Source organism: Ranitomeya variabilis, chromosome 6 (assembly GCF_051348905.1).
Source record: "Ranitomeya variabilis isolate aRanVar5 chromosome 6, aRanVar5.hap1, whole genome shotgun sequence".
In the NCBI taxonomy this organism is placed as follows: domain Eukaryota; kingdom Metazoa; phylum Chordata; class Amphibia; order Anura; family Dendrobatidae; genus Ranitomeya; species Ranitomeya variabilis.
The window spans coordinates 265,416,474-265,488,562 of record NC_135237.1 but is presented as its reverse complement, the minus strand read 5'-3'; positions in this window follow the sequence as shown (position 1 = coordinate 265,488,562).

Genomic DNA, 72,089 nt, shown 5'->3' with positions numbered 1-72,089 from the left:
CAAAAATATCGGATCTCGGTATCGGAATTCCGATACAGCAAATATCGTCCGATACCCGATACTTGCGGTATCGGAATGCTCAACACTACCTGTAAACCATACTTTAGGTTTTGTTCTTGTTCCTCAGGAACTGAGGAGTAGCAACAAGTGAGGATAATTATCTCGCTCCTTCAGGTTAACCCCATATATGGGCATTTTCTCTCCCATCTGACTCCCAGTTTCTCCAGATGGTGGAGGCATTTATTCTGGCACTGGGTCATATATGTGATGACCCCAACCGTGTCTCCCTGGCTGAGTCCACAATACATCAGCTTCAGCAAGGAAACCGGCCAGCGGAGTAGTAGTCTACCGAGTTTTGGAGGTGGTCCACAGACGTAAAGTGGAATGACCTTGCACTCCATAACTAGTTCTGTGAAGGGTTATCTATAAGGGTGAAGCATGCATTAGCCCTGTATGAGACGCCAGTTTCCCTTGAGGCTGCCATGTCTCTGGTTATCCGGGTGGATTGGCATATTCGCCAGAGACATAGGGAGACACCCCAATGGGCAGGAGGTCCAGGGCCAAAGGAAATCAGGTCTGAGTCATCTGAGGAACCCATGCAGTTGGGTGTGGCATCTCATTCTGGAAAACAGTCTGTTGTTCATGGGAGTATGTTTTAATTGTGATAAAAAGGGCCATTTTGCACGAACAAGTCTGTTACATAGTAACATAGTTATTAAGGTTGAAGGAAGACTTTAAGTCCATCTAGTTCAACCCATAGCCTAACCTAACATGCCCTAACATGTTGATCCATGCACCAAGTAGTAGTATTAGAGAATATGAGGTGCGTTCGCAGTCCGGGGTCCACCGTGCAGAGATGACACCTGCTGCTGAGTAATGGCGGAAGGACGCTTGCTCAAACATGTGTTAGACCTCACCCAGTGTTAATAGAAGTGAACTCTGTTGCTTCACAGAGTCGCCATAAATATGCTGCACCCTGTTAGCAGTCACAGGGTGCAGCTGAAAGACACTAGTGGGATCCCTATGAATCACCCCCACTAAGCTGGTGATTGGACTCGCTCTGACCCTCGGCAGCTTTTGAGCCCATGCCTGAGGACGCCCTGAGTCAGATGCTGAGTCCAAGCGGGAGTTCCCACCCTACACTGACCGGCTGTCAGAAAAGCGCACGGATTGCGCACGGTGCCATACAAGCAGGCACCACGATTAGACGCTGAAACGTGTGCCAAGTGTGCAGGCTGCACTGTCGGGCGCTAGGTAGCTTCCACCATTCACGAACAGTCATCAACACAAGGAATTGGAATGATTAAGGAGCTTTCATCCATCGTCATACATCCATCTACACACACACGTTATCAAGTTCATACTAGCGCACGACCAAGCGGCCATACGAACCTTTTATAGAAGTAGCGCTCCAGGACCTTCCAGATGGTCCAATGGGAGGTCGTCCCGTGGGCATGCTCAGTATGTGAAAAGCGCACAGTATCAGCTTGAGCCAGACACTGGGATCTATGTCTGTGCTGAGCAGGGTTCACTGTGGCTGGAGGAGAATGGGAGACCACAGTAGACATGGTTCGAGATTCCCCCTGTGCAGCGGTGGGAACTCGACACCTAACACATGTTCTTCCCTATCTCATTGTAAACAGCCACCGGCAAGGAGTTATTGATAATTTGAGGAAGATGGGGTCCAAATATAAGAGTGTGGCTGGTAGGAAACATTTGGTGGGTCCAGACCTGTGTGTTGGGGACATGGTGTGGTTTTCCTCAAGTAACATTAAGTTGAAGCTTCTCTCTTGGAAAGGTTTATCTGATCTGGTCTTTTCATATAGCACAGACTGATAAACCCAGTTCTGAGGATCCATTGTACAAGGGGGGTTACTGTCACGGGTTTACTATGACAGAGATGAGCCAGAAGACCACAGCATCTGAGTTCTCCTACTCTTGCGTTGAATAGAAGCATTTCACCTTATTAAATAATGTAAAGTTCACTATTACAGATCCAATTCTTAAGCTTTACTCCCCATCTCCTCAACATGTGTAACTCTCTTCAAAGAGGTAAAGTGGCTCCATGTCTGGAGGCCAGAATCTCACTAACTTACAAAGAAGGGAAAGATCCGTAACAATATGGCAGCTACAGGCCAATTTCATTGTTGAATACGGATCTAAAACTGTATGGGAGAATGATGGCTAACAGAGTTGCAGTCCCGCTGCCTAAAATAATCTCTTTAAATCAAACTGGATTTGTGAAAGGGAGAGATGGGAAAGATAATACTTGCAAGATTCTACACTTAATGCAATATGCAAAGCTATGAAACATCCCATTAGCATTAATGTGTATAGCTGCTGAAAAAGCATTTGACAGGGTGGACTGGCTATTCCTACAAGAAACTCTAATAAAATTTAGCTTCCCTCCCTCATCAATAAGCGCAATTATGGGAATGTACACAGTGCCTACGGCAACAATTAGACTCAATGGTTCCCTCACAGACTCGTTCCAAATTTTCAGCGGAACGAGGCAGGGCTGCCTACTGTCTCCACTGCTTTTTGTCTTGGCATTTGGAACTGCTCTTACAGGCTATTCAGCAATGTGCTGAGGTAGAAGGCCTACAAATCCAAGGCACCCATTATAAACCAGCCGCTTTTGCGGACGATCTCTTGTTGGTATTATCTAAAGCCCTGAGAAATCTCTTTGCACTCAGTTTCAAACACCTATTAGATACAGCGACCGCTTGCCTACACTCTTGGAAAGGTGCATTTCTATCCTGGATAGGAAGGAAGAATATCCTAAAAAGTCTAATTCTACCAAAATGTATTTACATTTTCAATATGCTTCCCATTCAAATCCCCACCTCATTTTTAAATAAAGTACACTCCTTATTCTTCAGTTACATTTGGCAAAAACATAAACCACGTATTAATTCTAAATCCCTCACCTTAACGAAAGATATGGTCGGGATAGGAGCACGGACATTATAAAATACTATCAAGCTGCACACCTAACTAGAACAGTCAATTGGGTTAGAGACACAGTTGATAAACAGTGGCTTAACATAGAAGAAGCAATGGCTCCCCTTCCCCTGCGCTCCATATTACTAGGACACAATAAAGACCCGATTCCAACTGAATGCAAAAATATTCACAGGCTAGCCACAATTAAAATCCGGAAGAAATCATGTAGTTCTCTAGCCCCTCCTCTCTCACCATTAACTAAAATCACTGATCTAATAGAAACCCTTCTTCATCAAGCCACACATATTCCGATTGAGCAGCTATTCAAAGATGGGGCCCTTCTCACACTACAAGAACTACACAAGATCCCTGGGCTCTTGGGCCTTACTTTTCTGCAGCATGAAAAACTTTCCTACCTTATTTGCCAATAAAATACCTGATCGATTTCAATAGACTTTTAACCCTTTATGAAGTCTTATGTGCCAAGACAAATACTCCTACCAAAACTCTTTCAACAATTTACCAGTCTCTACTTAAGATAGATATACCTCTGAAACGGGCATATTTAGCCCAATGGAAAAAATACATGAGTACCTCCTTTTCTGAATCACAAATGAAACATATCTACAGAAACTCACATGGTCCATTGAACTGTTTACGAATTCAGGAAAATTTGTTCAAAATTACTACCAGATGGTATATTACGCCCAAACAGATCCATAGATGGCACCATGCTACAGCTACTAACTGTTGGAGATGTGCAGCGAATGATGGCAGCTATATCCACATCTGGTGGTCTTGTCAGATACTTCATCCTTTTTGGAAAGAGGTGTCCTCAATCATACATAAGTTGCTGGGCAAGCATGCCATCTTTAAACCTGAGAATATCTTTTTAAACCTTCCACTTTGGCAAAATGATAGATATGCTACTAAACTGGCTCAATTCATTCTGGCGGCCGGGAAATCATTGATTCTGACAAATTGGAACTCCACTACCCTACCGACCACACAACAACTTTACTCCAAAATCGAACAAATATACTATATAGAAGAATTAGCAGCAAGAGACAATCATACTTCTCCTAATTTTGATAACATCTGGACCTGGACCCAATTTAGGACACAATCTTCCTTTTACTCAACAATTATGCCATAATTATTTAATTATCCAAAGGTGCTTCTACAACTTCTTCTTCCCCTACTCTTCCCCTCCCTCTCCTATACTCTATCCCCCTACCCTTGCTTCTATCCCCCCAACTGTTCTCTGATTCCTCTGATGCTCACCTCATTCACTCAAAAAAATTGGAAGACTCTGTAAATTCACTGTTTAAGTTTCTGCATGCTAATTATTGGCTGTACATTTTACCGGAAATACTATTTCAGTTTTTGTGTTCTGTTACGGTTACTTTCTCTAACTCTGTTTGCTATACATTAATCTCTCAATAAAAAGAACATTGAAAGAAAGATATGGTGTAAATTTCTTTGGGCAGTTCAGGTGTTAACCTACTCCATTGAGAGCTCTTGGAGCTATTGCTCTCAGCTGTGTAATGTTAGCCGCTCTCATCCCTTATATAATCTGGGTCCTAACTAACAAACATCATGAGATCTAGATTATGCTACATGGCTAGGAAGATAGGTGTTAGTGGCTATTTGAGTAATTGGTTTGTGGATTTATCTGTAGCAGTTGCTTTGTTTTCTGAGGGTGATAATTCAATTTCTTCTCCTACTTTGGTTTAACCTCATCCTTTACTCCCCGGTGCATACCTCTTTTATACATTGTTAGAGCTTAAGGTACCGTCACATTAAGCGACGCTGCAGCGATAGCGACAACGATGCCGATCGCTGCAGCGTCGCTGTTTGATCGCTGGAGAGCTGTCATACAGACCGCTCTCCAGCGACCAACGATGCCGAGGTCCCCGGGTAACCAGGGTAAACATCGGGTTACTAAGCGCAGGGCCGTGCTTAGTAACCCGATGTTTACCCTGGTTACCAGCGTAAAAGTAAAAAAACAAACAGTACATACTTACATTCGCGTCCCCCGGCATCTGCTTCCTGACACTGACTGAGCTCCGGCCCTAACAGCAGAGCGGTGACGTCACCGCTGTGCTTTCACTTTAGGGCCGGCGCTCAGTCAGTGTCAGGAAGCAGACGCTGGGGGAGGTATGACGCTGGGTGAGTATGTACTGTTTGTTTTTTTTACTTTTACGCTGGTAACCAGGGTAAACATCGGGTTACTAAGCGCGGCCCTGCGCTTGGTAACCCGATGTTTACCCTGGTTACCAGTGTAAAACATCGCTGGTATCGTTGCTTTTGGTGTCAAACACAACGATACACGGCGATCGGACGACCAAATAAAGTTCTGGACTTTATTCAGCGACCAGCGACATCACAGCAGGATCCTGATCGCTGCTGCGTGTCAAACTAAACGATATTGCTAGCGAGGACGCTGCAACGTCACGGATCGCTAGCGATGTCGTTTAGTGTGACGGTACCTTAAGGGAATGCACCAAATAATTATAAGAATGGTATAAGGTGCGTTCGCAGCCCCGGGGTCCACCATGCACAGATGGAACTTGCTGCTGAGTAATGACGGACTATATGGTGGTATAATGTGGATACACACACGGGTTAGCTTCACCCAGTATGGAGGAAGTGAACCCTGCTGTGTCACAGGGCCGCTGTACCGCACAAAGAGCGCATACAAAGAGTCACAGAATTCTGTCCCAAGACTCAGGGAAAGAGTTCCTCTAGACCTCTTGAGCTCGACACCGCTACTGGGGTGTCAGAGATTAATAGAACTAATAACTTACTGCACAAGAGTGCGTACAGTGCCGCTCTGGCGGACGCCACTAACCACCCAGATTTAGGCCTGCTAAGGGCTCTATTAGCGCACGGAGCCGCACTGGCGGTCAATGCTATCAGACGCTGTATCGAGTGCTAGCTGTGTGGGATAGCACTGTCAGGCACTAGGTAGCTTCCGCCATTCACAAACAGTCAACAACACTAGGGATGGGAATGATTTGGAGCTTTCATCCATCGACAGGCATACATCCACACACACATGATAGTAAGTTTACACTAGCGTGCGGCCATGCGGACCTTTTATAGCGGAAGCTCTCTGGGACTTCCTAGTGGTCCAATAGGAGCTGCTACAGAACCTGAGCATGTGACCCCGACCTCCAATGAGAGGTCGTCCCTTGGGCATGCTCAGGAGAAGAAAAGCAGGACTTAGTCCCAGGGATACCAGCTCGCCACTGATCAGTACTGGTTACAATGGCTGAGCCTGGAAGGATAGCAGTAACCAGATGCACAGTATCAGCTTGAGCCAGACACTGGGACCGACATCTTTGCTGAGCAGGCTCCACTGTGGCTGGAGGAGAATGGGAGACTGCAGCGGAGATGGTTCGAGATTCCCCCTGTGCAGCGGTGGGACCTCGACATCTAACATACATGAGCATATATTTGCAAGTTTGTTTTTTTCTGTTACTCCTGTTCGCATTACCTTTTTAGTCTGATTGGTGTACTATGGTGCACTACTACTCCCCTCTCCCCTGGGTCGGGGAAGGGTGCAGGCCGAGGGTGGATACATGAGCTAAGGCAAGGTATGTGTGTCAGGCATCTTCATCTGCAGAAGTAACCCAGGGAACAGGGTGAGTTGGGCACCCCCTAGCATTAGCGACAGGGAAGGAGCCCCTGGTCCTGGGACACTCAATAACAGAGTTGTGGCAGTTCCTATACATTAATGTCTAATCCTTCAACACAAGTTCTAATCTGTCAGGTTTCAAGTCAGATCTTTTATATTGAACCCAGTAGAATCTGAAACAACATTTGGATTGGCTTTCAGGATTTTATCTAATTCCAATCAGATGAGCTTATCAATCAGGTAAAATGTGGTCAACTACAGCGTGACTAAATGTTCAATATGAAATTATAGGTGGTAGCTTACAGAGAGTCAGTCATGTACAGACACACTGTATTCACACATAATATGGGGTTAATTGTCAAGTAAATAGTATTAAAATCATACCTACCTGCTGCACTATATACTGACTCCTTACTATCATGAGCAGCTTATATTTTTCAGTGATTTGTGCTATAGTAGCTTAATTAAAGTATCAAACCAGACGTGCTAGACTTTGCCTTCACATGTCAATGAGGAATGGATTTCTATGACCCTACCACTGGTCCATGGCTTGTCCTTTCTTAAATCACATTTGGCTGTACTACTAATCTCTGAATATTGGCAACACCCCACAGGACCTGTCATTCTATAAATGTTAGGTCCTAGTCATCTTCTCAAAGTCGCTCTGATCCTTACACTCATCCGTTCACTGGCTACACAACATACCCACACCTTGACAAGTGTCATTATAATGATATGATCAATGATATTAACTCCACTTGCAAGTGGTTTTAATGTTTTGGCTGATTAGTGTATGTCATGAACTGGGGTTACATAGTTACATAGTTACATAGTTATTGAGGTTGAAGGAAGACTTTAAGTCCATCTAGTTCAACCCATAGCCTAACCTAACATGCCCTAACATGTTGATCCAGAGGAAGGCAAAAAAACCCCATGTGGCAAAGAGTAACTCCACCATGGGGAAAAAAATTCCTTCCCGACTCCACATACGGCAATCAGACTAGTTCCCTGGATCAACGCCTTATCAAGGAATCTAGTGTATATACCCTGTAATATTATACTTTTCCAGAAAGGTATCCAGTCCCCTCTTAAATTTAATTAATGAATCACTCATTACAACATCATACGGCAGAGAGTTCCATAGTCTCACTGCTCTTACAGTAAAGAATCCGCGTCTGTTATTATGCTTAAACCTTCTTTCCTCCAGACGTAGAGGATGCCCCCTTGTCCCTGTCTCAGGTCTATGATTAAAAAGATCATCAGAAAGGTCTTTGTACTGTCCCCTCATATATTTATACATTAAAATAAGATCACCCCTTAGTCTTCGTTTTTCCAAACTAAATAGCCCCAAGTGTAATAACCTATCTTGGTATTGCAGACCCCCAAGTCCTCTAATAACCTTGGTCGCTCTTCTCTGCACCCGCTCTAGTTCAGCTATGTCTTTCTTATACACCGGAGACCAGAACTGTGCACAGTATTCTAAGTGTGGTCGAACTAGTGACTTGTATAGAGGTAAAATTATGTTCTCCTCATGAGCATCAATGCCTCTTTTAATACATCCCATTATTTTATTTGCCTTTGTAGCAGCTGCCTGACACTGGCCACTGAATATGAGTCTGTCATCCACCCATACACCCAGGTCTTTTTCATTGATGGTTTTGCCCAGAGTTTTAGAATTAAGCACATAGTTATACATCTTATTACTTCTACCCAAGTGCATGACCTTACATTTATCCCCATTAAAGCTCATTTGCCATTTATCAGCCCAAGCTTCTAGTTTACATAAATCATCCTGTAATATAAAATTGTCCTCCCCTGTATTGATTACCCTACAGAGTTTAGTGTCATCTGCAAATATTGAAATTCTACTCTGAATGCCCCCTACAAGGTCATTAATAAATATGTTAAAAAGAAGAGGGCCCAATACTGACCCCTGTGGTACCCCACTGCTAACCGCGACCCAGTCCGAGTGTGCTCCATTAATAACCACCCTTTGTTTCCTATCCCTGAGCCAGCTCTCAACCCACTTACACATATTTTCCCCTATCCCCATTACTCTCATTTTATGTATCAACCTTTTGTGTGGCACCGTATCAAAAGCTTTGGAAAAGTCCATATACACTACGTCCACTGGGTTCCCTTGGTCCAGTCCGGAACTTACCTCTTCATAGAAGCTGATCAAATTAGTCTGACATGAGCGGTCCCTAGTAAACCCGTGCTGATACTGGGTCATGAGGTTATTCCTCTTCAGATACTCCAGTATAGCATCCCTTAGAATGCCCTCCAGGATTTTACCCACAGTAGAGGTTAAACTTACTGGCCTATAATTACCGAGTTCAGTTTTTGCCCCTTTTTTGAATATTGGCACCACATTTGCTATACGCCAGTCCTGTGGTACAGACCCTGTTATTATGGACTCTTTAAAGATTAAAAATAATGGTCTATCAATGACTGTACTTAGTTCCTGCAGTACTCGGGGGTGTATCCCATCCGGGCCCGGAGATTTGTCAATTTTAGTGATTTTTAGACGCCGCTGTACTTCCTGCTGGGTTAAGCAGGTGACATTTAATGGGGAATTTTTATCACTAGTCATATTGGCTGCCATGGGATTTTCTTTTGTAAATACTGATGAAAAAAAGTCATTTAGCAGATTGGCTTTTTCCTCATCCTCATCCACCATTTCACCCAGACTATTTTTAAGGGGGCCAACACTGTCATTTTTTAGTTTCTTACTATTTATGTAGTTAAAGAATATTTTGGGGTTATTTTTGCTCTCTCTAGCAATGAGTCTCTCTGTCTCAATCTTTGCTGCCTTGATTTGCTTTTTACAGAATTTATTTAATTTTCTGTATTTATTTAATGCCTCATCACTACCTACTTCCTTTAATTCTCTAAATGCTTTCTTTTTGTTCCTTATTGCGCCCCTAACAGCTCTATTTAGCCATATTGGTTTCCTCCTATTTCTAGTATGTTTATTCCCATACGGTATATACTGTACACAGGTCCTATCCAGGATGCTAATAAACGTCTCCCATTTTCTTTGTGTATTTTTGTGTCTCAGGATATCGTCCCAGTTAATTGCACCAAGATCCTCTCTCATCCGTTGGAAATTTGCCCTCCTGAAGTTTAGTGTCCTTGTCACCCCCCTACTACCCATCTTATTAAAGGTTACATGAAAACTTATTATTTTATGATCACTATTCCCCAAGTGACCCCCAACCCTTATATTTGATATGCGGTCTGGCCTGTTGGTTAATATTAGATCTAGCAGTGCCCCCCTCCTTGTTGGGTCCTGAACCAGCTGTGAAAGGTAATTGTCTCTCATAGTTGTCAAAAACCGATTACCTTTGCTGGAACTGCAGGTTTCTGTTCCCCAATCTATTTCAGGGTAGTTGAAGTCCCCCATAATAATGACTTCTCCTTGAGTCGCAGCTTCATCTATTTGCTTTACGAGGATATTCTCCATTGCTTCCATTATTTTTGGAGATTTATAACAAACCCCTATCAGTAATTTATTATTTTTTCCCCCTCCCCTTATCTCCACCCACAGGGACTCCACATTTTCATTAAATTCACCTATATTATCACGCAGGATGGGTTTTAAGGAAGATTTTACATATAGACACACCCCTCCCCCTCGCTTATCTGTACGGTCATTTCTGAACAGGCTATAGCCCTGCAAGTTAACAGCCCAGTCATGGCTCTCATCCAGCCACGTCTCAGATATCCCCACCATGTCATAATTATGCTCCAACAACATTAGTTCTAATTCGTCCATTTTGTTGGCGAGGCTTCTGGCATTAGTATACATGCACTTGATGTTACTCTCTGTACCTCTATTCTTTCTTAAATTAATAACTGTTCTAACCCCACCCCCCATGCCACCGCCACCCCCAACTTCCTTATTTGTGCCCAGCTCTCTATCTGCACTATCTTCCCCTCCTATAAAATGAATACCCTCCCCCCCAATCCCTAGTTTAAACACTCCTCCAACCTTCTAACCATTTTCTCCCCCAGCACAGCTGCCCCTTCCCCATTGAGGTGCAGCCCGTCCCTAGCGTAGAGCCTGTAGCCCACTGAGAAGTCGGCCCAGTTCTGCAGGAACCCAAACCCCTCCTTCCTACACCAATTCTTGAGCCACTTATTAACCTCCCTAATCTCCCGTTGCCTCTCTGGCGTGGCACGTGGTACAGGCTTGGTTACCCCCGGTTTTTTTCTGAAGGTGATTTATTTATATCCCACTTCCCACCTAGGATAATTAGTCACCAGGGGCTGTCTTGCTATGTACTGACTAATGGGCACACTGCAGTGAGAGTGATATAACTACTCCCATTCAGGCAGGAACAATAATTATCAATAGGGTTGAGCGAAACGGGTCGATCATTTTCAAAAGTCGCCGACTTTTGGCTAAGTCGGCGTCTCATGAAACCCGATCCGACCCCTGTGCTTGTCGGCCATGCGGTACGCGACTTTCGCGCCAAAGTCGCGTTTCAATGACGCGAAAAGCGCCATTTCTCAGCCAATGAAGGTGAACGCAGAGTGTGGGCAGCGTGATGACATAGATCCTGGTCCCCACCATCTTAGAGAAGGGCATTGCAGTGATTGGCTTGCTGTCTGCGGCGTCACAGGGGCTATAAAGGGGCGTTCCCGCCGACCGCCATCTTACTGCTGCTGATCTGAGCTTAGGGACAGGTTGCTGCTAGGGTTGAGCGACTTTCATTTTTTTAAAATCGAGTAGGGTTTTGGGAAACCCGATTTTGTCCAGAGTCGAGTCGAGTGCAGTCGGCCGATTATCGCTAAAAGTCGGGGATCGACCGAAACACGAAACCCAATGCAAGTCAATGGGGAAGCATAGTCGGCAGTGAGTGGAGGCCAGGAAAACACCTACAGTGCCCATTTTAATGCCAAAAACATCCATTCTTGTTTCTGAAGCTTGCCAATCTTAATTAACTGTATAATAATAGTTGGGCATAGGGAATTGGGGGAAAGTTGTGGGGGGAGTAGGGCTGGCTCAAGTTTTTCGTGGGCCCAGGAAATGCGGACTACGTCACGGCGGTGTTGCAGGGAAAGGTAAGTATTTAAAAGTTGCAAGTGCTGTGATCCTGAGCAAGCAGGGGGGGGGGGCCCACTCGTTCGCATTGCCACTGGCACAGGGCCCCTCAAAGTACGGCGGTGTGTTTGCATGGCGGGGGCGCCTCCCACCAGCAGCGACACTTTTGCGTACTCTGAGGGGCCCTGTGCCAGTGACGTCGCCAACGAGTATGCCCCCCCACCTGATGAAGGAACCTGCACTTTCATCTGCACCTTCCTCTTTGTCCCTGTGTAAGGTGGTATAACATGCGGGAAGGGGAACCTTACTTTCAGCAGGGACAGATTCTGGCTGTGTAGAGTACAAGGGGAATGTAGTGGTCTAGGTCAATGTACCAGCAGACTCATTTAGCAGTGGCTGGGCAATGGGCAGGATGAGGAGGAAACAGATATAGGGCCAAAGAATAAAGTAGGCTACATGCAGTTCAAAATTGGTAACAGGACTAAACAGGCGGCATTGCTTTGTTCAGTGGAGTAGCAAACCCAAGAGCAGCAGACACTGTTTCAAGGGCCTAACCACACTAGTAGGCCAAATGCAGTTTAATATCTGATAGTATAGGGCGAAAGCCAGAATGTGGAAGCTCAGCTTTGTTCAGTTGAGGACAACACCAGGGAGGGGCAGACACCTTTAGTAGGCCGGAAAAGCCTATTGCATTTTTTAAAATGGTAATTTGGAGCAGAAGGTTGAAGCTCAGCTTTATTTAGTTGAGGGCAACACCAGGCAGGGGCACACAGACAGACACCTTTAGTAGGCCGGAAAAGCCTATTGCATTTTTCAAAATGGTAATTTGGAGCAGAAGGTTGAAGCTCAGCTTTATTTAGTTGAGGGCAACACCAGGGAGGGGCAGAAGCCGTTAGTAGGCCCTAACCACCATTTTTTTTTTTTAAAACCACATAATGAGAGCCGGAAGGTTGAAGCTCAGCTTTATTTAGTTGAGGACAACACCAGGGAGGGGCACACAGACAGACACCTTTAGTAGGCCTGAAAAGCCTATTGCATTTTTCAAAATGGTAATTTGGAGCAGAAGGTTGAAGCTCAGCTTTATTTAGTTGAGGGCAACACCAGGGAGGGGCAGAAGCCGTTAGAAGGCCCTAACCACCATTTTTTTTTTTAAAACCACATAATGAGAGCCAGAAGGTTGAAGCTCAGCTTTATTTAGTTGAGGACAACACCAGGGAGGGGCACACAGACAGACACCTTTTGTAGGCCTGAAAAGCCTATTGCATTTTTCAAAATGGTAATTTGGAGCAGAAGGTTGAAGCTCAGCTTTATTTAGTTGAGGGCAACACCAGGGAGGGGCAGAAGCCGTTAGTAGGCCCTAACCACCATTTTTTTTTTTAAAACCACATAATGAGAGCCGGAAGGTTGAAGCTCAGCTTTATTTAGTTGAGGACAACACCAGGGAGGGGCAGAAGCCGTTAGTAGGCCCTAACCACCATTTTTTTTTTTAAAACCACTTAATGAGAGCCGGAAGGTTGAAGCTCAGCTTTATTTAGTTGAGGACAACACCAGGCAGGGGCACACAGACAGACACCTTTAGTAGGCCTGAAAAGCCTATTGCATTTTTCAAAATGGTAATTTGGAGCAGAAGGTTGAAGCTCAGCTTTATTTAGTTGAGGGCAACACCAGGGAGGGGCAGAAGCCGTTAGTAGGCCCTAACCAAAGTTGAAGGCCAAATGCAGTTTAATTTCTGATACTATAGGCCGAAAGCCAGAAGGTGGAAGTTCCGATTTAGACAGTGGAGGACAATTTGAATTAGGGACTGCAGACAGACTTAGTAGGCTGTCCCCTGTGGACCATGCATCCACCACATTAACCCATTGCGCCGTAATGGACACGTAATCTTCCGTGGCCATGCCTACAGGTCCATGCGTCTGTTGTCAGGTGCACCTTTGTACTCACAGATTGCCAGAGTGCATGGACAATGCGGTCTTCTACATGCTGGTGGAGGGTTGGGATGGCTTTTCTCGCAAAAGAAGTGTCGACTGGTTAGCTTGTAGCGTGGTACAGCGTAGTCCATCATGGCCTTATTAATAGTAAATAAAATATATAACTAGGCTCTATGAACTTTTAAATAGGTTCCAGGGGTACACGGGCAGCATTGGTGTGGTCAGTGGAGGAGTATTGCAAGTAGGGGCTGCAGACAGGCTATCAAAGGCCTAAAATAACAAACAGTAGGCAGTCATGGCAGTTTTACATCGGTTACATGGATACACGGGCAGGCAGCTTGGTGGTCAGTGGAGGAGTATTGCAAGTTGGGGCCGCAGACAGGCTATCAAAGGCCTAAAATAACAAACAATAGGCTCATGGCAGTTTTACAGCGGTTACATGGATACACGGGCAGGCAGCTTGGTGGTCAGTGGAGGAGTATTTAAAGTAGGGACCGCAGACAGGCTATCAAAGGCCTAAAATAACAAACAATAGGCTCATGGCAGTTTTACAGCGGTTACATGGATACACGGGCAGGCAGCTTGGTGGTCAGTGGAGGAGTATTTAAAGTAGGGACCGCAGACAGGCTATCAAAGGCCTAACATAACAAACAATAGGCTCATGGCAGTTTCACAGCGGTTACATGGATACACGGGCAGGCAGCTTGGTGGTGGTGAGTGGAGGAGTATTTAAAGTAGGGACCGCAGACAGGCTTCAAAGGCCTAACATAAGAAAATGGGCTGGCTGTAGGCACTTTATAATTGGTTCCAGGGGTACACGGGCAGCAGTGGTCTGGTCAGTGGAGGAGTATTTAAAGTAGGGACCGCAGACAGGCTATCAAAGGCCTAACATAACAAACAATAGGCTCATGGCAGTTTCACAGCGGTTACATGGATACACGGGCAGGCAGCTTGGTGGTCAGTGGAGGAGTATTTAAAGTAGGGACCACAGACAGGCTATCAAAGGCCTAAAATAACAAACAATAGGCTCATGGCAGTTTTACAGCGGTTACATGGATACACGGGCAGGCAGCTTGGTGGTCAGTGGAGGAGTATTGCAAGTAGGGGCCGCAGACAGGCTATCAAAGGCCTAAAATAACAAACAATAGGCTCATGGCAGTTTTACAGCGGTTACATGGATACACAGGCAGCTTGGTGGTGAGTGGAGGAGTAGTGCAAGGAGTGTCTGTCCCAGTACTCCCAAAATATAAATAGATGTTAATGTCTCGCAAAACAACCAAAACAAAAAAAAAAGGTGGCATACTTAGGTACAGGGGTGGGCTCATCTACTGAGTTTCTGACATAGTAATTTGGCAGTAACTATTTAATGGTGCCAATATAGGACACAGACACAGACTACTTTAAGTTGCATCATAGATGTCTACAAATTTGTATTGTCAGTGCCAGACATTGAATGATGTCAGCGAATAGACTAAAGATTGGTGGAGCTGTGCGACATAATTTTGCACGTGGTAGAGCACATTTTGAGCTGGGGTAGGGGGGAACTCTCTTGAGGCCGGCGGGACCGCCCCAGGGCCCCTCATGTTACAACGGTGTGTCTGACGTTGGGTGCGCACCACCACCGCCAGAGACACTACATTGTACTATGAGGGACCCAGTAGCAATGCCGTCAACCAAAAGCGAGCACACCCACCACTTCAGACAAACAGCAGTCTCACGGGTGCTTGCGCCAAGTCGCGATACCACGGCCCCGTGTGGGGAGTTTTGCCATTTAGGGAGGTGTAAACATGTCGTATGCTGTACAATCAGCTGCAGCAAATTAGACATTAGAAAAGTAATTCACAGGCAAGAGCTTTTCATAGGAAAGCTAGGTGTCGGCCGGGCAAGGTGGGGCAAAAGATTTCGAAATCCAGTTGTGGTTCATTTTAATGAATGTTAGATCGTCAACATTTTGGGTAGCCAGACGAGTCCTTTTTTCGGTTAATATTGAACCTGCAGCACTGAATACTCTTTCTGATAGGACACTTGCTGCCGGGCAAGCAAGCTCCTGCAATGCATATTCTGCCAATTCTGGCCAGGTGTCTAATTTGGAGGCCCAGTAATCAAATGGGAATGACGGTTGAGGGAGAACATCGATAAGGGATGAAAAATAGTTAGTAACCATACTGGACAAATGTTGTCTCCTGTCACTTTCAATTGATGCAGCAGTACCTGTCCTGTCTGCGGTCATAGCAAAATCACTCCACAACCTGGTCAGAAAACCCCTCTGTCCAACGCCACTTCTGATGTGTGCACCCCTAACACTCCTAGTCTGCTGCCCCCTGGAGCTCGTGTGAGAACGATCACGTGCGCTGTGTGCTGGGAATGCCTGAAGCAAACGGTCAACAAGAGTTGATTGTTTGGTTGCTAATATTAGTTCCAAGTTCTCATGTGGCATAATATTTTGCAATTTGCCTTTATAGCGTGGATCAAGGAGGCAGGCCAACCAGTAATCGTCATCGTTCATCATTTTCGTAATGCGTGTGTCCCTTTTTAGGATACGTAAGGCATAATCCGCCATGTGGGCCAAAGTTCCAGTTGTCAAATCTCCGGTTGTGATTGGTTGAGGGGCAGTTGCAGGCAAATCTACGTCACTTGTGTCCCTCAAAAAACCAGAACCCGGCCGTGACACGCAACCAAATTCCTGTGCCCCCGGGAAAGGTTCGGCATTAAAAATATACTCATCCCCATCATCCTCCTCGTCCTCCACCTCCTCTTCGCCCGCTACCTCGTCCTGTACACTGCCCTGACCAGACAATGGCTGACTGTCATCAAGGCTTTCCTCTTCCTCTGGTGCAGACGCCTGCTCCTTTATGTGCGTCAAACTTTGCATCAGCAGACGCATTAGGGGGATGCTCATGCTTATTACGGCGTTGTCTGCACTAACCAGCCGTGTGCATTCCTCAAAGCACTGAAGGACTTGACACATGTCTTGTATCTTAGACCACTGCACACCTGACAACTCCATGTCTGCCATCCTACTGCCTGCCCGTGTATCCTCCCACAAATAAATAACAGCACGCCTCTGTTCGCACAGTCTCTGAAGCATGTGCAGTGTTGAGTTCCACCTTGTTGCAACGTCTATGATTAGGCGATGCTGGGGAAGGTTCAAAGACCGCTGATAGGTCTGCATACGGCTGGCGTGTACAGGCGAACGTCGGATATGTGAGCAAAGTGCACGCACTTTGAGGAGCAGGTCGGAGAACCCAGGATAAGTTTTCAATAAGCACTGCACCACCAGGTTTAAGGTGTGAGCCAGGCAAGGAATGTGTTTCAGTTGGGAAAGGGAGATGGCAGCCATGAAATTCCTTCCGTTATCACTCACTACCTTGCCTGCCTCAAGATCTACTGTGCCCAGCCACGACTGCGTTTCTTGTTGCAAGAACTCGGACAGAACTTCCGCGGTGTGTCTATTGTCGCCCAAGCACTTCATAGCCAATACAGCCTGCTGACGCTTGGCAGTAGCTGGCCCATAATGGGACAACTGGTGTGCAACAGTGTCATCTGCCGATGGAGTGGTTGGCAGACTGCGTTCTGTGGAAGAGCTGTAGCTTCTGCAGGAGGACGAGGAGGAGGAGGAGGAGGGGGTGCGAACGCCTACAGCCAACTGTTTCCTAGACCGTGGGCTAGGCACAACTGTCCCTAAATTGATGTCGCCTGTGGACCCTGCATCCACCACATTCACCCAGTGTGCCGTGATGGACACATAACGTCCCTGGCCATGCCTACTGGTCCATGCATCTGTAGTCAGGTGCACCTTTGTACTCACAGATTGCCTGAGTGCATGGACGATGCGCTGTTTAACATGCTGGTGCAGGGCTGGGATGGCTTTTCTGGAAAAAAAGTGTCGACTGGGTAGCTCGTATCGTGGTTCAGCGTACTCCATCAGGGCTTTGAAAGCTTCGCTTTCAACTAACCGGTAGGGCATCATCTCTAACGAGATTAGTCTAGCTATGTGGGCGTTAAAACCCTGTGTACGCAGATGCGAGGATAAGTACTTCCTTTTTCTAACCAGAGTCTCATGTAGGGTGAGCTGGACTGGAGAGCTGGAGATCGTGGAACTTTCGGGTGTGCCGGTGTACATGGCAGACTGAGAGACGGTTGGAGACGGTATTGTTTCCGCCGGTGCCCTAGATGCAATATTTCCTCCTACAAAACTGGTGATTCCCTGACCCTGACTGCTTTTGGCTGGCAAAGAAACCTGCACAGATACTGCCGGTGGTGCGGAAAATGGTGGCCTTACAGTGACGGAAGGGATGTTGCGTTGCTGACTAGCTTCATTGGCCGAGGGTGCTACAACCTTGAGGGACGTTTGGTAGTTAGTCCAGGCTTGAAAATGCATGGTGGTTAAGTGTCTATGCATGCAACTAGTATTTAGACTTTTCAGATTCTGACCTCTGCTTAAGCTAGTTGAACATTTTTGACAGATGACTTTGCGCTGATCAGTTGGATGTTGTTTAAAAAAATGCCAGACTGCACTCTTCCTAGACTCGGATCCCTTTTCAGGGATTGCAGACTGAGCTTTAACCGGATGGCAACGCTGTGCTCCAACAGGTTTTGGCTTTGACACGCGTTTTGGTCCAGATACGGGCCCGGCAGATGGAACCTGTTGCGATGTTGATGCCTGCTGCGGCCCCTCCTCCACCTCCGCTTCTGAACTACTGCCGCCTGCACCCTGTTCCCCCAATGGCTGCCAATCGGGGTCAATAACTGGGTCATCTATTACCTCCTCTTCGAGCTCGTGTGCAACTTCGTCTGTGTCACTGTGTCGGTCGGTGGTATAGCGTTCGTGGCGGGGCAACATAGTCTCATCAGGGTCTGATTGTGGATCTGTACCCTGAGAGGGCAATGTGGTGGTCTGAGTCAAAGGAGCAGCATAGTACTCTGGCTGTGGCTGTGCATCAGTGCACTCCATGTCAGAATATACTTGTAATGGGCATGGCCTGTTAAATGTTTCACTTTCTAAGCCAGGGACGGTATGTGTAAAGAGCTCCATGGAGTGACCCGTTGTGTCGCCTGCTGCATCCTTCTCTCTTGTTGTAGTTTTTGCTGAGGAGGACAAGGAAGCGACTTGTCCCTGACCGTGAACATCCACAAGCGACGCGCTGCTTTTACATTTACCAGTTTCGGAAGAGGAGGCAAAAGAGCTAGAGGCTGAGTCTGCAATGTAAGCCAAAACTTGCTGTTGCTGCTCCGCCTTTAAAAGCGGTTTTCCTACTCCCAGAAAAGAGAGCGTTCGAGGCCTTGTGTAGCCTGACGACGAAACTGGCTCCACAGCTCCAGACTTAGGTGGAATATTTTTGTCCCCACGACCACCTGATGCTCCACTACCACTACCATCATTACCAGCTGACAATGAACGCCCACGACGACCTCTTGCACCAGACTTCCTCATTGTTTTAAAATCTTAACCAAAGTAACTTTATTTGTTGCTGTCAAACAACTTACACGGTGAGCTATAACTTCAGTATGATTTCAATATCCCTTAACAGGTTGGTGAGACCACAAGGAAAATCAGGCACAATGTTACACACTCTGTTTTCTGTGGCACAAAATCACAGAGATGACACACACGCAGGACTGTCACTCAAGCACTAATGTCAATATTAATCTCCCACCTAATTTATTTTTTTTTTTTTCTCAGGGAGACTTTAGAAACCAAATAATATTAAAAAAAAAAAAAAAAAAAAGGCTTTCTATGGCCCACAATTAGAGAGAGAGAGGTGGCACAACCAGGAGTCAAGACTGGCGCACAAGCTGAAAGGGCAATATTACTCTCCCACTGTTTTTTATGTTTTTTTTGTTTTTTTCAGGGAGACTTTAGAAGCCAAATAATATTAAAAAAACCAAAAAAAAAAAAGGCTTTCTATGGCCCACTGAATGAGAGGGAGAGAGGTGGCACACCCAGGAGTCAAGACTGGCACACAAGCTGAAAGGGCAATATTACTCTCCCACTGTTTTTTTAGGTTTTTTTTTTTTTTTCAGGGAGACTTTAGAAACCAAATAATATTAAAAAAAAAAAAAAAAAAAAAAAAAAATAGGCTTGCTATAGCCCACTGAATGAGAGATAGCACACACAGCAGTGGCACACAAGCCCTGACTGAGGCCAATATTTTTCTCCCACTGATTGATGTAGTGTTTTTGTGTTGAGGTAGAATTTAGAACACAAATCACGGAAAAAATAAATAGGCTTTCTATGGCCCACTGAATGAAAGGGAGAGAGGTGGCACACCCAGGAGTCAAGACTGGCACACAAGCTGAAAGGGCAATATTACTCTCCCACTGTTTTTTTATGTATTTTTTGTTTTTTCAGGGAGACTTTAGAAACCCAATAATATTTAAAAAAAAAAATAAATAGGCTTTCTATGGCCCACTGAATGAGAGGGAGAGAGGTGGCACACCCAGGAGTCAAGACTGGCACACAAGCTGAAAGGGCAATATTATTCTCCCACTGTTTTTTTAGGTTTTTTTTTTTTTTTCAGGGAGAATTAGAAACCAAATAATATTAAAAAAAAAAAATAAATAGGCTTTCTATGGCCCACTGAATGAGAGGGAGAGAGGTGGCACACCCAGGAGTCAAGACTGGCACACAAGCTGAAAGGGCAATATTACTCTCCCACTGTTTTTTTAGGTTTTTTTTTTTTTTTCAGGGAGACTTTAGAAACCAAATAATATTAAAAAAAAAAAAAAAAAAAAAAAAAAATAGGCTTGCTATAGCCCACTGAATGAGAGATAGCACACACAGCAGTGGCACACAAGCCCTGACTGAGGCCAATATTTTTCTCCCACTGATTGATGTAGTGTTTTTGTGTTGAGGTAGAATTTAGAACACAAATCACGGAAAAAATAAATAGGCTTTCTATGGCCCACTGAATGAAAGGGAGAGAGGTGGCACACCCAGGAGTCAAGACTGGCACACAAGCTGAAAGGGCAATATTACTCTCCCACTGTTTTTTTATGTATTTTTTGTTTTTTCAGGGAGACTTTAGAAACCCAATAATATTTTTAAAAAATAAATAAATAGGCTTTCTATGGCCCACTGAATGAGAGGGAGAGAGGTGGCACACCCAGGAGTCAAGACTGGCACACAAGCTGAAAGGGCAATATTATTCTCCCACTGTTTTTTTAGGTTTTTTTTTTTTTTTCAGGGAGAATTAGAAACCAAATAATATTAAAAAAAAAAAAATAAATAGGCTTTCTATGGCCCACTGAATGAGAGGGAGAGAGGTGGCACACCCAGGAGTCAAGACTGGCACACAAGCTGAAAGGGCAATATTACTCTCCCACTGTTTTTTTAGGTTTTTTTTTTTTTTTTCAGGGAGACTTTAGAAACCAAATAATATTAAAAAAAAAATAAATAGGCTTTCTATGGCCCACTGAATGAAAGGGAGAGAGGTGGCACACCCAGGAGTCAAGACTGGCACACAAGCTGAAAGGGCAATATTACTCTCCCACTGTTTTTTTATGTATTTTTTGTTTTTTCAGGGAGACTTTAGAAACCCAATAATATTTAAAAAAAAAAATAAATAGGCTTTCTATGGCCCACTGAATGAGAGGGAGAGAGGTGGCACACCCAGGAGTCAAGACTGGCACACAAGCTGAAAGGGCAATATTACTCTCCCACTGTTTTTTTATGTATTTTTTGTTTTTTCAGGGAGACTTTAGAAACCCAATAATATTTAAAAAAAAAAATAAATAGGCTTTCTATGGCCCACTGAATGAGAGGGAGAGAGGTGGCACACCCAGGAGTCAAGACTGGCACACAAGCTGAAAGGGCAATATTATTCTCCCACTGTTTTTTTAGGTTTTTTTTTTTTTTCAGGGAGAATTAGAAACCAAATAATATTAAAAAAAAAAAATAAATAGGCTTTCTATGGCCCACTGAATGAGAGGGAGAGAGGTGGCACACCCAGGAGTCAAGACTGGCACACAAGCTGAAAGGGCAATATTACTCTCCCACTGTTTTTTTAGGGTTTTTTTTTTTTTTCAGGGAGACTTTAGAAACCAAATAATATTAAAAAAAAAAAAAAAAAAAAAAAAATAGGCTTGCTATAGCCCACTGAATGAGAGATAGCACACACAGCAGTGGCACACAAGCCCTGACTGAGGCCAATATTTTTCTCCCACTGATTGATGTAGTGTTTTTGTGTTGAGGTAGAATTTAGAACACAAATCACGGAAAAAATAAATAGGCTTTCTATGGCCCACTGAATGAAAGGGAGAGAGGTGGCACACCCAGGAGTCAAGACTGGCACACAAGCTGAAAGGGCAATATTACTCTCCCACTGTTTTTTTATGTATTTTTTGTTTTTTCAGGGAGACTTTAGAAACCCAATAATATTTAAAAAAAAAAATAAATAGGCTTTCTATGGCCCACTGAATGAGAGGGAGAGAGGTGGCACACCCAGGAGTCAAGACTGGCACACAAGCTGAAAGGGCAATATTACTCTCCCACTGTTTTTTTAGGTTTTTTTTTTTTTTCAGGGAGACTTTAGAAACCAAATAATATTAAAAAAAAAAAAAAAAAATAGGCTTGCTATAGCCCACTGAATGAGAGATAGCACACACAGCAGTGGCACACAAGCCCTGACTGAGGCCAATATTTTTCTCCCACTGATTGATGTAGTGTTTTTGTGTTGAGGTAGATTTTAGAACACAAATCACGGAAAAAATAAATAGGCTTTCTATGGCCCACTCAGTGAGAGATGGCACACACAGGGATGGCACTGTAGCAGAAATGCCAATCTTAATCTCCCACAAAAAAAAAACAAAAAAAAAAAAAAAAAACTGTCCTACAATTACTATCTCCCTGCAGTAATGTAAGCCAGGTATGGCAGGCAGCAATAGGAGTGGACTGATGCACAAATTAAATAAAAAGTGTGGACAAACAAAAAAGATAGCTGTGCAGAAAGGAAGGAACAAGAGGATATGTGCTTTGAAAAAAGCAGTTGGTTTCCACAGTGGCGTACACACAGCAATACAGCTATCACGGAGCCTTCTAGGGCAGCCCAATGAGCTACAGCGCTGAGGGGAAAAAAAAAAAAAAATAGCTTCCACAGTCCCTGCACACCGAAGGTGGTGTTGGACAGTGGAAATCGCTGCAGCACAAGCGGTTTGGTGGTTAGTGGACCCTGCCTAACGCTCTCCCTGCTTCTGACGAAGCGGCAGCAACCTGTCCCTAAGCTCAGATCAGCAGCAGTAAGATGGCGGTCGGCGGGAACGCCCCTTTATAGCCCCTGTGACGCCGCAGACAGCAAGCCAATCACTGCAATGCCCTTCTCTAAGATGGTGGGGACCAGGATCTATGTCATCACGCTGCCCACACTCTGCGTTCACCTTCATTGGCTGAGAAATGGCGCTTTTCGCGTCATTGAAACGCGACTTTGGCGCGAAAGTCGCGTACCGCATGGCCGACAAGCACAGGGGTCGGATCGGGTTTCATGAGACGCCGACTTAGCCAAAAGTCGGCGACTTTTGAAAATGATCGACCCGTTTCGCTCAACCCTAGTTGCTGCCGCTTCGTCAGAAGCAGGGAGAGCGTTAGGCAGGGTCCACTAACCACCAAACCGCTTGTGCTGCAGCGATTTCCACTGTCCAACACCACCTTCGGTGTGCAGGGACTGTGGAAGCTATTTTTTTTTTTTTTTCCCCTCAGCGCTGTAGCTCATTGGGCTGCCCTAGAAGGCTCCGTGATAGCTGTATTGCTGTGTGTACGCCACTGTGGAAACCAACTGCTTTTTTCAAAGCACATATCCTCTTGTTCCTTCCTTTCTGCACAGCTATCTTTTTTGTTTGTCCACACTTTTTATTTAATTTGTGCATCAGTCCACTCCTATTGCTGCCTGCCATACCTGGCTTACATTACTGCAGGGAGATAGTAATTGTAGGACAGTTTTTTTTTTTTTTTTTTTGTTTTTTTTTTTGTGGGAGATTAAGATTGGCATTTCTGCTACAGTGCCATCCCTGTGTGTGCCATCTCTCACTGAGTGGGCCATAGAAAGCCTATTTATTTTTTCCGTGATTTGTGTTCTAAAATCTACCTCAACACAAAAACACTACATCAATCAGTGGGAGAAAAATATTGGCCTCAGTCAGGGCTTGTGTGCCACTGCTGTGTGTGCTATCTCTCATTCAGTGGGCTATAGCAAGCCTATTTTTTTTTTTTTTTTTTAATATTATTTGGTTTCTAAAGTCTCCCTGAAAAAAAAAAAAAACCTAAAAAAACAGTGGGAGAGTAATATTGCCCTTTCAGCTTGTGTGCCAGTCTTGACTCCTGGGTGTGCCACCTCTCTCCCTCTCATTCAGTGGGCCATAGAAAGCCTATTTATTTTTTTTTTTAAATATTATTGGGTTTCTAAAGTCTCCCTGAAAAAACAAAAAATACATAAAAAAACAGTGGGAGAGTAATATTGCCCTTTCAGCTTGTGTGCCAGTCTTGACTCCTGGGTGTGCCACCTCTCTCCCTTTCATTCAGTGGGCCATAGAAAGCCTATTTATTTTTTCCGTGATTTGTGTTCTAAATTCTACCTCAACACAAAAACACTACATCAATCAGTGGGAGAAAAATATTGGCCTCAGTCAGGGCTTGTGTGCCACTGCTGTGTGTGCTATCTCTCATTCAGTGGGCTATAGCAAGCCTATTTTTTTTTTTTTTTTTTTTTTTTAATATTATTTGGTTTCTAAAGTCTCCCTGAAAAAAAAAAAAAACCCTAAAAAAACAGTGGGAGAGTAATATTGCCCTTTCAGCTTGTGTGCCAGTCTTGACTCCTGGGTGTGCCACCTCTCTCCCTCTCATTCAGTGGGCCATAGAAAGCCTATTTATTTTTATTTTTTAATATTATTTGGTTTCTAATTCTCCCTAAAAAAAAAAAAAACCTAAAAAAACAGTGGGAGAATAATATTGCCCTTTCAGCTTGTGTGCCAGTCTTGACTCCTGGGTGTGCCACCTCTCTCCCTCTCATTCAGTGGGCCATAGAAAGCCTATTTATTTTTTTTAAAAAATATTATTGGGTTTCTAAAGTCTCCCTGAAAAAACAAAAAATACATAAAAAAACAGTGGGAGAGTAATATTGCCCTTTCAGCTTGTGTGCCAGTCTTGACTCCTGGGTGTGCCACCTCTCTCCCTTTCATTCAGTGGGCCATAGAAAGCCTATTTATTTTTTTTTTTTAATATTATTTGGTTTCTAAAGTCTCCCTGAAAAAAAAAAAAAAAACCTAAAAAAACAGTGGGAGAGTAATATTGCCCTTTCAGCTTGTGTGCCAGTCTTGACTCCTGGGTGTGCCACCTCTCTCCCTCTCATTCAGTGGGCCATAGAAAGCCTATTTATTTATTTTTTTTAATATTATTTGGTTTCTAATTCTCCCTGAAAAAAAAAAAAAAAACCTAAAAAAACAGTGGGAGAATAATATTGCCCTTTCAGCTTGTGTGCCAGTCTTGACTCCTGGGTGTGCCACCTCTCTCCCTCTCATTCAGTGGGCCATAGAAAGCCTATTTATTTTTTTTTTAAAATATTATTGGGTTTCTAAAGTCTCCCAGAAAAAACAAAAAATACATAAAAAAACAGTGGGAGAGTAATATTGCCCTTTCAGCTTGTGTGCCCGTCTTGACTCCTGGGTGTGCCACCTCTCTCCCTTTCATTCAGTGGGCCATAGAAAGCCTATTTATTTTTTCCGTGATTTGTGTTCTAAATTCTACCTCAACACAAAAACACTACATCAATCAGTGGGAGAAAAATATTGGCCTCAGTCAGGGCTTGTGTGCCACTGCTGTGTGTGCTATCTCTCATTCAGTGGGCTATAGCAAGCCTATTTTTTTTTTTTTTTTTTTTTTTTTTAATATTATTTGGTTTCTAAAGTCTCCCTGAAAAAAAAAAAAAAACCTAAAAAAACAGTGGGAGAGTAATATTGCCCTTTCAGCTTGTGTGCCAGTCTTGACTCCTGGGTGTGCCACCTCTCTCCCTCTCATTCAGTGGGCCATAGAAAGCCTATTTATTTTTTTTTTTTAATATTATTTGGTTTCTAATTCTCCCTGAAAAAAAAAAAAAAAACCTAAAAAAACAGTGGGAGAATAATATTGCCCTTTCAGCTTGTGTGCCAGTCTTGACTCCTGGGTGTGCCACCTCTCTCCCTCTCATTCAGTGGGCCATAGAAAGCCTATTTATTTTTTTTTTTAAATATTATTGGGTTTCTAAAGTCTCCCTGAAAAAACAAAAAATACATAAAAAAACAGTGGGAGAGTAATATTGCCCTTTCAGCTTGTGTGCCAGTCTTGACTCCTGGGTGTGCCACCTCTCTCCCTTTCATTCAGTGGGCCATAGAAAGCCTATTTATTTTTTCCGTGATTTGTGTTCTAAATTCTACCTCAACACAAAAACACTACATCAATCAGTGGGAGAAAAATATTGGCCTCAGTCAGGGCTTGTGTGCCACTGCTGTGTGTGCTATCTCTCATTCAGTGGGCTATAGCAAGCCTATTTTTTTTTTTTTATTTTTTTTTTTAATATTATTTGGTTTCTAAAGTCTCCCTGAAAAAAAAAAAAAAACCTAAAAAAACAGTGGGAGAGTAATATTGCCCTTTCAGCTTGTGTGCCAGTCTTGACTCCTGGGTGTGCCACCTCTCTCCCTCTCATTCAGTGGGCCATAGAAAGCCTATTTATTTTTTTTTTTTAATATTATTTGGTTTCTAATTCTCCCTGAAAAAAAAAAAAAAAACCTAAAAAAACAGTGGGAGAATAATATTGCCCTTTCAGCTTGTGTGCCAGTCTTGACTCCTGGGTGTGCCACCTCTCTCCCTCTCATTCAGTGGGCCATAGAAAGCCTATTTATTTTTTTTAAAAAATATTATTGGGTTTCTAAAGTCTCCCTGAAAAAACAAAAAATACATAAAAAAACAGTGGGAGAGTAATATTGCCCTTTCAGCTTGTGTGCCAGTCTTGACTCCTGGGTGTGCCACCTCTCTCCCTTTCATTCAGTGGGCCATAGAAAGCCTATTTATTTTTTCCGTGATTTGTGTTCTAAATTCTACCTCAACACAAAAACACTACATCAATCAGTGGGAGAAAAATATTGGCCTCAGTCAGGGCTTGTGTGCCACTGCTGTGTGTGCTATCTCTCATTCAGTGGGCTATAGCAAGCCTATTTTTTTTTTTTTTTTTTTTTTTTTTAATATTATTTGGTTTCTAAAGTCTCCCTGAAAAAAAAAAAAAAACCTAAAAAAACAGTGGGAGAGTAATATTGCCCTTTCAGCTTGTGTGCCAGTCTTGACTCCTGGGTGTGCCACCTCTCTCCCTCTCATTCAGTGGGCCATAGAAAGCCTTTTTTTTTTTTGGTTTTTTTAATATTATTTGGCTTCTAAAGTCTCCCTGAAAAAAACAAAAAAAACATAAAAAACAGTGGGAGAGTAATATTGCCCTTTCAGCTTGTGCGCCAGTCTTGACTCCTGGTTGTGCCACCTCTCTCTCTCTAATTGTGGGCCATAGAAAGCCTTTTTTTTTTTTTTTTTTTAATATTATTTGGTTTCTAAAGTCTCCCTGAGAAAAAAAAAAAAATAAATTAGGTGGGAGATTAATATTGACATTAGTGCTTGAGTGACAGTCCTGCGTGTGTGTCATCTCTGTGATTTTGTGCCACAGAAAACAGAGTGTGTAACATTGTGCCTGATTTTCCTTGTGGTCTCACCAACCTGTTAAGGGATATTGAAATCATACTGAAGTTATAGCTCACCGTGTAAGTTGTTTGACAGCAACAAATAAAGTTACTTTGGTTAAGATTTTAAAACAATGAGGAAGTCTGGTGCAAGAGGTCGTCGTGGGCGTTCATTGTCAGCTGGTAATGATGGTAGTGGTAGTGGAGCATCAGGTGGTCGTGGGGACAAAAATATTCCACCTAAGTCTGGAGCTGTGGAGCCAGTTTCGTCGTCAGGCTACACAAGGCCTCGAACGCTCTCTTTTCTGGGAGTAGGAAAACCGCTTTTAAAGGCGGAGCAGCAACAGCAAGTTTTGGCTTACATTGCAGACTCAGCCTCTAGCTCTTTTGCCTCCTCTTCCGAAACTGGTAAATGTAAAAGCAGCGCGTCGCTTGTGGATGTTCACGGTCAGGGACAAGTCGCTTCCTTGTCCTCCTCAGCAAAAACTACAACAAGAGAGAAGGATGCAGCAGGCGACACAACGGGTCACTCCATGGAGCTCTTTACACATACCGTCCCTGGCTTAGAAAGTGAAACATTTAACAGGCCATGCCCATTACAAGTATATTCTGACATGGAGTGCACTGATGCACAGCCACAGCCAGAGTACTATGCTGCTCCTTTGACTCAGACCACCACATTGCCCTCTCAGGGTACAGATCCACAATCAGACCCTGATGAGACTATGTTGCCCCGCCACGAACGCTATACCACCGACCGACACAGTGACACAGACGAAGTTGCACACGAGCTCGAAGAGGAGGTAATAGATGACCCAGTTATTGACCCCGATTGGCAGCCATTGGGGGAACAGGGTGCAGGCGGCAGTAGTTCAGAAGCGGAGGTGGAGGAGGGGCCGCAGCAGGCATCAACATCGCAACAGGTTCCATCTGCCGGGCCCGTATCTGGACCAAAACGCGTGTCAAAGCCAAAACCTGTTGGAGCACAGCGTTGCCATCCGGTTAAAGCTCAGTCTGCAATCCCTGAAAAGGGATCCGAGTCTAGGAAGAGTGCAGTCTGGCATTTTTTTAAACAACATCCAACTGATCAGCGCAAAGTCATCTGTCAAAAATGTTCAACTAGCTTAAGCAGAGGTCAGAATCTGAAAAGTCTAAATACTAGTTGCATGCATAGACACTTAACCACCATGCATTTTCAAGCCTGGACTAACTACCAAACGTCCCTCAAGGTTGTAGCACCCTCGGCCAATGAAGCTAGTCAGCAACGCAACATCCCTTCCGTCACTGTAAGGCCACCATTTTCCGCACCACCGGCAGTATCTGTGCAGGTTTCTTTGCCAGCCAAAAGCAGTCAGGGTCAGGGAATCACCAGTTTTGTAGGAGGAAATATTGCATCTAGGGCACCGGCGGAAACAATACCGTCTCCAACCGTCTCTCAGTCTGCCATGTACACCGGCACACCCGAAAGTTCCACGATCTCCAGCTCTCCAGTCCAGCTCACCCTACATGAGACTCTGGTTAGAAAAAGGAAGTACTTATCCTCGCATCCGCGTACACAGGGTTTTAACGCCCACATAGCTAGACTAATCTCGTTAGAGATGATGCCCTACCGGTTAGTTGAAAGCGAAGCTTTCAAAGCCCTGATGGAGTACGCTGAACCACGATACGAGCTACCCAGTCGACACTTTTTTTCCAGAAAAGCCATCCCAGCCCTGCACCAGCATGTTAAACAGCGCATCGTCCATGCACTCAGGCAATCTGTGAGTACAAAGGTGCACCTGACTACAGATGCATGGACCAGTAGGCATGGCCAGGGACGTTATGTGTCCATCACGGCACACTGGGTGAATGTGGTGGATGCAGGGTCCACAGGCGACATCAATTTAGGGACAGTTGTGCCTAGCCCACGGTCTAGGAAACAGTTGGCTGTAGGCGTTCGCACCCCCTCCTCCTCCTCCTCCTCGTCCTCCTGCAGAAGCTACAGCTCTTCCACAGAACGCAGTCTGCCAACCACTCCATCGGCAGATGACACTGTTGCACACCAGTTGTCCCATTATGGGCCAGCTACTGCCAAGCGTCAGCAGGCTGTATTGGCTATGAAGTGCTTGGGCGACAATAGACACACCGCGGAAGTTCTGTCCGAGTTCTTGCAACAAGAAACGCAGTCGTGGCTGGGCACAGTAGATCTTGAGGCAGGCAAGGTAGTGAGTGATAACGGAAGGAATTTCATGGCTGCCATCTCCCTTTCCCAACTGAAACACATTCCTTGCCTGGCTCACACCTTAAACCTGGTGGTGCAGTGCTTATTGAAAACTTATCCTGGGTTCTCCGACCTGCTCCTCAAAGTGCGTGCACTTTGCTCACATATCCGACGTTCGCCTGTACACGCCAGCCGTATGCAGACCTATCAGCGGTCTTTGAACCTTCCCCAGCATCGCCTAATCATAGACGTTGCAACAAGGTGGAACTCAACACTGCACATGCTTCAGAGACTGTGCGAACAGAGGCGTGCTGTTATTTATTTGTGGGAGGATACACGGGCAGGCAGTAGGATGGCAGACATGGAGTTGTCAGGTGTGCAGTGGTCTAAGATACAAGACATGTGTCAAGTCCTTCAGTGCTTTGAGGAATGCACACGGCTGGTTAGTGCAGACAACGCCGTAATAAGCATGAGCATCCCCCTAATGCGTCTGCTGATGCAAAGTTTGACGCACATAAAGGAGCAGGCGTCTGCACCAGAGGAAGAGGAAAGCCTTGATGACAGTCAGCCATTGTCTGGTCAGGGCAGTGTACAGGACGAGGTAGCGGGCGAAGAGGAGGTGGAGGACGAGGAGGATGATGGGGATGAGTATATTTTTAATGCCGAACCTTTCCCGGGGGCACAGGAATTTGGTTGCGTGTCACGGCCGGGTTCTGGTTTTTTGAGGGACACAAGTGACGTAGATTTGCCTGCAACTGCCCCTCAACCAATCACAACCGGAGATTTGACAACTGGAACTTTGGCCCACATGGCGGATTATGCCTTACGTATCCTAAAAAGGGACACACGCATTACGAAAATGATGAACGATGACGATTACTGGTTGGCCTGCCTCCTTGATCCACGCTATAAAGGCAAATTGCAAAATATTATGCCACATGAGAACTTGGAACTAATATTAGCAACCAAACAATCAACTCTTGTTGACCGTTTGCTTCAGGCATTCCCAGCACACAGCGCACGTGATCGTTCTCACACGAGCTCCAGGGGGCAGCAGACTAGGAGTGTTAGGGGTGCACACATCAGAAGTGGCGTTGGACAGAGGGGTTTTCTGACCAGGTTGTGGAGTGATTTTGCTATGACCGCAGACAGGACAGGTACTGCTGCATCAATTGAAAGTGACAGGAGACAACATTTGTCCAGTATGGTTACTAACTATTTTTCATCCCTTATCGATGTTCTCCCTCAACCGTCATTCCCATTTGATTACTGGGCCTCCAAATTAGACACCTGGCCAGAATTGGCAGAATATGCATTGCAGGAGCTTGCTTGCCCGGCAGCAAGTGTCCTATCAGAAAGAGTATTCAGTGCTGCAGGTTCAATATTAACCGAAAAAAGGACTCGTCTGGCTACCCAAAATGTTGACGATCTAACATTCATTAAAATGAACCACAACTGGATTTCGAAATCTTTTGCCCCACCTTGCCCGGCCGACACCTAGCTTTCCTATGAAAAGCTCTTGCCTGTGAATTACTTTTCTAATGTCTAATTTGCTGCAGCTGATTGTACAGCATACGACATGTTTACACCTCCCTAAATGGCAAAACTCCCCACACGGGGCCGTGGTATCGCGACTTGGCGCAAGCACCCGTGAGACTGCTGTTTGTCTGAAGTGGTGGGTGTGCTCGCTTTTGGTTGACGGCATTGCTACTGGGTCCCTCATAGTACAATGTAGTGTCTCTGGCGGTGGTGGTGCGCACCCAACGTCAGACACACCGTTGTAACATGAGGGGCCCTGGGGCGGTCCCGCCGGCCTCAAGAGAGTTCCCCCCTACCCCAGCTCAAAATGTGCTCTACCACGTGCAAAATTATGTCGCACAGCTCCACCAATCTTTAGTCTATTCGCTGACATCATTCAATGTCTGGCACTGACAATACAAATTTGTAGACATCTATGATGCAACTTAAAGTAGTCTGTGTCTGTGTCCTATATTGGCACCATTAAATAGTTACTGCCAAATTACTATGTCAGAAACTCAGTAGATGAGCCCACCCCTGTACCTAAGTATGCCACCTTTTTTTTTTGTTTTGGTTGTTTTGCGAGACATTAACATCTATTTATATTTTGGGAGTACTGGGACAGACACTCCTTGCACTACTCCTCCACTCACCACCAAGCTGCCTGTGTATCCATGTAACCGCTGTAAAACTGCCATGAGCCTATTGTTTGTTATTTTAGGCCTTTGATAGCCTGTCTGCGGCCCCTACTTGCAATACTCCTCCACTGACCACCAAGCTGCCTGCCCGTGTATCCATGTAACCGCTGTAAAACTGCCATGAGCCTATTGTTTGTTATTTTAGGCCTTTGATAGCCTGTCTGCGGTCCCTACTTTAAATACTCCTCCACTGACCACCAAGCTGCCTGCCCGTGTATCCATGTAACCGCTGTGAAACTGCCATGAGCCTATTGTTTGTTATGTTAGGCCTTTGATAGCCTGTCTGCGGTCCCTACTTTAAATACTCCTCCACTGACCAGACCACTGCTGCCCGTGTACCCCTGGAACCAATTATAAAGTGCCTACAGCCAGCCCATTTTCTTATGTTAGGCCTTTGAAGCCTGTCTGCGGTCCCTACTTTAAATACTCCTCCACTCACCACCACCAAGCTGCCTGCCCGTGTATCCATGTAACCGCTGTGAAACTGCCATGAGCCTATTGTTTGTTATGTTAGGCCTTTGATAGCCTGTCTGCGGTCCCTACTTTAAATACTCCTCCACTGACCACCAAGCTGCCTGCCCGTGTATCCATGTAACCGCTGTAAAACTGCCATGAGCCTATTGTTTGTTATTTTAGGCCTTTGATAGCCTGTCTGCGGCCCCTACTTTAAATACTCCTCCACTGACCACCAAGCTGCCTGCCCGTGTATCCATGTAACCGCTGTAAAACTGCCATGAGCCTATTGTTTGTTATTTTAGGCCTTTGATAGCCTGTCTGCGGCCCCAACTTGCAATACTCCTCCACTGACCACCAAGCTGCCTGCCCGTGTATCCATGTAACCGATGTAAAACTGCCATGACTGCCTACTGTTTGTTATTTTAGGCCTTTGATAGCCTGTCTGCAGCCCCTACTTGCAATACTCCTCCACTGACCACACCAATGCTGCCCGTGTACCCCTGGAACCTATTTAAAAGTTCATAGAGCCTAGTTATATATTTTATTTACTATTAATAAGGCCATGATGGACTACGCTGTACCACGCTACAAGCTAACCAGTCGACACTTCTTTTGCGAGAAAAGCCATCCCAACCCTCCACCAGCATGTAGAAGACCGCATTGTCCATGCACTCTGGCAATCTGTGAGTACAAAGGTGCACCTGACAACAGACGCATGGACCTGTAGGCATGGCCACGGAAGATTACGTGTCCATTACGGCGCAATGGGTTAATGTGGTGGATGCATGGTCCACAGGGGACAGCCTACTAAGTCTGTCTGCAGTCCCTAATTCAAATTGTCCTCCACTGTCTAAATCGGAACTTCCACCTTCTGGCTTTCGGCCTATAGTATCAGAAATTAAACTGCATTTGGCCTTCAACTTTGGTTAGGGCCTACTAACGGCTTCTGCCCCTCCCTGGTGTTGCCCTCAACTAAATAAAGCTGAGCTTCAACCTTCTGCTCCAAATTACCATTTTGAAAAATGCAATAGGCTTTTCAGGCCTACTAAAGGTGTCTGTCTGTGTGCCCCTGCCTGGTGTTGTCCTCAACTAAATAAAGCTGAGCTTCAACCTTCCGGCTCTCATTAAGTGGTTTTAAAAAAAAAAATGGTGGTTAGGGCCTACTAACGGCTTCTGCCCCTCCCTGGTGTTGTCCTCAACTAAATAAAGCTGAGCTTCAACCTTCCGGCTCTCATTATGTGGTTTTAAAAAAAAAAATGGTGGTTAGGGCCTACTAACGGCTTCTGCCCCTCCCTGGTGTTGCCCTCAACTAAATAAAGCTGAGCTTCAACCTTCTGCTCCAAATTACCATTTTGAAAAATGCAATAGGCTTTTCAGGCCTACAAAAGGTGTCTGTCTGTGTGCCCCTCCCTGGTGTTGTCCTCAACTAAATAAAGCTGAGCTTCAACCTTCCGGCTCTCATTATGTGGTTTTAAAAAAAAAAATGGTGGTTAGGGCCTACTAACGGCTTCTGCCCCTCCCTGGTGTTGCCCTCAACTAAATAAAGCTGAGCTTCAACCTTCTGCTCCAAATTACCATTTTGAAAAATGCAATAGGCTTTTCAGGCCTACTAAAGGTGTCTGTCTGTGTGCCCCTCCCTGGTGTTGTCCTCAACTAAATAAAGCTGAGCTTCAACCTTCCGGCTCTCATTATGTGGTTTTAAAAAAAAAAAATGGTGGTTAGGGCCTACTAACGGCTTCTGCCCCTCCCTGGTGTTGCCCTCAACTAAATAAAGCTGAGCTTCAACCTTCTGCTCCAAATTACCATTTTGAAAAATGCAATAGGCTTTTCCGGCCTACTAAAGGTGTCTGTCTGTGTGCCCCTGCCTGGTGTTGCCCTCAACTAAATAAAGCTGAGCTTCAACCTTCTGCTCCAAATTACCATTTTAAAAAATGCAATAGGCTTTTCCGGCCTACTAAAGGTGTCTGCCCCTCCCTGGTGTTGTCCTCAACTGAACAAAGCTGAGCTTCCACATTCTGGCTTTCGCCCTATACTATCAGATATTAAACTGCATTTGGCCTACTAGTGTGGTTAGGCCCTTGAAACAGTGTCTGCTGCTCTTGGGTTTGCTACTCCACTGAACAAAGCAATGCCGCCTGTTTAGTCCTGTTACCAATTTTGAACTGCATGTAGCCTACTTTATTCTTTGGCCCTATATCTGTTTCCTCCTCATCCTGCCCATTGCCCAGCCACTGCTAAATGAGTCTGCTGGTACATTGACCTAGACCACTACATTCCCCTTGTACTCTACACAGCCAGAATCTGTCCCTGCTGAAAGTAAGGTTCCCCTTCCCGCATGTTATACCACCTTACACAGGGACAAAGAGGAAGGTGCAGATGAAAGTGCAGGTTCCTTCATCAGGTGGGGGGGCATACTCGTTGGCGACGTCACTGGCACAGGGCCCCTCAGAGTACGCAAAAGTGTCGCTGCTGGTGGGAGGCGCCCCCGCCATGCAAACACACCGCCGTACTTTGAGGGGCCCTGTGCCAGTGGCAATGCGAACGAGTGGGCCCCCCCCCCCCTGCTTGCTCAGGATCACAGCACTTGCAACTTTTAAATACTTACCTTTCCCTGCAACACCGCCGTGACGTAGTCCGCATTTCCTGGGCCCACGAAAAACTTGAGCCAGCCCTACTCCCCCCACAACTTTCCCCCAATTCCCTATGCCCAACTATTATTATACAGTTAATTAAGATTGGCAAGCTTCAGAAACAAGAATGGATGTTTTTGGCATTAAAATGGGCACTGTAGGTGTTTTCCTGGCCTCCACTCACTGCCGACTATGCTTCCCCATTGACTTGCATTGGGTTTCGTGTTTCGGTCGATCCCCGACTTTTAGCGATAATCGGCCGACTGCACTCGACTCGACTCTGGACAAAATCGGGTTTCCCAAAACCCTACTCGATTTTAAAAAAATGAAAGTCGCTCAACCCTAATTATCAACGCTGTCCATCGCTGCCAGTTTTCCCATAGGCTAAGGACATTTCCACTGCCACCAGCTCCTATTTCTTAATAACAGCCAACCCAATTAGTAGCGTAATTACTTCAGAGGATGTGAAAGTACATTATGGAGCAAGGAGAAACGAAGCTAGTAATTTTATATATTTTACTCCAAAAGGTAGACAGTGTTTACAAAAGTCTAAAAAGATATTATAAAAGGAGACAAGTATTGTATGTACAGACAACTACAAAAATGAAAGGGATTATGGATGAAAATAAACTTACAGTTGCTTATGTCCTTTCATAGCAGACCATGCGGTGCAGGGGAGAGGCGATACATCAAAATGCATCTCAAAGCATCTCTTAGCTAGTTCCCTGGACAAAGACTAGTGCAAAATGAGGTCTCCCTGTCTTATACCTGTGCCTAAAACCAAGGCCCTCCCAATGTGCTGACCTCACTAGGAGGCTGAATACTCCCCTTTTTGAAAGTTATGGAAAACCATCTCTAAACATATCTCTGCATATGAACCTCGTAGAAGGACGACACCATTATCATTATTACAGAGAAATCCATTCCTTGAATCTCGTTGGGTTTTGTTCCTTGAGATTTTATTGGAGTATAGATCTATTGGTGGACATCCGGAAAATGTAACTTTTATATCTCTATCACTAATCGGTGTCCTTATGCATAACTTTTCAAGAATAAAGAAGTCCCCATGCGGTTTGAAAGCTGCTCTACCTGTTTTAGCTGTTGTTAGGTGGGAGGGGAATGAGGAGTTAAGAAATACACAGAGCTGGCAGGCAGAGGAGAAGTGTATTCACGCACAAGCAGCTGGGGGGAAGAGAGGGGGGTCAGAAAGCCCACAGCGTGTATCTGTACACAGACCTAATGGATGTAGCAGGCTCAGTGTGCGTGACAATATAGAATCAATCACATCATATTCCTGACAATGTATATGGGAGTTTGATTTATTTTATTTTCTGTTAGTGTTATGTACTATATTCAAGAAAATAGACTTTATTTTATTGGTATTACTACCATTCAGCACATGTTATTTGCATATCCTGCTTTTTCCTCAAAGGACTTTCATTATTATAAAACATGCTCAATCCTTCTTTAAAGCCAACATCCTAAAAGGGCTCTAAGAAGCAAAGGAACTTAAACAAACATGAAAGTAATCTAATTCGGACCCCAAACATGAAAGATAATGAGATTACTATGAATTGATCTGAATATTACTTAAAATAATTAGAAATGATTTTCTCATGGTATACAGTTTAATTAAGTTAAGCTGCTTTTTATGATTCTTTAAAAAGCAAATGAGTTATTGCTTTTTAGAATATTTGCTTGTTGTTTATGACCTTCAGTACATAATATATCAGTATTGGCAAGCATGCCAATTATTCTGCTTTTCAAAGCATTCTGTTTCCTTTGTGTACATGTGGCAGTGTCTCTTCTGCTTCTGTGAATAGGGATTGCTATACTAAAGGAGGTATTACATTTACGTTATGTTTCTACATTACATATGTTTAACATTGTGGAAAAGTGTTTGTGTAGAAGAACAATGACACTATTACCAAAGGCTTTGTGACCATAGAAATGTTTAATTTACTCTATAAGAATGTGACAAAAATGTTTAGTGACTTGAGGAATAAAACACCAATAACTGTTAAAAAATTTTGATTGTGTCTTCCTGATCAGCAAAACAAAGAAACTTATATTTTTCTGATATTCAGTAAACAGAGATATAATCAGAACAGCTGATTTCAATTGGTTGATTTGACCCAAAAATAATTTGCCATGCATAGAAAATGTGTTGTTTGCCTTGAAAGCCATTTACTTTGCTCAGAGGTCTGTCCAGACTCAAAAGCATGATAAAAAGGGGAAGAAATAGGTTAGAAAATGCAAAAAAAATATACTCATCTCGCCACTCACCTATTCTTCCAAAGATTCTCCTCCCGGTTCTCTACTACTATGTCACACACATGTATAATGCTGACTAGGCCACATGCAAGTAATTGATGTCTATTGTGCTCTTCGTCCCACATGTCAATGTGGTGCAATGCACTTCATGGATGTGAATTCTTGAGTGGAGCCTAGTCAGCATCATGAGAGGTCAAGGAGTTAGTGGTAGAAGACCACAGTGAGCTGTTGGAAGACATATTTGGTAGCTATCAACACATCTTTAACAGTCCGGTCTATCAAAATATAAAATTAATTAGCACGATTGTTAAACATAGTAACAAGAGAAAAATTCAAGATGGAAAAACTCTACATTTTTTCCTAAAAAGAGTCAATAAAAACAAATCAGAATGTCATGACTAACCTAAATTGGTACTGATAAATTATCATCTCGCCATGAAAAAATTAAGCCCTCAAACTCAATCAATGGAAAACTAAATATGTTATGGGTTTCAGAAAAAAATTAGCACAAAGCAAAAGATTATTTTCATGAACTGAAATTTATTTCTTCACTTAAGTGAAACGAAAAAAAATAAACATCTATGCAAGTTTTGTATCACCGTAAATGTATTGACCTGGAGAAACATGATTTAGAGTGATTTTTACTACAAAATTATTACAGTTAAAACAAAATCCCCCAAAACATGGCTAAATTGCATTTCTTTTACGATTTAATCACACTTGGAATGTTTTCTGTTTTCCATTGAGTAAAATTAATTATGTCATTAAAAAATTACAAAAGAAAATAAGTTTAATTTTGCAACTCTATTGATAATACACAAGCATTCAGTGTACAATCCCAGGGCATTCTTCAGTTTGTTTTGCGCCCTTTTTTGACATTGTTAACTATTTAAATCTGTTTCTAATATGTTTAATTTTGTTTACTTTGGTTCTGATGAAGAATTGAGTCCAACATTGAAACGCGTAGAGAATAAACTGCACAATCAAATTCCATTAACATCCTTTGGTTTCTTGAATCCAATATCGACAACATAAACTATGACCCATAATGTCCTAATTCTTGCATTAAAAAAAGTACAACTCATACCATAAAAACAAGCCCTCATATGGCTATATGTATGGGAAAATGAAATAAATATGGCTTTTAGAAATAAAAGAGAGGTAAAAACAAAAGAGCAAAAACAAAAAATTACAATGCTTAAAAGGTTAAAGATTCAAAAACATAGAGTACTGTGCAAGAATGCATTCTTAAAAAAAAAGTATTAATAGTTTATTATTGTTAAGTAGCAAAATGCAAAGTGAATCAACAAAAGAGTAGGGATAAGTGGACCAGTGGATGTTTGTGTTCGTCGAGGTTCTGTCAAACTGTAGTCAAAAGTTCTGATCAGATACCAGAACTTTACCCAAGTTTGACCCCAAATCCCATAGAAGTCAAATAAGGCCCAAACTTTTGTGTATTAAAATGGTGTTGCTAAGGTGTAAGGGGATGCAAAAGGAAGCCAAATTGGGGTAAGAGCATTATAATTGCCCTGCAAACAAATGTGGATAGGAAAATTGTTTGAAATAACAGAATACAAAAATTAAAAATAATCGTGAAACAGGAAGTGGAGGTCCAAGTGAAGAAAGAGGTTGAAGAGGTGGACGTGGACATGGTGGTGTAGGTGGAAGAGGTGGAGGAGGAGGAATATAACATTGTTTTATTTTGCAAAACAGCCTAGTTGGGGTAGTCTGCAAAACAACCTCTCCTGCATCTTCACCATAAATTCAGCAAAAAAAATTATGCAACAGAACATCTAAGAGAAAAAAGAAAACCAAAAAGCCGACTGTACAGTCCAGAATAATATGGTGAAAAATCAAAATTAGTTTATTAAATTACATGTAATCAGGTAAAAATAGCAGAAAAAACACATCAATGTAAATTACAAGGTAAAATTGATTAAAAACAACTACACACACACAGAATAATGGGGCTAGATGTTAAGTGTCAAGCTTTACAAATCAATGGATAGATATGCAGAAGTACGAATGATATATAGATATAAAAAAAGACATACATAAGAAAACCACAGGGTGTATGAAGTGTATATAAGAAGTTGTGCAAAATGTCTATTAGTTAGTAAAATGCTAGTGTAGCGTAGCTACAGTAGGTGTCACCATATTTCCATGGGATTAATGTACACAAGCTTTATAAAACATGTTCAGGGCACCATATAACAACATTTTAGCCAATGTGTTTGAAGGAGAAAAAAGACCTTTAAGAACATGAAGTACTAGAACTGGTAGTATGGCCCCCTTAGAGCCCTGAACATTATTGAGTGTGGGTATAATTGCATGAAGAGACAGAAGGATTGTCACAAGCCTATGTCCAAAAAGGATTTGTGGCCAAACCAAATGTTGATTTGATTTAAATGTCTCTTTAATAGTGATGAACGAACCCAAACTGCAAAGTTCAGGGTTTGCACCGGACACCTAATGTCCAATGCTGAACTCCAAACACAGAAACCTGTGTTTGGAGTGCCCCAATTCTTTGCACCCCAAAAACATGCAGATTATTACTTGGCCTGTATACAGAGAGAGAATGGATGTAAGAATATTACACTGTATCACTCAAGGAGGCTGTTTTCAGAGTACCCCCAGAGACTGTTTTCAGAGTATCCCCACATAGGCTACTTTCAGAGTATTCCCACAGAGATTCTCACTCTGACCCCGGTCAGTACAACACGGATCTCCATCCGTTCAACAGTCTGGTCTGTGCGAGGTCCAGAGCCCCCGCCATGTGCTCTTCAGGGAGCTGACACTCCCAACACATGGGGCTCTCTCCAGGACCTTCCAGCACAGGCTTCCAGGACCTTCTGGCATAGACCATTCAGGTCCACACTCCAAGACCATGTGACCATCCCTCAGTCACATTATACAGTACTAACCACTCCCACAGGTGGGAGTGTGGATGTGTGGCTAGTTTGTCCCGCCCATCTCACACCACTAGCCTAGTAAGTCTCCATTACCACTACACCATAGATAAACACACTCTTGAGGGACTACAGGTCCCAGAACAACAACATTGCATCAGACTTACCACGCAGACTCCCTCTGCGACACATATCGGCCATTCACAACACTGCCAGTCACTGTTTTACCATGATTATAATGACAAATATGCCTCCATGCATATCCCAAGGAGCACACACAGCACCCCCTAGCTGCCACAGGGGTCACTAGACCACAATATATAGAGAGATATAAAGATTTTTCTTTATTTTCATGACTATGAAAATTGTACATTCACACTGAAGGCATCAAAACTATGAATTAACACGTGGAATTATATACTTAACAAAAGAGTGTGAAACAACTGAAATTATGTCTTATATTCTGGGTTCTTCAAAGTAGCCACCTTTTGCTTTGATGACTGCTTTGCACACTCTTGGCATTCTCATGACGAGCTTCAAGAGGTAGTCACCGGGAATGGTTTTCACTTCACAGGTGTGCCCTGTCAGGTTTAATAAGTGGGATTTCCAATGCCAAGAGTGTTCAAAGCAGTGATCAAAGCAAAAGGTGGCTACTTTGAAGAACCTAGAATATAAGACATAATTTCAGTTGTTTCACACTTTTTTGTTAAGTATATAATTCCACATGTGTTAATTCATAGTTTTGATGCCTTCAGTGTGAATGAAAAATTTTCATAGTCATGAAAATACAGAAAAATCTTTAAATGAGAAGGGGTGTCCAAACTTTTGGTCTGCACTGTATATAATAATAATCTTTATTTTTATATAGCGCTAACATATTCCGCAGCGCTTTACAGTTTGCACACATTATCATATACACATACACTACCATTCAAAAGTTTAGGGCCAATTAGAAATTTCCTTATTTTTGAAAGAAAAGCACAGTTTTTCCAATGAAGCTAACATTAAATGATTCAGAAATACTCTCTATACGTTGTTAATGTGGTACATGACTATTCTAGCTGCAAACGTCTGGTTTTTAATGCAATATCTTCATAGGTGTATGAATGGCACTGTAACACAGATTGAATTGATACCTTTGCTGAAAAATCCGCTTTGTGGTTCTTCTTTAACCCCTTTCTGACATCAGGCGTATATTTAGGCAGATGTGGGACTCCCTCCCTTTGATGCGGGCTCCAGCGGTGAGACCACATCTTTCCCAGCAGCTGTCAGCTGTTTTGAACAGCTCACATGTGCCCGAAACAACAGTGGGTGGAATCGTGATCCACCCGTCGCTATTAACCCATTAAGTGCTGCTGTCAAATGCTAATTGCGGCATTTAACTCTTAAGGTACCTTCACACTAAGCGACTTTGCAGCGAGAACGACGACGATCCGTGACGTTGCAGCGTCCTGGATAGCGATCTCGTTGTGTTTGACACGCAGCAGCGATCTGGATCCAACTGTGATATCGTTGGTCAGAGCTTGAAGTCCAGAACTTTATTTCGTCACTGATCACCTGCTGTCCATCGCTGGATCGGCGTGTGTGATGCCGATCCAGCAATGTGTTCACTTGTAACCAGGGTAAATATCGGGTTACTAAGCGCAGGGCCGCGCTTAGTAACCCGATATTTACCCTGGTTACCATTGTAAAAGTAAAAAAAAACACTACATACTCACATTCTGATGTCTGTCACGTCCCCCGGCGTCCACAGGGTTACGCGCTGCTGCTCAGAGCTTCCTGCACTGACTGTGTCAGCGCCAGCCATAAAGCAGAGCACAGCGGTGACATCACCGCTGTGCTCTGCTTTACTGCCGGCGCTGACACAGTCAGTGCAGGAAGCTCTGAGCAGCAGCGCGTAACCCTGAGGACGCCGGGGGACGTGACCGACATTAGAATGTGAGTATGTACTGTTTTTTTTTTTTACTTTTTCAATGGTAACCAGGGTAAATATTGGGTTACTAAGCGCGGCCCTGCACTTAGTAACCCGATGTTTACCCTGGCTACCCGGGTGCTGCAGGGGGACTTCGGCATCATTGAAGACAGTTTCAACGATGCCGAAGTCGTTCCCCTGATCGTTGGTCGCTGAAGAGAGCTGTCTGTGTGACAGCTCCCCAGCGACCACACAACGACTTACCAATGATCACGGCCAGGTCGTATCGCTGGTTGTGATCGTTGGTAAGTCGTTTAGTGTAACGGTACCTTTACTTCGCCATCGAGCCGGAAATCCGCCCATGTGATTGCAGGCCACCGATTCATTGGCATGACAACCAGAGGTCTCATGGAGACCTCTGTTTTTGTCACTGCTCTCTTGCTGTGAGTGCCACCCAGTGATCGGCGCTCATAGCAAGTGAGTAATTCTACTACATAGAGGCGATCTGCTCATCACTTCTATGTAGCAGAGCTGATCAGGTTGTGGCAGCTTCTAGTCTCCCATGGAGACTATTGAAGCATGCCAGAAGTAAAAAAGAATGTTTTTAAAAATATATAAAAAAATATATATATAAAAGTTCAAATCACCCACTTTCGCTCCATTCAAAATAAAACAATTAAAAAAAATCAAACATACACATATTTGGTATCGCTGCATTCAGAATTGCCTGATCTATCAAATAAAAAAAAGGATTAACATGATTACTAAATGGCATAGCGAAAAGAAAAGTCCAAACGCCAGAATTAAGTTTTTTTTGCTGCTGCGACATTGCATTAAAATGCAAAAACAGGTGATCAGAAGATTGTATCGGCACCAAAATGGTATCATTAAAAGCATCAGGTTGGAAAATGGCACAATTTTTTTTAACAAAGTTTGGATTTTTTTTCACCACCTATATAAAAAAGAACCTAGACATGCTTGGTGTCTATGAACTCATCATGACCTGGAGAATCATAGTGGCAGGTCAGTTTTAGCATTTAGTGAACCTAGTAAAAAAGCCAAACAAAAAATAAGTGTAGGATTACACTTTTTTTGCAATTTCACCACCCTTGGAATTTTTTTCCTGATTTCTAGCACATGACATGGTAAAACCAATGGTGTCGTTCAAAAGGACAACTTCTCCCGCAAAGAAGAAGCCCTCACTTGACCATTTTGACCAAAAAATAAAAAGTTATGGCTCTGGGAAGAAGGAGAGCAAACATGAAAATGCAAAACAAAAAAATACCTCTGGTCATTAAGGGGTGAATCTCCATTTAAAGTTTTTTGTTAATTAGATTTTGATGGACAGGGGCCGGATTGTGCACTGGGTCTTCTTCCTGTTTGTGATTTCCCAGCCTCTCCACCTACCTCCTGTCTTGGAATAACCTGCCTTCTCTGTTTGAAATCTCAGCAGTGAACTTTCATTAAAAAACTGGAGGCAGCGGAGGGGCACTGGTGAATCGTCACAGACATTGAGGAGAAGATGCAGTGTGCAGTCTAGCCCCTTGTACAGCATTAGCCACATCTAAACTTTTCCAGTAATTGTTGACTAGTCCTGGTTTAGAAGAATTTTTACCATTTCTTCCTAAAGCACATTCAACTCTATATGTTGGTGTGATTTCTGCCATGCACTGCTCACTGCTGGCTCTTCCACAAAACTTCTGTAGGATTAAGGTCAGAACTCTGACTTGGCCATTCAAAACTTTAACTTTTTTCTTCCTTAACCATTCTTTTGTAAAATGACCTTTGTGCTTTGGGTTATGATCTTGCTGCATGACCCACATTCTCTTAAGATCAGCTAATGTACAGATGTCCTGACATTTTCCTTTAGAATTTGCTGATATAATTCAGAATTCAATTGCCCAGCTGTAGGAAAACAGGCCGAAACAATGATAATATCAGCACTGTATTTTAAAGATAATATGACATGTTTATGTTGTAATGCAGTGTTTTTCTTTCTATAAACATAATGCTTCTGATATAAAACCAAAAAAAGCTCTATTTTTTTCTCATCCATCCAGAAAACATTGTTCCAATAGCTTTCTTTCTTGTCCAAGTGAATTTCAGCAAACTGAAGATGGGCAGTAATTTCTCCTTGGAATTTCACCATGCTCACCAATATTGTTCTGTCTACCTTCTTCATGCCATGATATACTTCCACAAAAATGCGTTGCAAAACTCAGACTTTGATGGATCCCTGCTCTTTAAATAGAAAGGTCATTCGATCACACCTGATTATAATCCCATAAACTTGAAACGTTGCCTATTTTTGTCACAGACGTTTGATATTGGATCATTTTCCGCAGTATCTGCATCAACATTTCCTGGGTTTCAACTAACTTTCCTGGCTTTCAACACAACTGATGTCAAAACACTATCAGTTATCAAATGGCTTTTTTACAGGTCTGCAGAGCAAAACTGGTAAGTTGAATAATAAAAAATGCAACATGTAGCTTTTTCTAATCCGACTCATTCAACAAAACCAAATAAATAAGCAGGGACATTTGTTGTTCTTTTTGATTTCGTTTAATTTTTTGCACTTTTTGCAAAGTGGGCTGGACATTTTGTGAATATAGCTTTCCACCTTCATGTGTCTGAACAGTTTGGTCTAGGTCCTGCTCTGTCCCCATGTACATTAAGGTCTGCTGATACATATTGAGGTGAACTATAAGAGATAAGCTCTGTCCTGATTGGGTACACCTTAGGTTGGATTTTGCAATATTTTCAAAACAATGTGTCAATTAAGTAATCTATGTTATTTACATATACTATTACAATTTATTTATTCACTTACTACCAGGTATTTGCCCATTTTGCCCATTTTGTTTGTATCTTAGGTTCTTTCTATTCCGACTTTTTGAATGGTTTGGTGCAACAACTGAAGGAAAATATTGAAACAAGATCTTGCAACATTTTTCCTCAAGTATTTCACAGCCAGGACAGAGGGGGGGAAAATGCCGGACGACCGAATGAATGGAAATGTGGCCTTATACATTTAATTATTGCAGCACAAAAAATGTATTTTCAGAACAATCTAGCTTGCTTTTGGTATTTTTTAAAAACAAATTTCAGGAATGGATCACCTACGTGATCTAAGTCTCAGTAAATGTGGTCATGTCTAGCACCAATCTAGGAAATAAAAGACAGGGTGACATCAATACAGTATTTATGTATCTTTTGTACGCATAAAATATAAAACTTTCCTTTTTACATTATCATTCAAATAGGATCCACTCTCGCATTAAAAACTGCATGAGAATGGCACCAAACTGTTCTGTGTGAGCTTAACGTTAATTAGAACATTTATGTTTTTATTTTGTCAATCATAGACCATCAACTGATAAACTGGAGAAATGTTAGAATATTTTTCCAATTATCCTGTGTTTCTTAGTCATCTTTGTTCTACACTAATGATATTGCTCTCACAGACTGCAACAAATAACTATTGACATCAGTGATCTCTTGCTGTACATGCTGATGTCAATGATTTTCTGCTTTTTTATGTGTATATGATCAGGAAATCATAACTGCAGGACAAATAAACAAGACTGGTGTAAGAGGAGAAAGGTAGGGATTTACCAAGTTAATCTAACTTTTTTCTCATTATTTTAGTACAGTGGCATGTAAAAGTTTGGGCAACCTTGGTCAAATTTACTGTTATTGTGAACAGTTAGGCAAGTTGAAAATGAAATTATCTCTAAAAGGCCTAAAGTTAAAGACAAATTTCCTTTGTATTTTAGGCCAAAAGAAATTGCAATTTTTTAATAATTTAAAAAATTACATAAAGTGAAATGGGCTGATGCAAAAGTATGGGCTCCCGTTGAGATTTGTGTGCTTACACAACTTTGACCAATGTTTCTAGAATACGTAACATCTGAAATATACACTTTCACATGACCCGGGCCACTTTTACAAGTTTATTTCAAAATTGCAAAGTAAGATATGAAAAATGCACAACATCATAATTATAATTGTTTGTAAAATGCAAGCTACTTGGCCTAAATGGCCCGCTTATGGTAACGCATTATATGGCCTACATATTCTTTGCGTGTTAGACTTGTTTCACTATTTTCATTAGGAAAGGCCAGGTGATGAAAATTTCCCAGCTTTATAAACACCCATCTTCCTTTAACCTTATGCCAAAACACAGCAGCCATGGGTTCTTCTATGAAGCTGCATAGCATTCTGAAAATGAAAATGGTGAAGATGCACAAAGCAGGAGAAGGCTATAAGAAGATAGCAAATTGTTTTTAACCCCTTCACCCCCAAGGGTGGTTTGCACGTTAATGACCGGGCCAATTTTTACAATTCTGACCACTGTCCCTTTATGAGGTTATAACTCTGGAACGCTTCAACGGATCTTGGCGATTCTGACATTGTTTTCTCGTGACATATTGTACTTCATGATAGTGGTAAAATTTCTTTGATATTACCTGCGTTTATTTGCAGAAAAAATGGAAATTTGGCGAAAATTTTGAAAATTTTGCAATTTTCCAACTTTGATTTTTTATGCCCTTAAATCACAGAGATATGTCATGCAAAATACTTAATAAGTAACATTTCCCACATGCCTACTTTACATCAGCACAATTTTGGAACCAAAATTTTTTTTTGTTAGGGAGTTATAAGGGTTAAAATTTGACCAGCAATTTCTCATTTTTACAACACCATTTTTTTTTTAGGGACCACATCTCATTTGAAGTCATTTTGAGGGGTCTATATGATAGAAAATACCCATGTGTGACACCATTCTAAAAACTGCACCCCTCAAGGTGCTCAAAACCATATTCAAGAAGTTTATTAACCCTTCTGGTGCTTCACAGGAATTTTTGGAATGTTTAAATAAAAATGAACATTTAACTTTTTTTCACAAAAAATTTACTTCAGCTCCAATTTGTTTTATTTTACCAAGGGTAACAGGAGAAAATGGACCCCAAAATTTGTTGTACAATTTGTCCTGAGTACGCCGATACCCCATATGTGGGGGTAAACCACTGTTTGGGCGCATGACAGAGCTCGGAAGCGAAGGAGCGCCATTTGACTTTTCAATGCAAAATTGACTGGAATTGAGATGGGACGCCATGTTGCGTTTGGGGAGCCCCTGATGTGCCTAAACATTGAAACCCCCCACAAGTGATACCATTTTGGAAAGTAGACCCCATAAGGAACTTATCTAGAGGTGTGGTGAGCACTTTGACCCACCAAGTACTTCACAGAAGTTTATAATGCAGAACCGTAAAAATAAAAAATCATATTTTTCACAAAAATTATTTTTCGCCCCCAATTTTTTATTTTCCCAAGGGTAAGAGAAGAAATTGGACCCCAAAAGTTGTTGTACAATTTGTCCTGAGTACGCTGATACCCCATATGTGGCGATAAACCACTGTTTGGGCGCATGGGAGAGCTCGGAAGGGAAGTAGCACCGTTTGACTTTTCAATGCAAAATTGACTGGAATTGAGATGGGACGCCATGTTGCGTTTGGGGAGCCCCTGATGTGCCTAAACATTGAAACCCCCCACAAGTGACACCATTTTGGAAAGTAGACCCCCTAAGGAACTTATCTAGATGTGTTTTGAGCGCTTTGACCCACCAAGGGCTTCACAGAAGTTAATAATGCAGAGCCGTAAAAATAAAACAAAAATTTTTTCCCACAAAAATTATTTTTTTAGCCCCCAGTTTTGTATTTTCCCGAGGGTAGCAGGAGAAATTGGACCCCAAAATCTGTTGTCCAAGTTGTCCTGAATGCGATGATATACCATATGTGGGGAGAACCACTGTTTGGGCGCATGGGAGGGCTCGGAAAGGAAGGAGCGCCATTTGGAATGCAGACTTAGATGGAATGGTCTGCAGGCGTCACATTGCGTTTGCAGAGCCCCTAATGTACCTAAACAGTAGAAACCCCCCACAAGTGACACCATGTTGGAAAGTAGACCCCCTAAGGAACTTATCTAGATGTGTGATGAGCGCTTTGACCCACCAAGGGCTTCACAGAAGTTTATAATGCAGAGCCGTAAAAATAAAACAAAAATTTTTTCCCACAAAAATTATTTTTCAGCCCCCAGTTTTGTATTTTCCCGAGGGTAACAGGAGAAATTGGACCCCAAAAGTTGTTGTCCAATTTGTCCTGAGTGCGCTGATACCCCATATGTGGGGGGAAACCACCGTTTGGACGCATGGAAGGGCTCGGAAGTGAAGGAGCGCCATTTGGAATGCAGACTTAGATGGAATGGTCTGCAGGCGTCACATTGCGTTTGCAGAGCCCCTAATGTACTTAAACAGTAGAAATCCCCCACAAGTGACACCATGTTGGAAAGTAGACCCCCTAAGGAACTTATCTAGATGTGTGGTGAGCGCTTTGACCCACCAAGGGCTTCACAGAAGTTTATAATGCAGAGCCGTAAAAATAAAACAAAAATTTTTTCCCACAAAAATTATTTTTCAGCCCCCAGTTTTGTATTTTCCCGAGGGTAACAGGAGAAATTGGACGCTAAAAGTTGTTGTCCAATTTGTCCTGAGTGCGCTGATACCCCATATGTGGGGGGAACCACCGTTTGGATGCATGGGAGGGCTCGGAAGGGAAGGAGCGCCATTTGGAATGCAGACTTAGATGGAATGGTCTGCAGGCGTCACATTGCGTTTGCAGAGCCCCTAATGTACCTAAACAGTAGAAGCCCCGCACAAGTGACCCCATTTTGGAAACTAGACCCCCCAAGGAACTTATCTAGATGTGTTGTAAGAACTTTGAACCCCCAAGTGTTTCACTACAGTTTATAACGCAGAGCCGTGAAAATAAAAAATCCTTTTTTTTCCCACAAAAATTATTTTTTAGCCCCCAGTTTTGTATTTTCCTAGTGGTAACAGGAGAAATTGGACCCCAAAGGTTGTTGTTCTATTTGTCCTGAGTACGCTGATACCCCATATGTTGGGGTAAACCCCTGTTTGGGCACACGGGAGAGCTCGGAAGGGAAGGAGCACTGTTTTACTTTTTCAACGCAGAATTGGCTGGAATTGAGATCGGACGCCATGTCGCGTTTGGAGAGCCCGTAATGTGCCGAAACAGTGGAAACCCCCCAATTATAACTGAAACCCTAATCCAAACACACCCCTAACCCTAATCCCAACAGTAACCCTAACCACACCTCTAACCCTGACACACCCCTAACCCTAATCCCAACCCTATTCCCAACCGTAAATGTAATCTAAACCCTAACCGTAACTTTAGCCCCAACCCTAACCCTAACTTTAGCCCCAACCCTAACTGTAGCCTTAACCCTAGCCCCAACCCTAGCCCTAACCCTAGCCCTAATGGGAAAATGGAAATAAATACTTTTTTTTTATTTTTCCCTAACTAAGGGGGTGATGAAGGGGGGTTTGATTTACTTTTATAGCGGGTTTTTTAGCGGATTTTTATGATTGGCAGCCGTCACACACTGAAAGACGCTTTTTATTGCAAAAAATATTTTTTGCGTTACCACATTTTGAGAGCTATAAATTTTCCATATTTTGGTCCACAGAGTCATGTGAGGTCTTGTTTTTTGCGGGACGAGTTGACGTTTTTATTGGTAACATTTTTGGGCACGTCACATTTTTTGATCGCTTTTTATTCCGATTTTTGTGAGGCAGAATGACCAAAAACCAGCTATTCATGAATTTCTTTTGGGGGAGGCGTTTATACCGTTCCGCGTTTGGTAAAATTGATAAAGCAGTTTTATTCTTCGGGTCAGTACGATTACAGCGATATCTCATTTATATTATTTTTTTTATGTTTTGGCGCTTTTATACGATAAAAACTATTTTATGGAAAAAATAATTATTTTTGCATCGCTTTATTCTCAGGACTATAACTTTTTTATTTTTCTGCTGATGATGCTGTATCGTGGCTCGTTATTTGCGGGACAAGATGACACTTTCAGCGGTACCATGGTTATTTATATCTGTCTTTTTGATCGCGTGTTATTCCACTTTTTGTTCGGCGGTATGATAATAAAGCGTTGTTTTTTGCCTCGTTTTTTTTTTTTTTTCTTACGGTGTTTACTGAAGGGGTTAACGAGTGGGCCAGTTTTATAGGTCGGGTCGTTACGGACGCGGCGATACTAAATATGTGTACTTTTATTGTTTTGTTTTTTTATATTTAGGTAAAGAAATGTATTTATGGGAATAATATTTTTATTTTTTTTTCATTATTTTGGAATATTTTTTTTTTTTTTTTTTTTACACATTTGGAAATTTTTTTTTTTACTTTTTTACTTTGCCCCAGGGGGGGACAATACAGATCGGTGATCTGCCAGTTTGCATAGCACTCTGACAGATCACCGATCTGCGAGAAGTGCAGGCTGCTTCACAGTGCCTGCTCTGAGCAGGCTTCTGTGAAGCCACCTCCCTCCCTGCAGGACCCGGATCCGCGGCCATCTTGGATCCGGGTCTGGAGCAGGCAGGGAGGGAGGTAAGACCCTCGCAGCAACGCGATCACATCGCGTTGCTGCGGGGGGCTCAGGGAAGCCCGCAGGGAGCCCTCTCCCTGCGCGATGCTTCCCTGCATCGCCGGCACATCACGATCATGTTTGATCGCGGTGTGCCGGGGGTTAATGTGCCGGGGGCGGTCCGTGACCGCTCCTGGCACATAGTGCCGGATGTCAGCTGCGATATGCAGCTGACACCCGGCCGCGATCGGCCGCGCTCCCCCCGTGAGCGCGGCCGATCGGCTATGACGTACTATCCCGTCAAGGGTCAGATAGGCCCAGGTCACCTCGATGGGATAGTACGTCAAAGGTCACAGAGGGGTTAAGTTGCCCTTTCATTTGTTCAAAATGTAATTAAGAAATGGCAGTTTACAGGAACAGTGGAGATCAAGATAAGGTCTGGAAAATTTCAGTGAGAGATGCTGGTAGGATTGCTATAGAAGCAAATCGGAACCACTGCTTAACTGCAAAAAAACTTCAGAAAGATTTAGCAGATAATGTGATACATTGTTTTATTGTTCAGAGGCACCTGCCCAAATATGGACTTCAAGGAAGAGTCATCACTCATCAGATGAAATCCTCGGAAGGATGCCTCTGGTGAAGAGAGGTATCCGAGAACCTGTGCGGCAATGGCAGGTAACGAATGGAGATTCGTGTTGTACTGACCAGGGTCAGAGAAAAGGAAAGACAGAGTGTGAATGTCAGCAGGAGGCCTCTAAGGAAGAGAGGTATCTGAGAACCTGTGCGGTACCCTCAGGTAACGGGAAGGAACCGTGTTGTACTGATCGGGGTCAGAGTGAAAGAAAGAGAGAGACATGGTGTCTGGGGCACCTCTGAGTCCAAGAGGTGTCCAGGAACCCGTGAAGGTTGCCAACGGGTAACAGTCTGAAAACCGTGTGTAATGCTGACCAGGGTCAGAGACGAACTGTGGTAAAGTTGAATATGTCCAGATACTGTTCAAGCTGTTACTAAGTTCCTGTGGATGTGGTTTATGTTTTGCGAAATAAACCTAAAAGACTCTGTTTTGATAGAAAACCGTGCCCGAGTGCGTTAATCCCGTGCCAAGTGAGTGTTCCCCAAGACACGTAGTAGGCGCTATGCTACAATATACAAAAAAAGCAAACAGCGCTCCCAATGTAAACATGTGCACGCTACAAAACTGCATTATATAGACAAAAAAGAACACAGCAGCACATGTGCATGAACTTAGGCCATGTGAAAACACAGAGAAACATTACAAACATTCAACATAGATTATACTTCTCAAAAACATTTTTTTTAAATTTTCAACAATTTTTTTTTACAAAACTTACAGTAATAGATGAAAATGAAGGTTCTTAGCGCATAAATTGGCCAATTCATGTATGCCCATCAACCACGGCAAGGTGACCTCCCTCTGGTTTGTCCTACTCTACTGTGCATGCCACTTTTGGGCCACCAGCCTACAACTATGGCCAAGCATGTCACTCTCAGGCTAAGTCTACAATTTATGGGCAGGTAAAGCTGATGAGTAGATGTGGATTGTGTCAATATATGCAAAAACCCCCACCAAATTTAGAGCAAAAGATGCACAGCATGATTATTCTATCAATTTTTTTGCTAATTGTAATTCCAGATTTATAATATATTTGGTTTCCTGTCAGGTGTGTAATGTGCAATATGTGGGATCGACCACATGTAAATTAAAGCAGAGAATTAAAGAAAATGTATCAGGAGCTGCTACAGGTAATAGCAATGATAAATGCTCTTTGTCAGGAGTGTCCAAACACTTCAAGGAGGTTCATGCTGGTGACATGACTTCTGTGAGAGTAACTGCCATTGAACAAGTAAAGAGGGCAGTCAGAGGAGGGGATATAGTATCTACTATTCAAGCCAGAAAGGCAGCTTGGATCTTAAAATTAGATACTTGTTTCCCCAAAGGAATGAATTCTAAAACAGATCTGATGTATTTTTACTAAGAGATGTTCTCATGTATAACTATAATAAAGATATATGGTTTATGTATATATGTGGGGGTATTTATATATTTACTAGATGGAAGCCCGATTCTAATGCATTGGGTATTCTAGAATATGTATGTAGTTTATCTATGAAGATTTTAGAATAATACATTGAATACACAGGATTCGGCCGGCCGCGACCAATTAGCGAAGCGTGGTTAAAATCCTGTGCCAATTCGCGGCCGGACTGCGCCTGTTGTTGATTGTTCGCGGCCGGCCATGTAGTATATAACAGCCCATGTAGTAAATAGCACAGCCACATAGTATATTGCACAGGATTCGGCCGGCCGGACGCGACCAATTAGCGAAGCGTGGTTCAAATCCCACGCCAATTCATGGCCAGACTGTGTCTGTCGATGATTGTTCGTGGCTGGCTGGGCGCGACCAATCAGTGTAGCAAGGGCCAGCTCCAGGTTTTTGAGGGCCCTGGGCAAAAGAGTCTCATAGCCCTCGTAGCATATAACACAGCGCATGTAGTATATAGCACAGCTACGTAGTATATAGCACAGCCACGTAGTATATAGCACAACCCATGGAGTACATAGCACAGCCCACAGAGTATATAGCACAGCCACGTAGTATATAGCACAGCCCACGGAGTGTATTACAGCCCACATAGCATATAACACAGCCACGTAGTTTATAACAGCCCACGTAGCATATAACACAGCTCACGTAGTATATAACAACCCACGCACGCAGTATATACACAGCCCACGTACTGTATAACACAGCCCATGTAGTGTATAACACAGCCCACATAGTATATTGCACAGCCCACATAGTATATAGCAGCCCACGTAGTATATTGCACAGCCCACGTATTATATGGCACAGCCCATGTAGTATATTGCACAGCCCACATAGTATATTGCACACCCCATGTAGTATATTGCACAACCCACGTAGTATATTGCACAGCCCATGTAGCATATAGCATATAGCAGCCCACACAGTATATTGCACAGCCCACGTCGTACATTGCACAGCCCACGTAGTATATTGCACAGCCCACCTATTATATTGCACAGCCCACGTAGTATATAGCAGCCCACATAGTACATTGCACAGCCCACGTATTATTTTGCACAGCCCACATAGTATGTTGCACAGCCCACATATTATATTGCACAGCCCACGTAGTATATTGCACAGCCCATGTAGTATATAGCAGCCCACATAGTATATTGCACAGCCCACGTAGTATATAGCAGCCCATGTATTATATTGCACAGCCCACATATTATATTGCACAGCCCACGTAGTATATTGCACAGCCCATGTATTATATTGCACAGCCCATGTATTATATTGCACAGCCCACGTAGTATATTGCACAGCACACGCAGTATATGGCATTGTGTGCATCATATCCCTGTAAAAAAAAGAATTAAAATAAAAAATAGTTATATACTCACCTTCCGTTGGCCCCGGATCCAAGCAAAGTGGTTACCGACGCTCCTCGGGCGCTCCGGACCGAAGAGTGCATTGCGGTCTTGCGAGATGATGACATAGCGGTCTCGCAAGACCGCTACTTCATCATCTCGTGAGACCGCAATGCGTGGAGCGGTCACTGGAAAAGCTGGTTCTGGATCCGATGGATCCAATGGGCCGACGGACGGTGAGTATATAACGATTTTTTATTTTTTTTGTAATTTTTAACGTTAGATCTTTTAACTATTGATGCCGCATAGGCAGCATCAATAGCTTAAAGTTGGTCACACAGTGTAAGGGCTAGCGGAACGCACCGAGTAAATATAGATGGTTATTATTATTGATGCACCCGCAGCCCAGGGTCCACCGTGCAGGGGAACCTGCTGCTAGTAAATGGTGGCACTATTTGGCGGTATAGACTAGCTCTGTTACCTCACAGAGTAGCCAAGAAAGGAAAGCTCTGTGCCCTGTTAGACTTCACAGGAGCACAGGTTAACTGCCCATCAGAGAGCAGTCAGTGGTCATGCAAACATACAATCTCCTCATCGGAGGAGCCGGTATTCTAGGGGCTTATTTCAGCCGGGGCCCTAAATCCATGCACACAATCTCCTCGCCGGAGGTGCCAGCATTCTAGGGGCTTATTTTAGCCGAGTCCCTGAACACATATAAATGACCACACTGGTGCATGCACGTAACAGATTCAATACTAGCGCATGGCCGTACGGTCATGAGAGCTTTAAATAGCTGCAGCAAGTACAGGACCTTCCTAGAAGGACCAATGAGAGGCTGCTACAGAGCCTGAGCACCTTCAGGTCCTTCCTGGAGGACCAATGGATTTAGCTGCAGTATCTGAACTTGTGACCCTCGATGTCCACTGAGAGATCTTACTCTGGGCATGCTCAGAACGAGAAAAGCAGGATTTAGTCCCAGAAGCATCTGCTCACCGCTGTCCAGCACTGACTTCAATGGCAGAAGCTGGAAAAGCAGCAGTAACCCTTTGTACAGAGTCAGACTGAGCGATACGCTGGGACTGACGTCTCCACTGAGCAGGCTCCACTGCGGCAGGAGAAGAATGGGAGACCGCAGCGGAGATGGCCCGAGATTCCCCCTGATTCCTCCATTCAATATTTGCATGAGCTGGACAAGTGAGTGATTTGCAGTGTGAACCTGCTGTCATTTGTGAAGAGCACAGGCGCCAGTGGCGAATTTGCCAATCCTGGTGTTTTGTGGCAAATGCCAAGCATCCTCCATGGTGTTAGGCTGTGAGCACAACCCCCATCTGTTGACGTCAGGCACTCAGACCATCATCATGGAGACACATGCACATCTGTGTCCTGCTGGAGGTCATTTTGAAGGGCTCTGGCAGTGCTCCTCCTGTTCATCTTAGCACAAAGGCTGAGGTAGCAGTCCTGCTGCTGGGTTGTTGTCCTCCTACAGCCCCCTCCATGTCTCCAGGTGTACTGGCCTGTCTCCTGGTAGTGCCTTCAGCCACTGGACACTACGCTGACAGACACAGCAAACCTTCTTGCCACAGCTCGCATTGATGTGCCATCCTGGATGAGCTGCACTACCTGAGCCACTTGTGTGGGTTGTAGAGTCCTTCTCATGCTACCACGAGTGTGAAAGCACAACCAACATTCAAAAGTGACCAAAACATCATCCAGAAAGCATTGGTACTGAGATGTGGTCTGTGGTCCCCACCTGCAGAACCACTCCTTTATTGAGTGTGTCTTGATAATTGCCAATAATTTGCATCTGTTGTCTATTCCATTTGCACAACAGTATGTGAAATTGATTGTCAGACAGTTTGATTTCACAGAAGTCTGATCTACTTGTAGTTATATTCTGTTGTTTAAGTGTTCCCTTTATTTTTCTGAGCAGTGTATATACAGCTCTGGCAAAAATTAAGAGACCACTGCAAAATGTTCAGTTTGTCTGATTTATCTCTTTGTAGGTATATCTTTGAGAAAAATGTAAATTGTTCTTTTAGTCTACAAACTTCTGACAATTACTGATGAGCGAGTGTACTCATTTCTCGGGTTATCCCGAGCACGCTCAGGTGACCTCCGTGTATCTGTTAGTGTTCGGAGATTTAGTTTTCATCATGGCAGCTGAATGATTTACAGCTATTAGCCAGGCTCAGTACATGTGGGGGTTGCCTGGTTGCTAGGTAATCCCCACATGTAATCAGGCTGGCTAATAGCTGTAAATCATGCTGCTGAGGCAATGAAAACTTAATCTCTGAGCAGTCATACATACTCGGAGACCACCTGAGCGACGAGTACACTCGCTCATCACTACTGACAATTAATTTCCAATCAATACATTTTGTATTTTTTTCTGACAAAGAAAAATGGTCAAAATAAAAAAAAACCTGTGCTTTCAGACCTTAAATAATGCAAAGAAAACAAGTTCATAATCATTTAGAAACAACAATACTAATGTTTTAACTTAGGAAGAGTTCAGAAATCAATATTTTGTGGAATAACCATGATTTTTAATCACCATTTCCACCAGTCTTTCACACTGCTCCTGGCGCAGTAAATGTAAGCAGTTCTTCTTTGTTTGATGGCTTGTGACTATCCATCATCCTCTTGATTACATTCCAGAGGTTTTCAATGGGGTTCATGTCTGGACATTGGGCTGCCCATGACAGGGTTTTCATGGGGTGGTCTCTTAAAGTTTTCCAGAGCTGTATATATAAATCTGAATCTCTAACCTATTCCTTGCTTAAAAAAATAAAATATATAATTAAATAAGCATGTTCAGTGTCACCACATCTGAAAAGTCCAGTTTATCTTAATGAATAAAATGAATTAACCTGTACAGTAAATGGCGTGAAGAGAAAAAAATTGAAAATACAGAATTTTGTTCGGTCACTACATCTCCCTAAAAAAATAAAATCAAGAAATCAAAATGTCTTATGAACACCGAAATGGCATTAATAAAAATGTCACCAGACTCACCACACTTAAAAACAAGCCCTCACACAGCTGCACTTATGGAGATATAAAAATGTTATGAGCCTCAGAAAATAGCAACATAAACCAAAAAGTTTTTTTGTACAAACTACTGATTTGTTTTCACAACTTAAATAAACAAAAAATGTTTTGCATAGTGACTTTCAAAACTAAAACTCGAGTTGGAGAAATGCAAGCTGATATGGCTACATTGATGGAAAAATTAAAAAGTTATGGCTCTTGGAAGAAGGCGTCTAAAAACGAATGCGCCAAAAAAGTGAAAGTCTGCAAAGTATAAGCATCCAGCCAAATGCAGCCAAACTGACTGGTCGTCGTTTCATACTACAGATGGACAATGACCCAAAACATAAAGCCAAAGCAACCCAGGAGTTTATTAAATCAAAGAAGTGGAATATTCTTGAATGGCCAAGTCAGTCACCTGATCTCAACCCAATTGAGCATGCATTTCACTTGTTAAAGACTAAACGTCAGACAGAAAGGCCCACAAACAAACAGCAACTGAAAACCACCGCAGTGAAGGCCTGGCAGAGCATCAAAAAGGAGGAAACACAGCGTCTGGTGATGTCCATGAGTTCAAGACTTCAGGCAGTCATTGCCAACAGAGGGTTTTCAACCAAGTACTAGAAATGAACATTTTATTTAAAATTATTGAATCTGTCCAATTACTTTTGGTCCCTTTAAAAACAGGGTGGCACATGTTAAGGAGTTGAAACTCCTAAACCCTTCATCCGATTTTAATGTGGATACCCTCAAATGAAAGCTGAAAGTCTGAACTTCAACTGCATCTGAATTGTTTTGTTTAAAATTCATTGTGGTAATGTCTAACCAAAATTAGAAAAATGTTGTCTCTGTCCAAATATATATGGACCTAACTGTATATATATATACATAATTTCTATTGTACAGAATCAAATTGTAGAACATGTCATTAAGAGAGAAATTGCAGATATGCGTGTATATAGCCCAAGTATACAATGTTCCTCTCTTAGCATTAGTCTGTAGCAGAAATGAATGGACAATAAAAGAAATAGTGTATTATATCATCATCTAGGGAACATGATTGTTTCTGCTGTGTTAATTTACACTAAAATCTATGACCCAGAGAGTATGATTGATTGCCGAGGGCAGAAATCCAGCCCCTAGCCTAGTTTATTTTGTGAACTGTAGCTTCAGATATCCCTACAAGCCACATTGATATTGATTTGATATACACTAGATGGCTCTTTATGCTCTTTGGGAAATTTATTGTGCAGAGTCAGAACTTCGACAGACGGGAAAAGCAGCTCTTTAAATTGAAGAGGGTTATCATGGTTTGACTCCTGGGTCACTCAGGTTACCAAGTGGCCTGAATTTGGCTGGATCAGACTAGACCCTGGAGATTAATGCTCATCAGTTTTGAATGTCATATCCCTTCAGTGGACTTGAGTTATTGCTAATAAGGCCTTGCTAGGGCCTGTGACATTTCCCTGCCCTAAAAGTTAACCATCATAACCCTTTCTTTGTGTCATACTAGTATAAATTATGTTAGACCGATATCACATTTGTTCTTGACTTGCAGTATTCAATGACCAAACAATAAAATAATGCCTTTAAGGGGGATCGCATCAATACTTCTATTAACAACAACAAAAGATTAAACTGTAAATTATATTTTTTGTTGTTTTGTAAAACATTATGTGGCAAGCTTCCCAAATAGGATGGTGACACATAATAAAATACTGCATCTCTTATATCTGTTAAACAGAAAAATAAGTACGTACCCTCGTAAATTGTTTTTTCATTACAGCCCTGTCTGTCCTGTAATAAGATATGGTAAGCTGAAAACAAGCTCAAAGGCAAATGCACTCCACGAGTTCATGACTAATAAAATGCCATTAAGATTCTTGTACTGTCTTCCAATGTCAATGGCCATAAGTGTGATACTGTGACTACAATTAACCATTTGCAGTTTTGTATTTTAGTTTTATGTTTTGTGTGTGCAGCAGCATAGAGGCCTGGCAATACAATCTGTGTAAGAGACATAATGATAATAATAGCAATTATAATATAATCATTATGATAATTAAAAAAAAATTAAACATAATCATTAAAATAATAAAATAATAATAATAATTGTAAGCAATGTTGCCAGTGTTATTGCTATTTTCATTATTGTTATATTAAATACATTTTATTACCAGCCCTCTTATATTGCTGAGAACATAATAACTAAGGAAAAAGTACTAACATAGATAGCTGAAATCAAATCTTGAACCTATTGTAATTAGCAGAAATATTTGTATTGATTCTTTTTATGTAATCACAATTGTAATTAGTAAAAATATTTTTATCGATTGTTTTATACGCTATCAGAATTTTTACAATAGTAACGAGATTTAAGAGGACAAGCCAAACAAAATTAATCTGTGTGTTTAACAGAACCTCCTCAAATTACAAAGCATGTGTATGATGGTGATGATCAAAAAGAAAAAAAATTGTCTACAGAGGCTCAAATACGTCAATGTCGATACCGATTTAGGCCACTGTTGCCTTAAACTAGGGAAATAAGGTTCCCTAATAGGAAATCTCTTTTGGCAAAATACCACAGGTAGATAGATATAGTAATCTAAGTCTGGTTTGGAGTATTCTTCTGTTTTCTTACACGCTCTCACTGTGTGCAGTCTGAGATACAACATAAACCGTCTCTATCTTCCAAAATAAGCAGACCATTTTCTGTAGTCTTACTTGTTTATTGGTCAACAGGTTGATGTACAGTGAAGGAAATAAGTATTTGATCCCTTGCTGATTTTGTAGGTTTGCCCACTGACAAAGAAATGAACAGTCTATAATTTTAAGGGTAGGTTAATTTTAACATTGAGAGATATAATATCAAAAATAAAATCCAGGAAATCACATTGCATAAATTATATACATTTATTTGCATTTTGCAGTGACAAATAAGTAATGTATCCCCTACCAACCAATAAGCGTTCTGGCTCCTACAGACCAGTTAGACTCTCCTAATCAACTTGTTTCCTGCATTAAAGACAGCTGTCTTACATAGTCACCTTTAAAAAAGACTCCTGTCCACAGACTCAATTAATCAGTCAGACTCTAACCTCTACAACATGGGCAAGACCAAAGAGCTTTCTAAGGATGTCAGGGAAAAGTGTTCAAAGACCTGCACAAAGCTGGAATGGGCTATAAAACTGCAAGTAAGATGCCGGGTGAAAAGGAGACAACTGTTGGAGCAATAGTAAGAAAATGGAAGAAATACAAAATGACCGTTAAATGACATCTATTTGGGACATCATGCAAAATCCCAACTCATGGGGTATCATTGATCATGAGGAAGGTGAGAGATCAGCCTAAAACTACATGGGGGGAAATTGTTTACAATCTAAGCCAGCTGGGACCACAGTCTGCAAGAAAACCATTGCTAACACATTACGCCGTAAAAGTTTAAAATCGTGTAGTGCCCGCAATTTTCCCCTGCTCAAGAAGACACATATGCAGGCCCATCTGAAGTTTGCCAATGAACACAGGGATGATTCTGTTAGTGATTGGGAGAAGGTGCTGTGGTCAGATGAGACAAAAATTGAGCTCTTTGGCATTAACTCAACTTGCCGTGTTTGGAGGAAGAAAAATGCTGCCTATGACCCAAAGAACAATGTCCCCACTGTCAAAAATTGAGGTGGAAACATTATGTTTTGGGGGTGTTTATCTACTAAGGATACAAGACTACTTCACTTCATCAATAGGAGAATGGATGGAAACATGTACTGAAAATTCCTGAGTAACAACCACCCTACCTCCGCCAGGACATCAAAAGTGGGCCGTGGCAGGGTCTTCCAGAAAGATAATGACCCAAAACATACAGCCAAGGTAACAAAGGAGTGGCTCAAAAAGAAACACATTAAGGTCATGGAGTGGCCTAGCCAGTCTCCAGACCTTAAGACCATAGAAAACTTATGGAGGGAGTTGAAGCTCCAAGTTGCCAAGTGACAGCCTCAAAATCTTAATGATTTAGAGATGATCTGCAAAGAGGAGTGGACCAAAATTCCTCCTGACATGTGCGCAAACCTCATCATCAACTACAAAAAATGCTTGACTGCTTTGCTTGCCAACAAGGATTTTGCCACCAAGTATTAAGTCTTGTTTACTAGAGCGATCAAATACTTACCATATTTTTCTGACCATAAGACGCACTTTTTTCCTCCAAATTTGGGAGGAAAGTGTGGGTGCGTCTTATGGTAGGGATGTAGCATGTGGGGAGGGGGGCAGCAGCGAGTGGGATCGCACTGTTATCCAACTTCAAGAGGCAGAAAAATGTCCCCACTGCCGGGAATCAGTGCTGGGGAAAGCACGTGGTCCCGATGATTAAGTGCAGTGAATATTCATTAGCTACTCCCCGCCCACCTATCAGCTGAGCGGTGAGCCGGGAGCAGCAAATGAATACTGCACTTAAGCAGGGACACACATGGTTTCCTCAGCGCTGATTCCTGCAGCAGCTGGGGAGATCCATGTGTCCGGGGGAGGAGGAGGCAGCAGCAGCAGGGTCCGGGGGAGAGGAGTTAGCTGCGTACATTCCTGGCCTGGAGCTGAGTGCTGTGCAGTGTGCACAAGGAGGACATGTGATGATGTTAAAGTGGGCGGGCTGGAGCATCACATGGCAGCACAGAGCCCTCCCTCTTCTTGACATCATCACAGGTCCTTCAGACTCCAACACTAGAAACTGCTGGCTTCCATTACCTGTGCTGTGGAAAGGCAACAAGAGGGAGGGTTCTGTGTGTGCAGTTATGGGATGCTTTTCACCTCACCACAGGATGGCTGCCACAATTAAGAGGTTAGTCTTTCCAAAACACAATAAAGCACTCTGCCACTCCTTTAGTGAACTATAACTCCCAGCATGTCATAGGATCTGCAGGAAATGCTGGGAGTTATAGTTCTCCCATGGGCTTTTAAAGCAGCACTCCAGTGTTATTTTGCAGTGCTAGAGTGGTGCTTTCAATATAAGCCCTGTGCCCCCATTCTTATACTCACCCTCCAGCATCTTCATATAGTACTTCACAGACACCACACTGGTCCCGCATCTTCCAACATAATAACATACTATTATTAGTGTTGAGCGATACCGTCCGATACTTGAAAGTATCGGTATCGGAAAGTATCAGCCGATACCGGCAAAGTATCGGATCTCACCGATACCGATACCCGATACCAATACAAGTTAATGGGACTCAAGTATTGGAAGGTATCCCTGATGGTTCCCAGGGTCTGAAGGAGAGGAAACTCTCCTTCAGGCCCTGGGATCCATATGAATGTGTAAAATAAAGAATTAAAATAAAAAATATTGATATACTCACCTCTCCAAAGCAGCCTGGACCTTACCGCTGTGAACCGGCAGCCTTCTTTGCTTAAAATGAGCACGTTCAGTACCTTCCATGACGTCACGGCTTCTGATTGGTCACGTGCCGCTCATGTGACCACCACGCGACCAATCAGAAGCAGTGACGTCATCCCTCAGGTCCTAAATTCCTAGAAGGAAATTTAGGACCTGAGGGATGACGTCGCGGCTTGTGATTGGTCGCGTGGCGGTCACATGAGCGGCACGCGACCAATCAGAAGCCGTGACATCATGGAAGGTGCTGAACGCGCTCATTTTAAGCAAAGCAGGCTGCCGGTTACTACCAGGGCGCGTCAGAGGGTGAGTATATCCCTATTTTTTATTTTAATTCTTTATTTTTTACATGGATATGGATCCCAGGGCCTGAAGGAGAGTTTCCTGTCCTTCAGACCCTGGGAACCATACACTGGGAACTTCCGATTCCGATTCCCGATACCACAAAAGTATCGGATCTCGGTATCGGAATTCCGATACCGCAAGTATCGGCCGATACCCGATACTTGCGGTATCGGAATGCTCAACACTAACTATTATATATAATAACACCACATATAATAGTATGTTATTAAATATTTTACCACATTTTTTTGCTTCAAATATTTTTTTCCCTATTTTCCACCTCTAAAACCTGGGTGCGCCTTATAGTCCGGTGCGTCTTATAGTCAGAAAAATACAGTATTTCTTAAAGCAAAATACAAATAAATTTAAATAATTTATACAATGTGATTTTCTGGATGTTATTTTTGATATTCTATCTCTCAATGATAAAATTAAAAACCCTTAAAATTATAGACTGTTCTTGTCTTTGTCAGTGGGCAAACGTGCAAAATCAGAAAGGGATCAAATAATTATTTCCTTCACTGTATATGAATCTAAATGTTTGTTTTTGATAAAGCTACAAAAATACATATAACAGGTATCAGTATTGAGCTTAGAATATCGCATAACTGTGACATTTAAAATTGACAGTGAGAGACAAAGCAAGATGGAGCTTGTACATGTGAGCTCATGACTAAGTAGCAATCACCATCTGATTTTACAACAGTTCTGAATACTCAATGCTGCAAAACAGAGATAACAGATATACTTTTTCCAGGATGATGGAGTTTTAGTAACCACATGCAGTATAAAGTTTTACACAACTTCTAGACTACTTCTTAAAAAATTACTGCTTCACCATGACCTTCTTACAAAAAATGCATTGTTTTTTCCTTCAATGCAATTGACAGCTTTACAGAAAAACAACTTGCAATACAACTAAATATAACCAGATAGTGCTATTAACATTACAACATTAGATGTCACTATCATAGTATTACAGGTTATTAAACCCTTCTCGAAATGCACCGTATATCACCCTTATGGCCGTGGGCTCACATGAGCTGACATGCCTCCTTCCTGCATGTCAGACGCTGCTCTATGCTCTGCAATGAATAAACATTGCAGAGTATTAGATCAGCGATCTGTCAGTATACTAATGATGTACCATACTGGGACAACATAAATAAGTTTTTAAAAAAGTTAATAAAAATTGTAAAAACATTAAAAAAATCATAAATTAAAGAAAAAAAGAAAAAATATTAATCCAATAAATACTCTGTTGAGTTCCCGCCTCTGCAAAGGGGGAATCTCGGGCCATCTCCACTGCGGTCTCCCATTCTTCTTCTGCCGCAGTGGAGCCTGCTTAGCGGAGACTTTTGTCCCAGCGTCTCGCTCAGTCTGACTCTGTACAAAGAGTTACTGCTGCTTTTCCTGCTTCTGCCATTGAAGTCAGTGCTGGGCAGCGGCGAGCAGATGCTTCTGGGACTAAGTCCTGCTTTTCTCGTTCTGAGCATGCCCAGAGAAAGATCTCTCAGTGGAGATCAAGGGTCACATGATCAGATACTGCAGCTAAGGCCATTGGTACTTCAGGAAGGTCCTGTAGGTGCTCACGCTCTGTGGCAGCCTCTCATTGGTCCTTCTAGGAAGGTCCTGTATGTGCTGCAACTATTTCAGGCTCGCATGGTCGCACGGCCATGCGCTAGTATTGTTCTATGCTATGTGCTTTGCGCCAGTGTGGTCATGTGAGTTTGTGTTCAGGGACCCGGCTGAAATAAGCCCCTAGAATGCTAGCACCTCTGGCGAGGAGATTTTGTGTGGATGTATTCAGGGACCTGGCTGAAATAAGCACCTAGAATGCTGGCACCTCTGGCGAGGAGTTCATGCATAACCACTGACTGCTCTCAGCTGAGTAGTTAGCCTGTGCCACTGTGAAGTCAAACAGGGCGCAGTGCTTTGAGTTTCAGCTACCCTGTGAAGTAACAGGGTTAGCTCATACTGCCTTATAGTTCTGCCATTTGCTAGCAGCAGGTTGTCCTGCACGATGGACCCCGGGCTGCAAACGCATCAATTATAATAAAACCTCTATATTTACTCAGTACGTTCCGCTAGCCCTAACATACTCCACCTTAGTCTTGCATTATGGATAAACAATACTGTACAGTCACATATGGGGTATTTCCACATTCAGCAGAAATTGTGGGACAAATGTTGGTGTCATTTTTACCCATTTCCAAGTGTACATGCTAAATCTGGGACAAAAACAAAATTTTGGTGGTAAATATGTAATTATTTTTTCTTCACTGCCCAATGGTATACATTTCTGTGACATAACTGTGGTGTCAATATGATCACAGCACCCATAGATGAATTCATTGAAAGGGGTAGTTTGTAAAATTGGGTGTTCTGCTATTCTGGCACCTTAGGACCTTTACCAATTTGACATGGCACCCTCAAACCAGTACAACAAAATCTGAACTCCAATATGGCATTCTTCTTCACTTCTGAGCTTCGATCTATGCCTCTAAAGTACTTTTTGGCAACAAACGTGGTATTGGTGTTCTCAGGATAAATTGCACCTCATCTTCCTCCTCTAACACCACCTCTGCTGAGCTACTCAGCTGTGTACCTCTGGGTTCACACCAAGTGGGATCTAAATCTCATTGTCATCCTCTCTGTTCTCATGCTCCCCACTCACCTTCCTCCTCTTCCTGCCCTGACATCACAGTATAATTCGAGTGCGCCTCTGGTATCTGAGTCTCATCAAGATCAACTCCACCCTTGGTGGTTAACATCTGGTGATGAGGGTCTGGATTCAGCTTGGACCCTACTTCGTCCAGACCCCGGATCCAACATGAAAAAATTTGGGGCATTGGTTCATCTGCTTGCCTACTCTGCATTCTTTGATTCTTCAGTGCAGACATATAATGCTCATGGAATAGAACGTGTGAGAAGCTCTGCAGAATGGCCCATCTGGGGTTCCCAACAGTTAGTTGGGCATTTGGAAACTTTTGAGGCGGGAGTGGGAAACAAGGGCGATTGGGGTGCCACCACTGAGGATTGTAATGTATATGATGTTAAGGTGGAGGAAGAAGAGAAGAGGCAACTTGATACAACACTTGCCATCCATTGTAGAACATACGCTTTCTGAGCCTCATCTACAAGGTGTACCGCTGTGCATCTGCCAAAGAAAGGGAGTTGAGTAGCCAGGCCAGTAACAGATGTTGTCAGTGGTCTCTGGATAGGATGAGACCTTGTTGTTCAGTTGAGCTTTTATACACATTAACACCTAACCCACGTACACATCAAACACCAAGCCTATTTCCCTTTCCACCAAGACCTCGCTTATTCCCACTCATGTTGTAAGTAGCCTTCCCCTTATGTAACCTGCTGTTTCACAACCCTAGACCCACAGATGCCAGTCACCTGTCACTAAATGATGAATCACGATTATACCTAACAATTTTTAACTGGAAATCTGGGCTTCTGATTTGCTACTGAAACACAGTTTTATCACAAAAGATTTGGAGTAGTTAATTAGGCCTTATGGCTGCACCGCAATATTATGCCTAACAATTTTTAAGTGGAATTCTAGGTTTATGATTTGCCACTGAAATACAGTTTTAGCACAAACGATTTGGAGTAGCTAATTGGGCTTCATGGCTGCACCACTATATTAGCCCTAATGATTTTTAAGTGGAAATATAGCCTTCTGATTTCCCACAGAAACATAATTTTAGCACAAACGATTTGGAGTAGCTAATTGGGCCTCATGGCTGCACCTCTATAATAGGCCTAGCAATTTTTAAATGGAAATCTGGCCTTTTAATTTGTCACTGAAACACAGTTTTATCATAAATTATTTGAAGTAGTTAAATGGCCATCCAGGCTACACTGCAATATTAGTCCTAACGATTTTTAAGTGGAAATGTGACCTTCTGATTTGTCAATGAAACACAGTTTTTTCACAAACAATTTGGAGTAGCTAATTGACCCTCCAGGCTGCTCCTCAATATTAGGGCTAACGGTTTTTAAGTGGAAATATGGTCTTCTGATTTGCCACTGAAGCACAGTTTTATCACAAACGATTTGGAGAACAAAAATGGGGCTTCTGCAGACTGCCTCACAAGTTTTGCACAATCCACTTCGATGCTGGAAGATTGATTCCACACAGAACAGGATCCTATCTATTTGACTGACAAGCTTACTTTCACCACTAGCACTAGCGCAGGAGCGACCTCTCTGCACTGTGACACTGAACCAGTGATGGAATTACACATAAAGATAACCCCTTAGTGGCAGAGCCAATTTTGTCCTTAATGACCACTTAATTCTGACCACTTTCAATTTATGAAATTATAGCTCTGGAACTCTTCAATGGATCCCACTGATTCTGGGATTTTTTTTGTGACATATTGTACTTCATGTTAGTGGTAAAATTTATTCAATATGACTTGCGTTTATTTATGAAAAAAATAGAAATTTGGCAAAAATTTAAAAAATTTTGAAATTTTCAAACTTTTAATTTTTGTGCCCTTACATCAGAGAGTCATATCACTCAAAATAGTTAATAAATAACATTTCTCAATTGGCTACTTTACATCTGCACAATTTTGGAAACATAATTTTTTTGTTAGGAAGTTATGAGGGTTAAAAGTTGACCTGCAATTTCTCATTTTTCCAACTATACTTACAAAACCATTTTTTAGGGATCACCTCACATTTGAAGGGAGTTTGAGGGGTCAATATGTCAGATAATACCCCAAAGTGACACCACTGTAAAAACTGCACCCCTCAAGGTGCTCAAATCCACATTCAAGAAGTTTATTAACTATTCAGGTGTTTCACGAGAACTAAAGCAATGCGAAAGGAAAAAATGAACATTTTACTTTTTTCACAAAAAACTCTTTTATTTTCACAAGGGTATCAGTGGAAACACCCCCATTTTAACTCCAGCCTTAACACAGCCCTACCCCTGACCCTAATCCCAACCATAATCCAATCCCGACCCTAACTACAACCGTATCCCCAACACAACCGTATGCCCAACACAACCGTATCCCCATCAACAACCCTAACTCCAACCTTAACCCCTAACTCTAACCCTAACCCCTAACTCCAACACCACAACCATAACCCTAACACCACAACTGTAACCCCAACAGAACCCTAACTTTAACACAACCTTAACTCCAACCCTAACCTCTAACTCCAACACCACAACCATAACCCCAACACCACAACTGTAACCCCAACCCTAACCCTAGCCCAACCCCAACCTCAGCACTAGCCCCAACCTTAGCCCCAACCCTAAACCCAACCCTAACCCTAGCCCCAACCCAGTGAGGAATTTAACAGAGGTGTAGCTAGGGTTTTGGTTTGTGGGGGGAAAAACTTCGGAGTGGGCCCCTAACCAGGTATCCTTGATTACAATTGGGTGATGCACCCTAATAGTGGATGAAGGAGAACCTCAGCAGATGACTGCACTCTTACTGAAAATAATCTCTATATAAAGACCAACATGGATATTACTGCCATATGGTCAGTAGTAAATACTAGGGTTGAGCGAAACGGGTCGGCAATTTTCAGAAGTCGCCGACTTTTGGCAAAGTCGGGTTTCATGAAACCCGACCCGACCCCTGTGTGGGGTCGGCCATGAAGTCGGCGATCTTCTGAATCTGGAATCGGAATTCCGATACCGATTCCCAATATGTTTAAGATATCGGGAATTGGTATCGGAATTCAGATTTAAGTGTAAAATAAAGAATTAAAATAAAAAATATCGCTATACTTACCATCTGACGGGCCCTGGTACTAACCGGGAACCTTCCTTCCTTAGAATCAGCCTTCCAGGACCTCGCGGTGACGTCGCGGTGACGTCGCGGCTTGTGATTGGTCGCGCGGCCGCCCATGTGACCGCTCGCGCGACCAATCAGAAGCCGCGACGTCACCGTGACGTCACCGAAGGTCCTGGAAGGGCTGATTCTTAGGAAGGAAGGCTGCCGGAACGAAGCCGAGGGTGAGTATATTCCTATTAGGTATATACTCACCCTCGGACATGCCCTGCTTCTTTCCGGCAGCCTTCCTTCCTAAGAATCAGCCCTTCCAGGACCTTCGGTGATGTCACGGTGACGTCGCGGCTTCTGATTGGCCGCGCGAGCGGTCACATGGGCGGCCGCGCGACCAATCACAAGCCGCAACGTCACCGCGAGGTCCTGGAAGGCTGATTCTAAGGAAGGAAGGTTCCCGGTTAGTACCAGGGCCCGTCAGATGGTAAGTATGGCGATATTTTTTATTTTAATTCTTTATTTTACACTTAAATATGGATCCCAGGGCCTGAAGGAGAGTTTCCGCTCCTTCAGACCCTGGGAACCATTGGAAACCCAATGCACTGCATTGGGTTTCGAGTTTCGGCCGACCCCGACCCCGACTTTTTTATAGGATCGGCCGATTTCACTCGACCCGACTTTTGAAAAAGTCGGGTTTCGTGAAACCCGACCCGATCCTATAAAAGTAAAGGTCGCTCAACCCTAGTAAATACCAGTCCTATGGAACATATAAGAGATTACTGCACAGTTACAGATGGTGACTTACAGAGGATGTTCTTTCTGATGTAATTGTTCACTTTTCCCATCTTTTCCATCTTGCCCAGACAAACATGACAACTTCTTCCACACAGGACTCAGCTGCAGAGATAATAACAAAAACGCATTTCACTTCTCATATTTTCAGCACTGTCCCCAATGGGACTATTCCCAACCTGCACAAACTCCTTATCCTGCTGATACTCTAATGCTGAGTCGCTGCTGCCATATGTGACCCTATTACTGCCCCCTCTAAATTCTAAAGAAACCCTATAGAATATAGTAATGCCGGGTGCAAGTGCCCTAGCAAACAGTGCCCATATTTTGTCCCCTAGAAAGTAATAATGCCCTGTGTGACCCCTTTGACAGTCACAGTAACCTGAGTTCCCCTATAATAATAAACACCCAGTTTACATTTAACAATGTCCCGAGTCTCCCCCCTGTACAGCTCCACTATACACAGTATGATACTCTCTTATACACAGTATAATGCCCCCTCTCTGTATATATACTGACCTCTTAGTATCCCCCAAACTGTTTGATAGCTCCAACACTGTATGATGGCTCCGTCACTGTAATCTCCACACTGTATGATGGCCCCTAGATAGCCTAAATATAGTTCAATGCACCAGATAGACCTCAATATAGTATAATGCACTCCCCATAGGTAAACTCTATCGTATAATGCACACCTCAAACAGAATCTTTATCATTTAAAGAACCCTTCATAAACAGACTCTAACGTATAATGCAACCACCCATAGGCAGACCCTATATACTATAACACTTCCCATAGGCAGACTCTATATGGTATAATGCACTCCCCATAGGTAGACTCTATAGTATAATGCAGTCTCAATAGGCAGACTCTGTATAGTATAATACAGCCCCTCATAGGCAGACTCTATATAATAATGCAGCCCCCATAGGCAGACTATAGTATAATTCAGGCCCCATTAGGCAGGCTCTATATAGTATAATTCAGCCCCCATAGGCAGACTCTATAGTATAATGCAGGCCCCATAAGCAGACTCTATTATAATGCACCCCCTCGAGCCTCTATAGTTTAATGTACCCCATTAAAAAAAATACAATACTCACCTCACTTCCTTCTGGCTCCTCCACTGCTCCGAGTTCCCGCTCATCTCCAGACTACCAGGACCAAATAGTGACGTCATCGCACCCACTCTTAGTGTCTGCGTCAGTGACAGCAGATGCTAACAGGGGGTTGATGGGAGAGGCAGCTTAATGCCCCTTCTCTCATAAGGCAGTCAGCTGTATCGGCAGCTAGCCAATACAGTTGAACCTGCAATGATGGGTGGGGGCCCACTGCTGGCACAAGACCCCTTCATCTGATGGGCCCCATAGTGGCTGGGTGGCAGAGCAGAGAGATCGATTCTCCCTGCTATGCCACAGAATGTTACTGTATCAGTATGCTGCACATGCCAATATAATTAGAGTAGCCTAGCTCCAGGTGGGACACTCAGAGCGTGGGGCTCTTGGTGACCACCCCCTCTGTCCTCCCGGTAGCTATGGTACTGAGGAATTAGTAAAAAGCAACAAAGCTACAAAATGAATTTGCATGCTAAAGAAGAATTTTTTCATATTGTTATCATATGACTGTTTTGGAAAGCATAGCTGGAATATTTTCATGCAGACAGTCCCTAAGCTGCTACACAGTTACCATCCATACACACTCTAAGGGTATGTGCACACTAGTAAACTCTGAGGATTTGATTCTGCCAACCTGTGCAGCGCCCAATCCACAGCATCCAGCTGTTACAGCATAGTGGATGGGATTGCAAGAAATCCCACGCCCACTATGCATCCAGAGACGCCCATGACTCACACTCTGAGAGGGACATGCAGCGCATCTCTTCAGGCTGTGCATGTCAATTTCTCTTGTGGAGAACACATGCGGATTCACCTGCATTCAATAGACAGCCCGGCTTGGGACGCAGTGTACTTGGGCTACGTTCAAAGCGCTGCCAGTTCCTGATCATTTGCAAATAACCTAACAGTAGGAAGTTGCCTATCTGAGCAGTTTGCACTCACGTAACAAGTGTGTGACTGGTGTGAATATCTGATAGAAGACTCACATACTTGTTTAAAGAATGTCTGCACCTTCTGCTTATACCTGTTCACTCCTTCCTGGCCATTTACCTCCTCATGCACTTTTGTGTGGTCAGAGAAGGTCAGAGGACCTTTGTATTTTTATTAAGGTCCAAGGGTGTGCTATAATCTTATTCACAGGCATCATATTGTAATTTCTCTACTAAGCTATTCTATAGAAAGGTAAACAGTAAAAATAAATTCATATTAGTGTGGCATAATATGTTTTTTTCACAATATGAACCTGTGAGATGTGTGTCGGCCCACCAGGGCAGTATAATTGAGGATACTTATATGCACGTCTGAATAATTCCTGTATTTGCTGTAAATATATTGGTTTGGTGTTAAGCTGGTCTGGGATCTGAACCTGTGCTGATGCGAGGGAATTCCTGCTGTACAAGCTGTTATGGAACAGAAGGGACTGGGACCTGGAGGGCGAGGTGCTACGCCCCATGAAAGAGTCACACCACAAGCATCCTTGGTAATGCTCACCGGCTGGAGGAACTCCGTATCCGCCTTTGTGTGCTGATTACTTTGATCAGAGCAGACCCGGTGAATGGACACTAAAGCCCACTACAATGCCGCAGTAAGTAAACGTGCATGCATCACATTATATTTTTGGAACCAAGAGATACAAGGCCTATACTTAGTTAGGTATATTGACTTTGCGGACCACGTTCTCTTGCGGTTCAGTGGCTGAATATTCTATGCTACTCTTTTTTGCTGACACAGCATGCAGCAAACCTCAGACAAAACTTGTGTTTCCCATTTGTCTGCTGGAAGAGGTGTCTGCGTGGAACAATATAAAATGGAGCAATGGTTCAGCTCCAAAAGACTTTGTCACGGCACATTTGCTGATATGTACAGTGGGTACATAAATAATTCAAACCTCTTTAAATTTTTCACTCTTGGCTTCATAGCAGCCATT